Genomic DNA, 72089 nt, shown 5'->3' with positions numbered 1-72089 from the left:
ATCGACTCCCAGCTGACTCCAGAGGAGGACAGTTGGGCAGGTCTTCAGGGCTGCTTGAAGGGCCTCCTGGAGAACCCTCCACATAATCCATGATTTTGTATATCACCCCTACCACAAGGGCAGCATCCATTGAGGTTACCTCCCTGCCATTGAGGGGAACTCTCAGTAACAGCCTCTTGAAAGGGTTGCTGTAGTTTCATAAAAAAGGGGCATTTTCCCCTTATGATTCTGAAAAAAATGTCGATTGATGGGTAGCAAAATTATCTCCAGTGGCAGACAGCATCTTCCCATCCTGCTCAATCCTGGTAAAGGTGTCCTTAACATTTGGTCCAAAAAGAGAGGAGCCATCAACTAGGGCATTAACAAAGGACCCCTTAAAGCAGTCTGCAAATTCACACAGTCTCATCCAAGCATAGTGATACATAGCAATGCCAGTGCCAGCTGCTCGGGACTTGCTATTAGCTGTGTTGGAAAGTAGTAGAAGGGGGGGACCAGTCACACTAGATCATTCCCTCTCCTGACAGGAGAACATCCCCTCCACAATGTTGAAAGCAGAGGTAGAAGCAGGCTGACCAGACCCGGCAGTCCTAGAGTCTAAAGAACCCAAGGATACACCAGAATCTGAAGGTATCCCACCTTATCTTGAAGCCGTGACTGGGGCTGAACTATCAACAGCAGAAGTCCTGAGAGGGAGGGATGACCCAAACACTGTGATCATTGAACCCAAGCCTCAGACCCCTGTCTCAACCTGTTGGTCCTGAGGTCCACCCAGATCTCATACCAATGGGGTTGAAGAGACCAAGGTCAGGATTGGAATTGAAATTGGCCAGGCCATTGACCCCAATCCTAAGGAATGAAAGATGAATGATTCTGAAGACCTTGGATCTGTAGGGCCCAAGATACAGGAGTCAAGGCACCTGGGCAAGGGCCCGGAGCCAACAAAATGAGGCATAATGCCAAATGTGCCTGTAGGAAGCACAGCATCAACTGCTCCATTTCTGAAGTTTTCAAACTCTAAACAGACCAAGATGACCGAACCAAGGAGGTCATCAATGGAGATTTGGGAGATTGCTGACCAGGCAATGGATCTGGCCTACTGGTTTGAGCAGAGGATTCAGGAAAAAAACTTCTGTGGAGTAGAAGGGTAGAAGGAGAAAACGAGTTGAAAGCCTGTCTTGATGGAACACCCCAAGCAGGAAAGAGCTTAGTACACTAATGGTCAGGGACAGTGCCTTGCCAGTTACTACCGCCAAAGGAGACTGACTCTGAGGTAGAGGAGATGAAGGAAATCAACTCTGAGACACCAGGCTGGAAGGCAATTGGCTCCTATGTATCGGAGCTGAGGCCACCAGGGGATCCAAGGTACTTGGGACTTTAGGAACTGGTCCTTAGTCTGCTTGTGACCCTACTTATCACCTTTGCTGGAGAAGCCCAGTAAAGAGTCCCCCCAAAGGCAGAAGACCATTAAGAATAAATTTCTCTCTCCTCTTGTTGACCATGTGAGAGTCACAGGCCTCACAAATGGCACAAAGGGACTCAAGGTCAGCAGCCCAAGGCATTAAACACAATGTTCATGAGCATCCCAGGAGGAAGCTTATGACAACAAGATACACACTTCTTAAACCCTTTATCCATAACCCTTACCTAACCTACTCAAAAACAAAACACAAGTCCTGAAAGATGAGAAATACACCTATGCTAACCTACTCTAACTAACTATCTATCTAGTTAACAACAGCTACTAGACAAAAAACCCTATCATTTAACTACGCACAACCTACACTAATAACATGTACCAAAAGGTAGAGCAGCAACCAAACTCTGTCCAAAAAGGCTACAGGGAAAGAGTGAATGGCCAAGTTGCTTAATGGAATGGTGGGAAACTAGATCTGCAGTAGTTCTAGTGAAGCAGGGGGTTATGGGTTGAGGAGGCAGAGCTCTTCAAACTGAAATATCGGAAGTTGGCCAACACTGGATCTGATAACCCACTGGTTGAAACCAGATGGAAAAGACAACATTAGATCAAAAGCTTTCACTCTTTTTGGTCTAATAAATGTTTTCTGCCATTTCCTGAACAGAAGTTTGATTGAGTGATTATTTATTTACTTCTCACTTAAACTATAAGCATGACTATATATAACATAGCATGACTATATATAACTAAGTACTGGCTGTATATTTACCATGTAATCTTGTGAATATCACTGCAATACCTTCACATAATTAACCATGTTTTAGATTCTTTCAGTGACTTTCCATTCTAGTGCTGTGAATGAAATCACTGCAACACATTGACTTTCCATGCTAGTGTTGTGAATGAAATCATTGCAACGCAGGACAAGATCCAGCACAAGGCGATCTACACAGCTGCTTAAGGCCACCTGGCTGGTGGGAGCCTGACCACAACATTAATTTAATTAAGAAAGTATTACAAGTTTTTCTACTTCACTTTTTCCCCACCTCTCTGTGTCGTGTTCTGCATGTGTGCATCTTACTCTTAGTATTACATCTGTGGGTGTGCATCTTTTCCAGCCAATGAGACAAAGTGGACACTTACACAGCAATGCGAGAGACTTGATTTCTAAAACTTGCATTTACAGTACTGGGCAGCATTATGAGTATGAGCGTGTGTGTGTGTCTGTGTGTAAAATGCCTTAGTTACAGCCTGAGTCTGAACAAGAGTTAATTAACTTGCTCAGGCTCAACCCTGTACCTTGACTACAGGAGACAATAGCCTTAATCCTCTCCCCAACTGCCACACATTTTGGGTACAGTTAGTCACTAAAGTTGTTTGAAATATTCTGAAAAGGGTACTTTTGTCATTTACTGGTTCATACATTTTGTTTCACTGCTTGATGGAAAACAAATATTCAAATCTAAAAAAATTTAAATTCACTCTAATAAATGTTAATCTATTTAACAAGAAATATATTAAATCAGGAATATGAATCAAATAACATGCATTTAACCATGGTCCTAAAATGAATGCAGGGGTCCATGTATTGAAAACAGCCCAGGAACCATGATGCACATAATCTGACACTGCCTGGATGCATTTTCATTGAATGTGGGTTTCAGTGCATTTTCAATTAATGTTGCTCATGCTGTCTGTTTTCAATGTGTATCTTCTTTTGTTTAGCAAATGGCCATGAGTGTTTATGTTAAAAATTGTGAAAATAATGTTAGTAACAGCTAGAGTACTTATTATTGGTACAGAGGTCTGTAGGTCATACTCCCACATTGTGTAGATGGATTACTGACACTGTAATGCACAATAAGGGAGATATTGCACTCCTCAGTGCATTGTCCTTCAGATGAGATGTTAAACCAAAATCCCATCTGCCTTTCTTAATAGTATGTGTTGTCAGATCTTTTACATCCACATGAGCTTTTCAAAAAGAGTAGGAGAAGTTCCCAGATACCCTAGCCATATTTCTCCTAGTATTATAAATAACACGGGGTCTCCATGGAAAGAAGCTACTAGTCTACTGGGGCTAACCTGATCAACAAAGAATAAAAAATTTAAAGTTTTAAATTAAATCCATATCTCTATCTTTATTTCAAAAGTATAGAAGGAGTATGCACTCTGACAGCTCTGAACAGTGTTTTTTGGTAATAGTGGAGAGACAAGTATGGGACACTAGAATGGCTGCCAGGGAAGATCTGGTCCATTGCTCTCCCTAGGGCCCTATTTGACCATGATCTGTTTCTGCTGCTACAGCCTACTGTAATTTGTTATATAAAGTGTTTTCTCAGCACTATGTACTCTTCCCTTCCTACTAATTACTATGTACTGCTTTCATGCTAATGGCCTAGGTCATAGCTAAAAAGCATACATGGACTAGCCCAGCTACATGGTTAAAAATAAATAAAGAAACAAATAACTACAATCTCAACATATACTCTGCCTTAATAATAATAATAATAATAATAATAATAATAATAATATTACAACAAATCCATGCAGTCAGCTAAATTCTGACAATTACTAGGTGCTTCAGACTGTAGAGCTCATATATCTATACATCTTTCTTCTTCTTCTTCTTTCGGCTGCTCCCGTTAGGGGTCACCACAGCAGATCAACTGTTTCCATTTCTCCCTGTCCTCTGCATCTTGCTCTGTCACACCAACCACCTGTATGTCTTCTCTCACCACATCCATAAACCTTATCTTAGGCCTCCCTCTTTTCCTGTTACCTGGCAGCTTCAATCTTAGCATCTTTTTCCCAATATACTCTGCATCCCTCCTCAACACATGTCCAAACCAATGTAATCTTGACTCTCTGGCTTTGTCTTCAAACCTTCCAACCTGGGCTGACCCTCTAATATACTTATTCCTAATCCTGTCCATCCTCGTCACACCCAGTGCAAATCTTAACATCTTCAACTCTGCCACAGCAAGCTCTGACTCCTGCCTTTTTGTCAATGCCACTGTCTCCAACCCATATAACATAGCTGGTCTCACTACCCTCTTGTAGACCTTCCCTTTCACTCTTACTGGTACTAGTCTGTCACAAACCACTCCTGACACTCTTCTCCACCCACTCCATCCTGCCTATACTCTCTTCTTCATCTCTCTTCCACACTCACCATTACTCTGAACTGTTGATCCCAAGTACTTAAACTCATCCACCTTCCCCACCTCTACTCCCTGCATCCTCACCATTCCTCTATCCTCCCTCTCATTTACACACATATATTCTGTCTTAGCCCTGCTGACCTTCATTCCTCTTCTCTCTAGAGCATATCTCCATCTCTCCAGGGTCTCTTCCACCTGTTCCCTACTCTCACTACAGATTACAATGTCATCTGCAAACATCATAGTCCACAGGGACTCCTGTCTGATCTCGTCTGTCAACCTGTCCATCACCATTGCAAATAAGAAAGGGCTCAGAGCTGATCCTTGATGTAATCCCACCTTCACCTTAAACGCATCCGTCACTCCCACAGCAGACCTCACCACTGTCACACTACCCTCGTACATATCCTGTACCACTCTTTACATACTTCTCTGACACTCCCGACTTCCTCATACAATACCACAACTCCTCTCTAGGCACCCTGTCATATACTTTCTCTAAATCCACAAAGACACAATGCAACTCCTTCTGACCTTCTCTGTACTTCTCCATCAACACTCTCAGAGCAAACATCGCATCTGTAGTGCTCTTTTCTCACATGAAACCATACTGCTGATCACTAATCATCACCTCCCTTCTTAACCTAGCTTCCACTAGTCTTTCCCATAACTTCATGCTGTGACTGATCAGTTTAATCCCTCTGTAGTTACTACAGGTCTGCACATCACCCTTATTCTTAAAAATCAGTACCAAAACACTTTTTCTCCATTCCTCAGGCATCCTCTCACTTTCCAAGATTTCATTAAATAATCTAGTTAAAAACTCCACAGACATTTCACCTAAACACCTCCATGCTTCCACAGGTATGTCATCTGGACCAACAGCCTTTCCGTTCTTCATCCTCTTCATAGCTATCCTTGCTTCCTCCTTGCTAATCCACTGCACATCATGATTCACTATCCGCACATCATCCAACCTTCTCTCTCACTTATTCTCTTCATTCATCAACCCCTCAAAGTACTCTTTCCATCTGCTCAACACACTCTCCTCACTTGTGAGTACGCTTCTCTCATTATCCTTTATCACCCTTACCTGCTGCACATCTTTACTAACTCGGTCCCTCTGTCTAGCCAATCAGTACAGGTCCTTTTCTCCCACCTTAGTGTCCAACCTTTTATACAACTCTTCATACGCCTTATCCTTAGCCTTCGCCACCTCTCTCTTTGCCATGCACCTCATCTCCTTATACTCTTGTCTACTTTCTTCATCTCTTTGACAATCCCACTTCTTCTTCACCAACCTCTTTCTCTGTATACTCTCCTGTACTTCATTCCACCACCAGGTCTCCTTGTCCTCCTTCCTCTTTCCAGATGTCACATCAAGCACCTTTCTAGCCATCTCTCTTACTAGCTCTGCTGTAGTTATCCAGCTATTCGGTAACTCTTCACTTCCACCCAGTGCCTGTCTTAACTCTTCCCTGAACATCACCTCACAATTACCCTTTTTCAATTTCCACCATTTGATCCTTGGTGCTGCCCTCACACTCATCCTCCTCTTCTTGATCACCAATGTCATCCTACAAACCACCATCCTATGCTGCCTAACTACACTTTCCCCTGCCACCACTTTACAGTCTCCAGTCTCCTTCAGACTGGCCCTTCTACATAAGATATAATCCACCTGTGTGCATCTTCCTCCACTCTTGTATGTCACCCTATGCTCCTCCCTCTTGTTAAAATACGTATTCATCACAGCCATGTCCATCCTTTTTGCAAAATCCACCACCATCTGACCTTCTGCATTCCTTTGCTTAACACCATACCTACCCATCATTTCCTCATCCCCTCTGTTCCCTTCACCAACATGCCCATTGAAATCTGCTCCAATCACCAGTCTCTCACCCTTGGGTACAGTCATCACCACTTCATCCAACTCACTCCAAAATTTTTCTTTCTCATCCATCACACACCCAACTTGTGGAGCATATGCACTAACAACATTCATCATTACACAATCAATTTCCAGCTTCATAAACATCCCTCTATCCGACACTCTTTTCACCTCCAAAACACTCTTAGCATACTGTTCCTTCAGGATAATGCCTATGCCATTTCTCCTTCCATCTACACCATGATAAAACAATTTGAAACCACCTCCGATACATCTAGCCTTGCTCCCCTTCCATCTGGTCTCTTGCACACACAATATACCAACCTTCCTTCGGTCCATCATATCAACTAGCTCCCTCCCTATACCAGTCGTAATGCCAACATTCAAAGTTCCGACCCTCACTATCACAGTCCTAGCCTTTACCTGCCTTCGGGCATGCCTTCCCCCTCTTCTCTTCCTTCGGCCAACAGTAGCCCAATTTCTGCCAGCACCCTGTTGGCCAACAGTACTGGTGGCGGTCATTGTTAACCCGGGCCTCGACCAATCCGGTATGTATTTCTGTACTGTTGTCTGCATGTATGATTTGGCAAAATTTTACACCGGCTGCCCTTCCTGATGCAACCCTCCCCATTTATCCTGGCTTGGAGTCTTTGCGCTTATGTTATTATTTCACATTATGATCCCACAGATACGTACCGCTTTACAAGATTTAATTTGTATTATTTTTTTTCACTTGTTTTATCTATTCCCTTCATTTTCCATAATAAAAATCCATTGTCAAATGGATTGTCCTATACTCACAACTAAAAGCCTAGAATATCTTCTCTTAATGTACTATTATCATATTCTCTCATTTCCTGATGGCAACCTAAATATTAAATATAATATTTCATCTACACCTGCTTGACCATTACTGTGCAAAAAATCAAAAGTCACCTTGAATAAACAGGGGTCACTCCAGGGAAGGATGTCACTTTCCTGAGATAGAATAGTTTGGGGAATGATTATATTATGTAAAGAGGCTACACTTCTCTGCTGGAGAGGTCTTTGCTGCCACAGAAAAAGCATTTCAGTGTTTTGATTTGGAAGTGAAATTTGATAAAGAGATTGTTGCTCAGACATCATATAGCTGTGCAATATGTTACATCCCCATAGCTGGCACACACACTTACATTTTCCTAATATAACACACCACTTTTGCTTTATGATGTACTGCTAAATCTATTATGTTCCAAGATTTGATTTACAAAGTTCCCATTTCCTGGACTTTGTTAATACCAATGCACTGAAGTAAACTGTAAAGCTACCCACCAGAGGCGCTAACATCCTTGATCATATTTCCTGTCCATACCCTACACCACATCTCCTTATACCTGGTTAAATATAACAACAAATTAGTAATTTTTTTCTGTCAGGCCTACTTATACAACCCATCAACAAATGGGACACTCTTTAGGGACTTCTCAAGGGCAAGCTTACTTCAGCTTGAGGAAAAATATTCTCAAAGTCTTTTGCAAATCGACCCAACTGAGAGGACTGCTGCATTCATATTATGTATCTAACTAGCACCTAAACAGCTGCATAAAAAGTTCATATCCATCTGGCCTAAATATGATGGTAAATTCAGGAATAAACATCTTTGGTGAAGCTATTGTATAAATAAATTGTATAAGAAAAGAAATAAAATAATGGAAAGTTGCAAGAAATGTTCATCTCCCTACCCCAAGACCACAATGGAACATGTCAGCAAGAAACTTAAGTGGAATATTAGATAATATAAAGCAGAATAGAAAGTTAAGGTTGCCACACATATGAAAAGGAACTACACATCTTTATTCAGCTATGTCAAAAAACTGAAGAATGATGTCCACCAAATGTACTGAGCTCATAATATCGAACACTCTGAGCCCAAGGATATAACAAATCTATTAGCAGACACATTGAGTGTTAACATTATCCCCACTCACCCACATTCTTGCCCCTACTATCACTTAAATTTTAGTTTCCCCTGAAATAACCTTGGAACAAGTCTTAGAATTCCTGTCTACGGTTAAAAATAATACTTTCATGGGACCAGACAACATACCAGACTTTATTCTTATTAGTGCCAAGAATGTACTATCTAAGCCTCTACTTAAACTGTTCAGCATCATCGTGTCTACAGGGATTGTGCCTGATGCGCACAGAATGATAGTGACTCTTCTACACAAGGATGGGCCCTCTACAAACTCAGGTAATTATAGTGACATTAGCCTTATATATAAATCCATGGAATGTATCATAGTAGAACTCATTTGTGCATACACAGGAAACTTTAATAAACCAGACCCCACTCAATTTGGTTTTATAAAGGGCAGGGCCTGCCTCCTGAACTGGTAAATTTCAATGAAAATGTTACAAGGTCTGTTAATAGTTGTCATTCTGTGCAGACTGCTTATCTTAACCTGGCCAAAGCTTTTGATACTATTCTTCATGCTGGAATCACTGAAAAAAATAGACAAACGTAATGTAAACCCCTACATTGTCCACTGGATTCTAAATTGCCTATCCAACAGATCCCAGGTTGTGAAAGTTGCTGTTGCCTTCTCTGAATGTAAAATTGTAATGAGAGGGGTGTCACATGGTTCCCTATTGGGCCCTCTCAGTATTTATCTTGCAGACATTCAAGCCAATATCCCAGAAATTTGGTTGAGCAAGTTTGCTGATGACTTTAAGATGAGCACTGCTATCCTGTCATCCACTGATACTTAGCTCCAGAAAGACTTGGAATATGCACATACTTGCTGTACTAAAATTTGTGGAACATTAAATGCAAAAAAAAAATGCAGCTTGATAGCCTTTGTAAAAAAAAAAAAACACATCAAACATTATAAATGGGGTTCCTCTTCAGACAGAGATGGTCATTATAAGACCTGAGTACTAATGTTGACAACTCTCTGTCTTGTCTGTCATAGTCAAGAAATACTATCTGTCAAATTTAATTACCAAGAGAATATCTTCAAGAGACAAAGAAGTCATCCTACTCCTATACTCTTTCCTTATGTGGTCCAGCATTAAATATAATCATTCTATATGTACAAATCCAAGTATATTACTCAGCTGGAAAGGCCCCAGAGATTCCTAACTAAGAAAATTAAATGTCTTTAATCCTTCAGCTATCCTGAACGATCGGCAAGACTCTCCTTATACTCAGTAGTCTACTGGGCACCCTGAGATAACCCGTGTCTAACTTTTCAAATCATGAAAGACCCAATCCTATTTAACCTATTTGTTTGCAAAATCTCTACAAATACCTACACTACATTACTAAATGCTAGATTCACACGACATCATTAACAAGACTTGCTGGAAGGATAGATTCCTAACACAGTGGAATCCCAACCTGTGGAATAAGTTGCCACTACAGGTCAAACAAAGTACTACTTTGGCTACTTTTTAGGCTAATCTTAATGGTAGAAACAAATTTACACCAGGCTTATCATGTAAGGCCCTGCTTGATTTGGGCCTCAGAAGCATTTAATTTTTTCTCCTTAAAGGTGTATATTGCTAGGAATCTTACGGTCACCATGATCTCTTGCCTAGTATTATTCCTATATTCAATGTATAGTACTGTATTTACATTTATATAATGTTTTTCCTATGAATACTTACTTGTGCACATCTTTTATATCAACTTACTTCCTATCACTGCATTTCTATTTGAACTCTTGTGAGTCTTTTTAATTCATTTTTATGCTCAGTATGAAGTTTATTTCTCAAGAATTCTACTTCAAATGAGAAGTGGATGTTGAATATACCCAGTTAAATAAAATTATTTAATAATAAATTGGTGCTTTTGATTTCTGCTTGCCCTGTGTATGCTAAATAAACATATATAGTATGTGCATGTGCACTTGCATCTGTATCGGTGTGTGTCTGTCCATGAGTCTGAGAAACTGTTAGTATTTCACCAAATAATCTTTAAGTCTTTCAAATGAGAAACTAAAAAAGGTCAGAAAATAAACAGCATCATGTAATGAATGAAATAATAGGCACTTATAGCAAACATATAAGAATAATATAATAGAGCAGTCTATAGATATGTGAAAAGACAAATTAATAAATAAGCTTAGGCTTCTTAAAAAAGGCTAACAAGACTACAGTAGATGTGTAGAACAAAGGATATTTATTATGCACAATAATTTTCAGTGGCCAAAAAAAATTCCATCTTGAGGAGAAACAATTTGACTGTATCTACAGTCTCTCAGAGAGTAGTCAGCACACTTCAACAACTGACCAGATCCATTCAGTTTAAGTTTCTACAAAATGAAGTAAAATAACAGCAACTATTCTGGAACTTAAATCTATAAAACTGCAGCCACGTGCAAAGCAATGATGCAATAAATTAAAGAAATTAAACTAGACTGTGATTGACTACCAACATATCATATTACCTTAGAAATTTCACAGAATAGACTAACAAACAAGATACTGATTATTTGCAGACAAATTATATGCACCTTAGGAATACCTTCTTGTACTAAACATTGAAAGTATTTCCTGATATGGAAACAGTGCCTGCTTTTAAGACCTTATAGTTCAGTAAATTTTATTCACAGGTACAGAGATTAAGCCAGTGAGAATCACAGACATCCAGATTATATATATATATATATATATATATATATATATATATATATATTTGCATATGTGTGTGTGTATATACATATATATATATATATATATATATATATATATATATGTATATATATATATATATATATATATATATATATATATATATATATATATATATATATATATATATATATATATATACACACACACACACACACACATATATATATATATACACACACATACACATACACACACACACACACACACACACACACACACACACACACACACACACACATGGATCTACTTTAATTCACTGAAAACTCATTTCACTGAATTTTAATTCGCCCTCAAAAATCTCTGAAAGCTCAAATCACTGAAAACTCATTTCACTGAATGTAAGTATTGTTTGGCAAATAAAACATATATGCCCATTTCCCCACTGTAGTGTGATCCTGGAGTTGGTATATATCGTTAGGGGGGTGTGGGGGGCACAGCCCACCACATTGGGGGCTGTGCTATGGGGGGTGTAGCCCCCTCCTACTTAGCTTTTATATTTATAAATCTCATTTCACTGAAAGCTAACAATATAAAACCAAAAGTAGGTGGGGGGCTATGACCCCCACACCCCCCTAACTATATATACTAACTCCAGGATCACACTACAGTGGGGGAAAAGGGCATATACATTTTATTTGTCCAACAGTACTTAGATTTAGTGAAATGTGATTCAGTGAAATGAGTTGTCAGTGATTTGGTGTGAGTGTTTTGAAATTCAGTGAAATGAGTTTTATATATATATATATATATATAGAGAGAGAGAGAGAGAGAGAGAGTAATAAACACAGATTGCTATAATTTATATTTTACTGGCTTCTTAGTTTCATAGTTCAAAGAATGTGCTTACATGGTCTCATTTCCTATATGATGGGGAGCAGTATGATATGTGGCGATAAAGCTGACACATGCAACCGGTCTTTTCTACATAGTTGTCTTTTCAGCCATCCTTATATGCCTAATGTCACAAGGAGAGTGAGGTTGCAAATAGTGATTCCATGCATGACTTTGCAAACAGAAGACCTAAAGATATCAAAAGGTTACATGTACTTTAGCACTCTATAACAGCAACTGCTTTACTACTGCAGTCGTCCTGTGTACACATATATATATATATATATATATATATATATATATGTGTGTGTGTGTGTGTGTGTGTGTGTGTGTGTGTGTGTGTGTGTTATGCTACTTTGAATTTCACCTGTTATTGTTTCAGTATAGTATATTCACATTATTGTGCTTTAGTAACTTGGGTTTCATCTATTTGCCTCTGATCGGTTTAACAAAATTTAAAACTAAAGAATATTTAACTTACAGCTATGACTTTTAATCTTTTACTGTGAAAAGGAGACAATGGCAAGAAAATAGTAGCTTTATATGAACATAACAGCAAGAAGGCTTCCATCAATGTCTTTTCCAGCAAATGAAGGTTTCAGTATTAAAACATTAACTGCAAAGACCATTGTAAAAGCTTGGCTTAACACACTTGATCTAGGTATTCAAACACATTTCTGTTATGCAGCAAACTTTGTTTCTATTAATTGTGTGTGCAAAAACAAACTATTTTGTTGCTTTTACATTTTTTTAACTCTACAGTCATGTGTGTGCCCCATGTTCCTAGTGTCAATATTCCTCTATCAAGTATCAAGGCATTGTAAGAGCTGTGTAAATTACCCCTGAAAAAAATGAAATGTTTTAGCAGACTCAGTGACTTGAAAGGCAGACAACATCTAGCAAAGAAGAAAGGTACCACAATATAGACGGTGAAGCAGCACCAATAAAACAATATGAAGCAAACACTTAAACTGAAAAGTTTAGACAAGGCAGCTAGTAAGGTGAGCCTAGCTTGCTTAGAAGTAATGTCTAAAATAAAGAATTCCATTTTGATAGTTGTAATTTAGCAATCTAAATATGTTAACATATGAGTGTGTGTGTGTGTGTGTGTGTATACATGCTTGTATTTTCCTTTACTTATGTATAGAGGCAATAAGTACATATTAAGTGACAAAAAGGTATGACAACAGGAGGGAAAGGTCCTACTGATACACATTTAGGACTCTAAAGGTGTGCATACAGAGGATGGTTTTAACTGACAGACCACCAATTCACATTTGGTTCCACAGAAAATATAAAATGCCTGTTAAAGGACTTTAACTCAACTATGGTACATAGAGCACCAAATCTGCCTCAAGGATGATGGACCAAAGTTTAATAGAAGCTTTCAGGTCAACTGCTCTATACAGCTAAGTGACAACGCCAGTACTCTGCGATACTCTGCTGAACATGGAAAATCCATAGATGGAGCAACTACTGCTGATCCCACTTCATACTAGCAGACATCTGAACATTAAAACTAGCAAACAGAAGCAGGCAGAATCCTGCAGTTTGGCCTTTGTATGACATATGAGAATCTAAAATAATATATTTTGATAACATAAATAAGCTAACAACTAGGTGGCACACACAGAGAGTTTTTTCTTTCTGTGCTTCAACTAAAAATCAGTGAAACAGCAGAGGGAGGAATGAATCACACTCAGTGGCTCTGTTTTCTTTTTTCAACCTGGCTAAAACCCCACAAATAAAGGCTAGGAGGCTTAGGTCAGATAGATAAAAACTAAAGAGAAAGCAAAGACAGATAAACAGAGCAGAAGGTACATGAAAGGGAACACATACAACACTGATATTATTGTATGCTAAGTGTAGAACTGGGGTTATGGAGCAGGCCGATTCAAAAAAAAAAAAGACTCCCTACTACTCAACAGTTCCTTATTTCATATCTGTCTACTACCCTTGATAGTATGATAGGTACCCATGCATTAAGGTCCAAGTCCCAGAAAGCGGTAAGACAGTCACTACCTGACAAATGACACCATAATACAGCTGATGACAGTCAGCGAGGGACCAAGAAACATAGCTAAAATAAATGCATACACCTTTACATTAAAAATGTCCCATTTGAGTGAAAATTTTAGTTAGAGATAAGGCTTGCACATTTTAAAAAAAACAGATTGTGCCTGAAAAGGGTCTTCAGAGCAACCCACCTTCCTAGTTAACAGATTTATATAAATAATTAAAACTTAATGTTTGAGTTATACATGGTATTTTAATCCTAATTATTCACAATAAAACTATTAATATGATTATCATATTCAGTTTTGGAAATTTCGGTATATGGCTCAAAACAATTACTTGTCACAATGCAGTAATTCTACATTAAATGGTGGGCATTTTAAATTATTCGTGTATATACAGTATTTTGGTCGATGTTAACATATGGCAAGTTTTGCGACCATGTCTTTCACTATCTCTTAGGCATATCATCAGAGTTGTAGACTTCTTCAATGGCTTCCACCATAAGATAAAAACTTTGCTATACATCCAGCACCACGATATATTCTATCACATAACATCATGTAATATTATGCATGTCTATCCTGCTGGTATAAATAATTTTGGTCCCAAGTGTGCCACCAATCACCAGGTATGATAAGACTGTAGAGTTGCTTTGATTATGTACATACATATATATTTATATATGTTTGTGCGTAGATTTATATATATATATATATATATATATATATATACATATATATATATATATATATATATATATATATATATATATATATATAGAACATAGATTACAGTTATTGTCATTTTAGGTTCATAGTGTAGCCAATTATATCCTGGATATGACAATATTATATCTTAATACCCCAGATATAAGATGGGATAGTATCAGGGTAGTGGGTCTTTGGGTGTTGGAGTCCAGAGTCATTTTACAGACTGCCTCTGTCCATAAGGGACATGGACAGTGCCCCAAAAGTGAATTTATGGTTCCCCATCCAGTCATCCAAATTCTTTTTGAAGAGAGTGAGGGACAGGCTTTGTTTTACGAAGATGGGATATTTATGCCATAGACAAGGTAGCCTTTAGGATATGAATCTGTCTCTCCAACAAGTTCTGTTATAGTCACAAATAAGGTTCGTTTCCACGGAATGCAGGTTCAGGTCCATGGCACTGCATTTTAATACTGTATCCCATAATCCAGAGGCTAGTACCAGTGACCAGTGTATATGTAATGAGTAAACTGCTGACATTGTTCTTATTGTGCTGCCATTTCATATAGAATGTGTATCCTGATATTACTGGCACTAACATTCAACATGACAGCAAGCAGAGGTGTGCATCATGACACCGAGGTGCAATTATCAAGTTCCAGGCCACACAATTGTCTGGAATGGTGACAGCCAGCACGACAGGCAGCTCTTCTACCCATGGATTATGGTATGAGCAATGCTGCTATAGTAACAATTCCATGCACAATCCTAGAAGAAACTAACTGCAAAGCATATAAAATTACAATCCAGCAGAGCACTACAGTGGCTTTGTATCATATAAAGTCTTGTACAAGTTAAAGCTAAATCTGCAGCACTGAACAAATACAGGCTGGGGTTCTCTTGTAGGTAAATTGTGTCTTATCTTTGTAGGCCACAGCTCCTCACCCATCTAGCTCTCAAGTCCTCCTAACAAGGGAATAGCTTATTACTAGCTCAGTGGGAATGTAAGGATTAGGCATTATTTAGCTAAGGGTACATATGTGGATAAAAATTGATCCAGAAAACAGGAAACATTTTTGTTTCAGCTTTCATGTGGACTATTGGGAGATAATCATCATTTAAAAAACTCCTTTGGAGGATAACAGGAAGGAAGTTTAAAATGCAAATATTTCAGAACTGGTGACCTTTGAATTTTTTTTTTTTCAAAAATAATAGATACAAATTTGAGATTTCCAGATCTTTCAAGACAGGCCCTGAAGTTCACCAGTCAAAAAATAAATAAATAAAATAAAACACTTCTTTGACAGAACTAAAACAAAATAACTTTACAATAAAATATATAGAATATATAAAAAATAAACATCAGACTGTTGAAAATGCATTTTTAGTTTGGTATATACTGATAACATCTATTTTTAGGGTTTGAAATAAGTACTGTTCCCAGTGTCATGAGACATTGTAATAAAATAACCAGAGTATAGTGTTCTCTCTCTCTCTTCTACTATATAACTGTTTTCTAATAAATGAAGATTGTATACTTACAATAATGAAATATCCATGTTGTCTGTTTCTGTCAGTGTTGTGATGCCCCACTTCTGAGCCAGTAATCAAGAAGCCTGAATCCTCACCACTGACACTGGAGTGAAGGCATTCACTTGGAACAAAAATAGATACACACAGTATTTTCAGATACAGCGCTCTGCATCAAGCACAATTTCCCTTAAGAGTACACAGGGAACACACTCAGTCCAGGGTCTGGGTTTCCCTCACTCTCTCTCCAGGCCCCCAGTAAAACTCCCAACTGGCACAGCTATATAGTTGAGTCTTCAGCCAAGTGCCCCAAACCAAGTCCTCCACCACTCTCTCTGTGAAACCAGTGCTCTGTGTCCCTGCTCCAAGTACCAAACACACACACTCTTTGAGATTTGATTTTCAAACACACAGACAGACACACACACACACACACACACACACACACACACACACACACACACACACACGCACACACACACACACACACACACACACACACACACACACACACACACACACACACACACACAGACACACACACACCTGGGAAAGGCTGGCACAGATTTACTAGTTATGCCCCTCTGCCCAGACTATAAGGTTGCCACCAGGACACTCCAAAGCCAGCTACTCTAAGGCTCTTACAAAGGTACCCAATTATACTGAGTAAAATTAATATTAACACAAATGGTAATGTTGACCAAACAGCAAGGCTTTCAGGAGCAGCCACAAAGGTTAAAACATTCTCTAAAACACCAGTTACAATGAGAAGTTTAAATATATTTAATAATAAATAATAAAAGAACATGAAAATACTATATATCTATTTACAATAAACAACAGAGTTTCAATCACAGGCTATATTAAAACAAAACAGATGAATAGATTCAGAAAAAAGTACTTAACTAATCTCATTGTATTTTCCTGACTAATCTAAAGAATTACTATTCCCTGGTTACTTGCTAATGCAAGGCAAACTGAAGTGGGTGAGTGGTCTTGTCAGTTCCATAAACAGGCTGCTCTAAGACTTCGGTCTCATTTGGTGCTAAAACATCATGTCAGTCCTGAATTACAGAGTGACATCACATACATTTTTTCATCTGACTTCCGGCTCGCATACTACCCCCCTTTACTAGAAATTGAACCAGAAACACGCACATATGTGTTACCATACATACAGACAGAGCTTTGCTAAGATGTGTTGTAGCATCTGGAAGCCATAAATCCATTTCAACACTTCCACCCTTCCAGGGTGGCAATTAGTTCACTGCTTAGGACAGTACAGAAGGCTTTCTAGTACAATCTTTTTGTCTCCGTCTGCATTGAGACCTGTGACTGCATTGAGACCTGTGAGATACAATCTTTATGGCCTAAGCCAGGTAATTTAATTTCAAACTATTTTTCAAAATTAGCTGGACTAAGATTATCCTCTTCTTTTCCAGTATCCTCTGTTCCAATGTATTAATTTCAATAGTTACCATACAGTCTGACGGGTCTATATTAGATTCTCGAAAGCCGACAATGTCGAATCTGACATAGTCAACATGAGAACAGTGAAACTGCCGAACATCGAACAAGTAAACGGAAATCTCCACATGGAGATATTTCCATTTACATCAATGTAGTGCAGTCTTGGAGTTGGTATATTTAAGTAGCGGGGGGTGTGGGGTGCATGGGGGCTTTCCCCCCTGCCTACACTGTTTATTTTTTTTTGTTGTTGTTTTTATTTTTTTTCTGAACATTCGATGTTTTAACAGTTCGATCACTAAAGGTCGACCTTTAGTGATTCGAACTGTTAAATATTCAATGTTCTAATATAGACCCCAATCTGACATACAGTTATACTTCTTTTTCTATCCTTCAGGACCCACTGTTGGTATATTTTTTAACACAAGCAACTTTACAAATACATTTTCAACACAAGCACCTGTACAAATCAGTTTGATATACAAATGGCATATAATTCTTTACAAAACCCCAGCTAACTATGCTGGCATATGTTACACATCCATTGCCCTACTTCTCCTGGCATAGCTGGCAATATCTCACATTGTCACATCTCTCCCCCCTTTGAAGACTCAAGCTAGTTTCTCAAGTGACCCTGGAAAAACATTACATGAGAGAAATGAGCCTGTCTGGGAACAAATTAACCCATACCCTGTCTTGAGAACCCATCTACATTGGTATTGCTGACTCCACTACAGTGCTGCACTGTCATGTTATATGCCTGCCTCACTAGGTTCCACCTTAGTAACTTAGCATTTTGCTGGCTAGCTTCATGTAGCCATAGATCTCCCTCAGGCTTCTCCTGCCATCCACTGCAAAACCTCAGCACCAGGGCCTCCTTATCATGGTAAGGTTTCATTGGGGTGAGAGGATGGCATAATGATTAAGGTGTTTACCTTACAAACACAAGATGCAGGGTTTGCTTCTCACATGGGGTAACTGGCTAGGCTTGAAATGGCCCACAAGGGTAGTTAGCCTAGTAGTAATCTATGAACCTATGAACCTATTATGTTAACATGGTACAGTTTGTGCACTGCCTCCTGCCTCGAAGTTCTACAGTGTAGTTAATGTCATTGACCTTCCTTACCAAATTGAAGGGTCCCTCCCAATCTGCCTGCAGCTTATTATGTCTGACAGGAATGAGAACCATAACCTGCTGTCCCACAGCATATTCTTGGGCTCGAGCATTCCTGTCATACCAGACCTTTTTCTGCTGTTGGGCTCCTGCCAGGTTCTCCTTGGCCAAGCCCATGAGCTCCCTAAGCCCTGTCCTGAGGTTTAGGACATATGCAACAACAAACTCCTTGTGGGATTCACATTCACCCTCCCACTCATCACAAATCAAATCTAAAGGCCCCTTCACACTATGCCCATACAACAAGTCAAAGGGTGAAAAAACTGTGGATTCCTGAGGTACCTCTCTGTATGCAAACAGCAAATAGAGCATATATTTGTCCCACTATCTCTTAAACTGGTCTGAAAATGCCCATAGCATGGTCTTTATTGTAGAGTTTAACCTCTCCACAAGACCATTAGTCTGGGTGTGGTAGGGAGTGGTCTTTAGGTACTTCACCCCACAGTTCTCTCACAGATAAGCCAGCAGGTCTGACTTAAAACTGGCACCTCTGTCAATCAGTATTTCTCTTGGGAACCTAACCTGCTGAAAATCTTTAACAAAGCATTTGCCACCTTCTCTGCCTCGATAGAGGACAGAGCTACTGCCTCAAGGTATCTAGTAGCATAATCTACTACTACCGGGATATACTTCTTCTCTGTGGAACTTAGGGTATTCAGAGGCCCCACAATATCCATAGCTACCCTCTGAAATGACTACTCAATCACAGGCAAAGGCATCAAAGGAGCTTTGACCCTGTCTCCTGCTTTGCCTACTTTTTGGCACTGCTCACAGGTCCTGCAGTACCCTGTTACATCCCTTGCAATGCCAGGGCAATACAAGTTCAGCATAATATGTCTCTTGATATGCTTTATGCCCATAAGACCTGCAAAAGGAATGTCATGGCCTATGGCTAGAAGTGCCCAACAGTAGGCTCTAGGCACTACTAACCGCTGTATTACCTCAACCTCTATTCCTTCCTTAGGGGTCCACTCCCTATACAGTAACCCTTTGTTCTAGTATTACAGACCCCCTTTTCCTTGAGAATCAGGTGCCTCCTCAGCTACCTCCCTCAAACCTCTTAGAGTATGTTCTGAGAGCTGAGCCTGTCTCAACTTTATCATTGTGACCCTTCTCAGCTCCGTTTCCACAGGAAAACTTGTATCCTCTGACAGTGATGCCTCACTGTCACCCTAGGTACTACCACTCACCTCACCCTTGCAGTCACTCTGTCCAAGGGAACATCAGTACCTACCAGCAGCTGCACCTCTCCCTCAGGCTCACTGCTAAAGGGTAGCTCCCTCCCTGAAATAGCCACCTCACCAGCCCTAGCTTCAGATGTGGGGTCTGTCTAGGTCTCCCCAGGCTACCAGCCCCACATGCCTGTCTCCAAGCCTGACTGTATGTAACTGCATGCACACAAGGTACTGCATTATCAAAAGCATTCCCTATTAAGACATCTGCAGGGATATCTTCCAACACACCTACTTGCTTGCTTCCTTTTCCATCCTCTCCAGTCAAGGTGAAACCTGGCCAAAGGGTTTGGAATGGGGTCTCTGTCTATCAAAGCTGCTGCACTTTGTGTTGGATGGTGTGGCAAACAGATTGCAACAAATGATGCCCCAGCATCAGAACATCTGAGCTGCTACTGCTGGATTCAGGGACCACACACACACACACCTGGGAAAGGCTGGCACAGATTTACTAGCTGTGCCCCTCTGCCCAGATTATAAGGTAGTTACTGCCACCAGGGCACTCCAAAGCCAGCTACTTTAAGGCTCTTACAAGAGTACCCAATTATACTGAGTAAAATTAATATTAATACAAATGGTAATGTTGACCAAGCAGCTAGGCTTTCAGGAATGGCCACAGTGTCAACAAATAAATATAAGTACTCTCAAAAGTTAAAACATTCTCTAAAAGACCAGCCAAAATGAGAAGTTTAAATATACTTAATAATAAATAATAAAAGAACATGAAAATACTAAATAGTTATTTACAATAAACACCAGAGTTTCAATCACAGAAAATGCTAAAATAATAAAGGTGAATAGATTCACACAGATACAGAAAAACAGTACTTAACTAATCTCACTTTATTTTCCTGACTGATCTAAAGAATTACTATTCAATGGTCACTTATTAAAGCAAGGCAAGGTGAAGTGGGTGAGTGGTCTTGTCAGCTCCAAAAACAGACTGCTCTGAGACTTCTGTCTCACCTGGTATTAAAACATCATTTCAGTCCTGGATTATAAAATGACATCACATACATCTGGTCATCTGGCTTCTGGTTCCCATACTACCCCCCTTTACTAGAAACTGCACCAGAATCTCACACATATGTGTTACCTTACACACAGATAGAGCTTTGCCATCTGGAAATATTCAATGTCAATAACTTATTCAATACCAATATTCAATCCAATATATTAGCTAAACTTGAAACCACCTACAACAAAATGACCAGATTTTCTCCAAACCTTCCCTATCGTTCACACCACTGCATAGCTTTAAAAAAGTTACAATAGCTTGAGTTCCAAAACCAACTCCTTCTTCCCCAATTCCATCTCACACACACTATCTTAAATCAATCCTTCCACTGTCCTTCACCTACACAACACAGACCTACACCTCAAAACTTCTAAAGGACTTATTTATTAATTCCTGGACCTGTCCTTGTCCCATTCCCACCTAAACTACTCCCTCTCCTCTTGCCTGTCCCCTCTCAGCTCTCACCCTTTCCACAACTACTCATTTAAGGTATTTATGATATTCTACCAACTTTGAATTTCTCTCTGATGGTAATTGTTAGATGCTGTTTAAACCCTCAGTGTTACTCTTGTATTCTAACACGTTTATTTATAAGTTGTATTCTGTTTCTCCTGTGTATATACACTTGTATGTTAATATTGTATGATGTTTTGTTTTGTATTTGTTTATCTGTGGAGCTTTTTGCCTCAGGTCTCCACTGAAAAAAAGCTCTGCAGCCGGTTGAACTAACCCAGTTAACAAATGTTAAATAAATAAATCTGGAAGTCATAAAACCATTTCAAGACCTCCATCCTTCCAGGGTAGCAATTAGTTCACTGCTAAGGATAGTACAGAAGGCTTCCTAGTACAGACTTTTTGTCTCTGGCTGCACTGAGACCTGTGAGATACAATCTTTATGGCCTAAGACAGGTAATTTAATTTCAAACTATTTTTCAAAGTTAGCTGGACTGAGATTAACCTCTTCTCTTAGAGTATCCTCTGTTACAATGTATTCATTTCAATAGTTACCATACAGTCTGACATACAGGTATGCTTCTTTTTTTGTCCAGCACGACCCACTGTTGGTACATTTTTTTAATGCAAGCAACTTTACAAATACATTTTCAACACAAGTACCTGTACAAATCAGTTTGATATACAAATGACAAATAATTCTTTACAAAACTCCAGCTAGCTATGCTGGCATATGTTACACACCCACTCCCCTACTTCTCCTGGCATAGATGACAATACTTCACATTGTTACAAGTGCCATCCAGCAAATTATCAGGTCTGACTTGGATCCAATGCCAGCCTTTCTTCAAAGGCTTTCAACTCCAGAGCTCCAACTCCTCTACCCATTATAACTTTCTCCCCCTTCCCCCATTTACCTCAGATCGAGTTTGCCTGTCACATAATTCTAAAACCCTGAAGAATAAACATACTAGGAACATAAGGCAGGAAACAAAGGAGGGATCCCAACACCTTGGTTACTCACTCACTTGGGATATAAATCCCACAATGAGGGTTATAGGACAGAGAGATTGTTGAAGCAGATGAGAACAAACAACATGGATGTATCAATTTTATTTTTTTAACATTTGTTAACCAGGAAAGTCCGACTTGGAATAAAGTCATTTTTCAGAGGAGGCCTGGGGAGAAACAGTCCAGGTGCATGTTTTTGTAACGTGGAAGGAAATCGGAGCACCCAGAAGAAACCCACACAAATGCAGGGAGGAGATGTAAACTCCACACAGAAGGGACTCCAGCTGAGAATTGAACCAGAGAACCTCTTGCTAAGTACATAACTTTCATATGCAATGTTGTCTTTTCTGTCCATCTTCAACCAGTGGGACAGAGTCCCCAGCCACTTATCACCCCAGGAAGGCCCTAGAAGAGAACATTTTGCAGAACAATGGAACAAGGAGAGACCCTGGACCTTGACTGAACATCCAGTTTGTAATGAGAAACAAAAGTATGAGTACTAGCCCATATAGCAGCTGCACAAATGTCATCAATAGAGGTTCTCAAAATTCGGAAAGTAAACAGTCTCACAAACCCAAACTGATCCTGAACGCAATTTATTAGCAAAGATAAAATAGCGTTTTCGCTTCTCTAATTCTCTATTGCTGTCTGACAGCAATAGAGAATTAGAGAAGCGAAAACGCTATTTTATCTTTGCTAATAAATTGCGTTCAGGATCAGTTTGGGTTTGCGAGACTGTTTACTTTCCGAATTTTGTGTTTCACCAGTTTGCGCTTTCTTGTGGATCTATCAATAGAGGTTCTGGAGAAAAAAGCAGTAGAAGTCACATCCAACCTGTTAGAATGACCTTTAGGGTTTGCAAACAAGGATTTTTCCTTCTGATGATACACAAAAGAATTGCAACCGGACAGCCATTTGGATAGGGTTGCATTTGAGAAAGGCGTACCCATCCTGGCCTTGGCAAAGGAGACAAACATTTGCACAGTTTTTCTAGCTGGATTTGGAAGCCACATTTGGTAAAAAGGATGGATCAGTCCTGAGGATAACCCTGTCCTTGTGAAAAAGCAAATAAGGAGGACAGAGGACAGGGCCTGCAGCTTTGAGACTCACTTGACCAATGTAACAGCCATCAGAAAGATGGCTTTAGAAAATAACAACTTCAAAAGTATGAAAGCTGAAGGATGAAATGGAGGAGAGGCTAAAACTTGTCAACTGAAAGAGAAATCCCCAGGAGGAATGGGATCTCAGATTGGAGGATGTAACAAGAATGCATCCCTAAAAAAGACCTTAGAAATTTGAAGAGCTGCTACCAGGAGTGTTATCCTAGCCAGTGTGGAAATTAAAATAGCAACAAGCTGAACCTTGATGGTGGAATAACTCAAACCTGACTGAAATAGGTCAGCCGGGAAATAGCAGAATAGCCTCCAAAAGAGCTAAGAGCGGGTCTAAACCTCTATCAGAAGTCCACAGTGCAAAGCTTTTCCATTTGCTAGCATAAGTCCTCCATTTAGAAAGTTTCCTGGAAGAGGATAAAATATTAATAACTCTGTCAGAGATCTTGGGATCCCTGGCATTCATGGGAATTGGAGAAATCATGCAGTTAACTTGAGGGATGGATCACCCAGCGTAGGTGCCGAAGGTGAGGCCACACGAGGGGAACCAGACCTATCAAGTCCAGAAAAGGCAATGAGAATAACACTTGCACTGCAACAGGCTGCTTTCTGAAGGAATTTTATTATGAGAGGAGTACGTAGATAGGCATATAGCAGTGGGCAAACACACAGAAGAGCATCCCTTGGTGACTGTTCTTTGGGGAGGGAAATTAGAGCATAAAAGCTGCTGCACTTTGTGTTGGATGGTGTGGCAAACAGATTGCAATAAATGATGCCCCAGCATCAGAAAATGTGAGCTGCTACTGCTGGATTCAGGGACCACTTGTGAGGAAGAAAGATGTTCCTGCTTAAACTGTCTACCAAAATTCTGGACATTGCCAGGATGTGCACTGCGATCAGAAACCACACAGAGGAGATTGCCCACTGCCACACTCTTATGGCTTCCTGACAAAGAGGATAAGTCCAAGCTCCCTCATGCTTGTTCTGGTAACAAACTACTGAAATATTATCTATTTGAACAGAGATCACACCATCGAAGAGAAGGTCGTGGAAGGCCTTCAGTGCTAGAAGGACCACTCTCTTCTCCAAGATATTGATGTGAAGATTGGTCTTGACTGTAGACCACTTCCCTTGAACAATATTCCCTTCAAAATTCCCCCACCCCCATCCCAGAAGGGAGGAGTCCATAGTGACTGTGGCCTGAGGTTGGTGAAGAATGAAGGACAGTCCGGCAGTGACAAGGGGTGACTCTAACCACCATCTGATCTCAACAAGACTACAGTGTGTAAGGGACATGTAAGAATCCATGGGATGTATTACATATGACCACTGAGCTGCCATAGCCCACTGCAGAACCCTTATATGGTACCTCATCAAAGGCACCAAGCAAATTGATCAACAACAAATAAAACCAAGATAAAAAAAAAAAAAACTCAGCCACTGAACAAAAAAGCAATTTAATCCAAACTTAGTGCCTCGACAAACAGCCTTCCAAGAGTAAAAAAACACATTGCAAACATCCATTAAATACACATTTACCCTAATTATTCAATTATCTGATTACAATGAATTAAAAAGAATTAATAACATATTTCCAATTGCTTCTCTATTAAGACTTAATGGTTCCAATGTATTATATTTCAGAATAAACAAGGTTTCTTTTTGTAACAATTTTGTTTTAATGCCAAGACATTCACCCAAGAGCAGATGAACTTGTTCCAGCACACATCCCTTAAGACAACCTGGATTATCCTCATGAAATTCTAAAACATGTGCCCCTAATGGGCTATCTAATTTTTTGTTTTTAATATCATAGGTTCATAGGTTGGTACTAGGCTATCAGTCCTAGGGCCTATACAAGCCTAGCCATAACAATTCCCTGGATATTTCTTCCCACACTATTTACTTCTCTGGACCCCTGTCTAGCAGGGCGACTGTCATGATCCCCAGGGTGAATTTCCTATCTCCCATCCAATCATCAAGGTTCCTTTTGAAGAGGGCCAAGGAGGCGCTCTGCTTGACAAGTATGGGCAGTCTATTCCAGAGTATGGGGAGTCTCTGGGTCAGGAACCTATCCCTCCAGCATGTTTTGTTCATTGTGATGACAAGGTTTAGATCCCTGGAGCGTATGGCTCTGAGGGATTGGGATTTCTTTAAGTGGAGTATGTCCAACAGCTCAGGGTTTGACATGGCCTTGTATGTTAAGCAGAGATCGCCTCTGAGTAGACAATATGCCACAGAGTATAGCTGGAGTTTTTTTAAACGGTCAGCATATGGCATCTGTTTTAGGCCTGTGATTCTTTTAGTGAGGTATTTCTGTGGCCTTTCCAGCTGTTGCAGATGTCTTGCGAGGTACATACCAAACAAGGCATTATATTCTATAATGGGTCTAATGAGGGATGAGTACAGTGGGACAATGACCTCCTTTTTTCTGGATGAAAAGCCCTTAGTGATGAGGTGTGCCACATAGAAGGATTTCCTGACTGTTGTGGTGATGTGGTTATCGAAAGTGAGACCACTGTCCACCTGTGTCCCTAAGTCTCTCATCACACTTTCAATGTTTAGTGTACTGCTGTAATTCATGGGTACAGGTTTTTTCCAAAGGGGATAACTATACATTTCTTGGTATTAAGCTTGAGCCCATGGCTCTGGCATCAGGCATCTGTTTCTGTAAGGCCCTTTTGTAGTTTATCCACATCATTTGGGGATTCAATAATGGCTCCCAGTTTGCAGTCATCTGCGAACTTTGTTAGCCAGAGTCCCTTAGTGTTGGCCTGTACTTCAGAGAAGTAGATGCCAAACAAGAGTGGTCCCAGGACTGAACCCTGAGGCACTCCACTTGTCACTTGTCTGGAGCTGGATTTGGAGTCAGCTACTTTTACAGTCTGGGTTCTGTCAGTAAGCCAGTTGGCAACCCAATGAGTGACGTAGGGATTTATGCCCAGCTTAGTAAGTTTATCTATTATTCCAGAGTGGGGAATGGTGCCGAAGGCCATGGCGAGGTCCAGATAGGCTGCGTGGATTGCCTTACCCTCGTCCACAGCTCTGGAGACTGATTTGAAGAAGTCAATCAGGTTCAGGAGACAAGATCGGCCCTTCACAAACCCAAACTAGGTGGGGTCCAGTGTTTGAAGGTTGCCAATGTCTTTGTTTATAAGTTCCATGATAATGCGTTCCATGCCCTTGCAGATCAGGCTCGTTAGAATGATGGGACAGTAGTTTCCGGGATCCAAGGTGGACCCCCCCCCCTTGTGGAGTGGGATAACTGTAGCTGTGCGCCACTCAGTGGGCACAAAGCCTGAGGTGAGGCTATAATTAAACATAACACTTAGGTGAGGTGCCAGTTCATTTTGAAGTTCATGTAGTACACAGCCTTTGATGTCATCTGGTCCCATGGATGCTGTATTCTTAGCTTTGGAGAGTGCGGTTTCTACCTGTATGGCCGTGATTACCAGAATTTGGCAATCTTTTAGTATTGAGATGGGCCCTTTAGGGGGTGAGAGGGGGGTGAAGTTGGCACTAAATCGATCTGCCAAGATACTGGCAATATCCTTGGGATCAGGGTATTTAATGCCATTCTTTTGAAGCTCAGAGCAGATCTGAGCATTGCCATTTAGATTCTTGACATGACTATAGAATGCCTTGTGGTTGTCTTTGGAATCTTTGGCAATTTTATTTTTGTAATTAGCTTTTGAGGATTTTATGAGGGATCTCAGCTTCTTACTGAGGCTGGTGAGGGAGTTTTTTTGCATCCTGGGATTTTCCTCTTTTCTGCAACAGTTCCTTCCTTCTGTTATATAGTTTGTTTATAGCAGGGGACCACCAGATTGGTTTCCTTTTTTTGGAGGAGAGCATCTTGTTTCTATTTGGGGTGGCACGATTCAAGTATGAGTGGATGTGCTCATACAGTGCCTTAGTGCAGGATTCTGCAGTCGAACTTTCAGATCCCGTCTGCATGGGTGTCATGATGTTTGTTACTTCTGACTTCAGTAGCATGAAGTTGGCTTTGGAGAAGTTTTTTAAGGAGGTTTCCTTACTGGGGGGTGGGGGTAGGATGTGGATGTCAAGGGTGATTTGTTTATGGTCAGACCTGACCAATGAGGGGGTGACCATGGGTGTGGAGCATCTATCTCCCATGTTGGTAATGACCAGGTCTAGGATATTGGAGCCCCTGGTGGGACAATGCATTAGTTGATCCAGTGTGTTGGAATTTATGAATTCCAAGAACCGTTGGGAAAAGGAGTTGGTAACCGAGTAGTTTTGCCATTTAATGGCAGGGTAGTTGAAATCACCCAGTATTAGGGTGTTTGGTTGTATCTTAATATTTTCCAGTATGTTTAGAAAAGTGTAGTGAGAATCTTGGGGCATGGTGGGGGACCTGTAACAAGCTACAATTTGGATTGCAGTCTTACCTAGTGTTAGTTGCACCTGGAGAATTTCAGATGCATTGTGTTGGGCAACTAGCCTGGAGGTGTCAATATCCTTGGTGAATATGGACACTCCTCCACCTTTAGTGTTTCAGTCTTGGTTTTGTGGCTGAAAAATGTGGTAAGAGTTGTAGCCTGATATTGCAGGGGTGCTCTCTGGAGCCTTGACCCAGATCTCAGTTACTGCACAGATATTGATGTTCTCCATTTTTAGGAGTGCCTCGAGAGAGTGCATTTTGATGTTTAGACTTCTAGCACTGAGTAGCATTACCTTCAGATTTTGCATGCTTGTATCTGTTACGGTGGTGGTTTTGTCCTTTGAACGTGCCTAAAAAGGCACTATAGGGGTGGCAAGAGCTTTAGCCAGTAACCTGAATCCCAGGGGTGACAGGTGCAGACCATCTCTGGCAAAGCATCGTGGTTTGTCAATCATGTCTTCCCAGGCAGACAGATACTGGATCCCCTTTGAATGACACCAGAAGCTTAGCCAATTGTTGAAGTCAATCATTTTGTCCTTATATTGTGGTATCATTCTGGGCGAAGGCAGGATGCCACTCAGGGCTAGGGTCATAACTGCCTGGGCCACATGATCCAAGAGCTCTTCCATGTCTCTTTTCATGTAGTCCAGGGAGGTATGTCTCAAGTCATTCACTCCAGCATGGACAATGACAGAGTCATATTTGTACTTGTTGTGGAGTGACTTGAGTGCATGCATTATGTGGCAGATCCTGGCACCGGACAGGCAGCTGACTGTAATTTTCTCCTTGTCCAGCCTGGTGAGTGGGACATCAGTGTGCCTGACTATACAGTCACCAATGACTAAAGTGGTGGGTACATTGTCTTGCCTTAGGGGCTGTTGTTGGGTGGCACACTGGTGTTGTGAGCTATGTGTCACTTTGGTTGTGACTGGTGTTTGTTTGCGTTTCAGCTTTGAAGGTCCTTGTTGCTTGGGAAGGTTAATGTTAAGGGCCTCTGCATATGTGGGTTTAGTGTTGCTATGTGTGGGTGTTGATGGTGTGGGTTTTGAAGGGCTATGAGTTGCTTGAGGTGTAGTGCAGGTGTTAACCTTCTCCTCTTGACTGTCTAGCACAATCTTGGCTGGAGAGAGCTTTGCTTCCAGTTTGGCTATGTAAGTGCATCTTTCACAGGTTGTAGTGTTGGGTGGTAGGATGAGAGGGTTGTCTGTGTACATGAGGCAATTGCCGCATTGCCCCAGTATGCCCAGATTCAACAGGTGGACAGGAGAAATCATCGGAAGCTGACCATTGGACATGCCTGTTTAGGTGCTTTTTTGTAAAGTATAAGAGCTGTTTTCCCTTACCTTTGCAAGGTGCTTTGCAATTATAGGCTGTTTAGTGCCTATGATTAATTTTTCCTTATTGACAAGGAGAGTTGAGTGCTTGTATCAGTTTCAGGCTTCCTAGTGCTTTCCAGCAGGTTCTAGAGCAAGTGCTAGTCACAGGGGTTCAGATTTTAGTGCTACTACTGAGAAACCAGCTAGTTCTAAGGGAAAATTTGAAGAGCAGACTTTCTGGCACCTGCAATAGTTTAACTGTAGCCTCGCGGTGCTGCACGATGTGAAAAATGTGCAAACACATGCATTTTTAAGCCAGAAAGTTGAAAGGTATAGAAATCAGCCCAAAAATGCTAATAAAATTACAATTTCAGAGCTGGAAACCACTCCTCTAGCGTTAGATAGGCAGTACAATGCTCACCACTCCCACTGGTAAGCAGTAGGACTTCCCTCTACCACAGCAAGGTCTGGATAGCTCTGAACACAGAAAATAAAGTCCTGAGACAAGCAAAGCCTGGGATCTGGACTGGTTAGGAAAGGTGAGAAATGAGCAAACAAGATAGTATTTTTTTTGTTTGTTAAAACAGGCTAAACAATGCAATAATACAGTAAATAAACACAGAAAAGTCTAACACATGTGAGTGTGTAGTCCTAAACAGTAAATGCAATTAAAACTCTACAAAAGTAGCAATTTAAAACTTTTTAAATGAAGCAAGGCAAATGCACAACTGAAAAACGATTTAAGAGGCAGTAATACAGCAGAATAAGTAGCTAGTCTACATATACAGAGATGTCTATATATACAGAAAAGCAGCTAAAACACACAAACAATTCAGATGCAGTGCAACCTAGAGCACTTGAGTTGTAGCAATATTAAGGCAAATACAGTTATATTAAATGCTCTAAAATATACTCTATATTTCCAAAATGTTTGAGAAGCACAGTCCGAACATAAGGAGATTCAGGCAATTTTTTATTTTTTATTTTTTGAAAGGGAGAAAGGAGGAACAGAAGGCCTTCTCAGATGTTCTCTCTGTATTAGGTAGAATGAGCTAATGACACTAGACTGGGAGGGGTGTCCCAGATCAAATTTACAGTAGGGGCGGGCAACTGCAAAGCCACCAAGTATAACAAGATACTAACAGAGAAGGAGGGTGGGAACCAATACTAAAGCTCTTAGCCTACACTCTTTAGACAGTAAACACTACAGAAAGCCATAAAATGAAAGTTTTTAAACAGATAAAGGAGCAAAGAGACTCTACAGAATGCTTTTAACTGCAAACAAATCAGTTAGCCCTGCAGATTAGTTAATAGCAATTAAATGCAGTAAAAACTATACAGCAGGCAATAAAAAGTGCTATATATAAATTGCTAGAAACAATAATCAGTATATCCCTGATATGTTCTTGAAAATGTCTCTTAAAGGTATGGCCTGTCTCTTCAATAGAAAATAAATTACAAGAACATCTTAATGCATATACTACTCCTACAATATTGTATGTATAGTTCCCACTCAGATGAACTTTAACACCATTAATTTTTGAGAAATAGCCCACGTGATCACAAATAGAACAATGCTTACAAGTTATTGTTCCAACATATGGGCAGGCAGACTCATACAAAATACATTCTAGTGGTATAAAGTTATTATTAACTACCATGTCCACCAGATTTCTACCCCTTTTATATGAAATGTTTACATAATCTAAAAGAACATTCACCAGATTTTTATCTTTTAGTAGCATAGGCTAATGTTGCTTTACCTCTTTCACTATCTTCTCAGTCAAAACATTGTATGTGGTGACAAAATACACTTCTCTACCACCCTTTTTTAGTTCTGTTATGTTGTTTCCTTATGTTGTTAACATCAAAGGTTGGGTAGCATATATTGTTCCTAATAGGGATACCAAAATGCTTTTCTATTTCTTTTAGCCTAGAATCTAAGACAATTTTATTATCATATTCCCTATTGATAAACATATCCATTGTATTGCATATTTCTCTCTCAAAACCACTGTCTAAGCTACATAGATTACTAATACGTAAAAATTCATTATAGGGTAGCATAGATATTAAATGCATAGGGTGGCAACTTGTACCATGCAAAAACAAATTTCCACTATTCTGCTTCCTGTGTATAGAAGTACAAAGAGAGCCATCTAAACTAATTGATAAATCAATGTCCAAAAACGTAATATGTTTTCCAATTTGCATACCATCATATTTTAAACCATAATTGTTTACTTGTATATCCAAGCAAAATGATACTGCAATGTGACCAAAGAACCTCAAGATCAGGAAGGCCCAGGGTTTGTGAGATAGGAGCAAGTAACAAGCCCCCAGTCACAGAGAGTTTATCCTATGACTCAGAAGGTTTGCTGTATGAGATACTGTACCCAAATGGCAGCCTATGAACTAAAAATCTGAATTGGCTGTAAAATGGACTTTTTGTAGTTCACTGTGATGTCTAAACACAGATATAAGTGGAGTAAGGAGACCCAAGCTTTGCCCAGTGATGCCGTTATGGAGGCAGTGAGGAGCCAATCATCCAGGAAAAACCTAGAAGACTTGCAGACTTAGTCAGGCTGCCACCACTGCCAATCACTTGGCGAACACCTGGAGGGCTGCAGTGAGACCAAAAGGGCAGTGTTTGGAACTGGTAATGGTTGGCTCCCAGATGAAAGTGCAGAAATTTGCTGGAGTGTCTCACAATTTTGATATAATGGTAGGCATCCTTGAAATCTATCAAACTCATACAACTGTCCTTCCTCAAATGAGAAAAGTGGGATGTACCATAACTGTCAGGAACTTGATTTGCTTGACATAATGGTTCAGCATGCACAGATCCAAAATTAGTATTAGGTTTGGAATAGATCACAGATCCACAGTGGTCTGGTGGGATCTCTTGGATGACTCTATTTGCCAGCAGCTTTTGAATCTCGATTGCCACATCTCTTCTCTGATGGGGTGAGATGTCCCTTATACGAAACAAAAATAGAATTGTATAATCTCTGGATATGATCCTCAATGCCTATACATACAAGGTGATGGTCTCCCAAGTATTTGGAGAGACAGAGCTAAGCGATCCTTGACTGCATACAGAGTAGGGAAGCCAGGGAACTGTTCAGGTACACTCCATGAAGGCCTTGGTTCTGTGGACCACCTCTGCCAAACAAGTGATGTCCATTCTGGTTGCCCTCTCTGCCTTGGGGTGGGTCCCTTCATCAGTAGCATCTTGAAAATACTGCTGCACTTGAGAAAAAAGAGCCATTTACTCTCCCACTTCTGGTTCCTAGAGAAGGACAGCTGAGCGGTGGCAAAGCACACTCCAATAGCAGACAGAATATTTCCATTCTGCTCGCTCCAAGTTAATGTGTCTTTGACCTGTGGGCCAAAACAAGGAGGAACCATTGAGAGGGTCATTAACAATGGACACCTTAAAGCAGTCTACATAATTGCATAACCACTTTCAAGTGTGCCAGCACATGGCAATGCAAGTACCTGCTGTGTGAGACATGCCACTGGATGGATTAGAGAGCAGATGCATAAACACACTAGTAATTGACTGCATGGTTGACAACTGGTCCTCCAGAGTCTTCTGCATCCCAGAAGCCTGCTGTGTCTTCACAACCTTTGACACGAGGTCACACTGAAGTCTTGCCAAGTAATTCAATACTCAGTGCAAAAGTCGATGAAGAGTATCTATACTTTTTTAAGTGATCCAAGGCACTAGACACCCTGTTTGGGGGGGGGGGGTGGAGCAAAGAAATCTCTTCTGAAATGTCCTTTTTGTTGGTCACTGCCACCAAGCTGGCATCAAATATGAGAGTCTTATTCCAGTGTGGTCAGTCCTTAGGTGGAGCCAAGATTTTATCAGTATTTTTGGGAATCATTTCCACCAGATCTGGTTCTCTCCACACCCTCCAGGACAGGACAGCAGGTCGATAAAATCATCTGGAGGGGAAAACAACCAGGACATGGTTGGGCCTGTGCCAAAGGCCTCCAAAACACTGACTCCTGGAGAGGGTGCTTCTGCAGTCCAACCCTTGCACAGGTGAAGAAGTTCCACAAGATCGCCAAAGGAGGCATCATCATGGGGAGACTTTGGGGAACTCTCTGCTTCCTCAAGGTCAGTATTCTCTGTAAGACATTCTTGTGTGGACTCTCCCATGCTTCTTTTCACAGCAACTCTTTCTGTGACACTGGTAAACAGAAGAATCCAGAGGGAGGGTGGAAGAAGCATGAGGCCCTTGATGCAGACAAACATGGATTTCCAAAATGGCCTGTCCCACAGCCAACTGATGTTCATCCTAAGGTCCAGACACATATTGGAGGAGGATCACCAGCCATTGCCAACCACTCTGTTTATGAAATGGAGAAAAACCTCTGCACAGCTTTGAATGCAGAAGCTGAAGCTGGCCACATGAAGCCTTCACTCCTCGGGTCAATGGACCCCAAGAGATGCCTGTCTCCATGGCTGACCCGACCGGCTTCCACACTGAGACCAAAGCTGAACTGCTGAGTGCCTCAACCATGACAGGAAGGGACACTTCTGAATCCCAGAAAGTCAAAACAGACTCCAAAACCCTGACCCTGAACTCTCAGCACCAAGGCAAACTTGGCTCTTACGCAGCTGCAAATGAGAATGCCGAGGAAGGGGTCAGAGCCTGAAGTGGCCAAGCCACTGGAGCTGGCCTTGTTGATGACAAGACAACCAGATCCATAAATCATGGAGCAGAAGGACCCAGTAGATGAAAAGGCTGGAACCAAACCTTCAGGCACTGGAGCCAAAGTGGCAGGAAGGAATCCTAGCTGAATCTGAGCCTATAAAAAGGAGTGCATCAGTTAATCCAACTTAAAAGGTTGAAGACTCCTGAAAGAGTAAGGAGACCAAGCAGACAAGGCCACTGATTAAGGTTTAAAGACTTTCTAACAGTGCTGTCTTTCAATGATCAGACCTGTACATTACAGGCTTGCATTTGAGATGGAGAAGGAAAAGATTTTGGCAATAACTTTCTTGGGGTCAAGGAGAAAAAAGAGGAGTGCACCCTACCCAAACCATCCATCCCCTTGGCTAAAAACAGACTGGTAACACTCATCTTTGGGGAGACAATTTTCTGTGAAGTCCGCACCAAAGGGGATCAGCTCCAAGAGGAACAAGCCAACTTGGTGTCAAAGCATAGAAGAGCTGAAGATCTGTGGACCTTTAGAGCCAGCTGATCAGAAGGGGGGGCACTCATTTGTAGTAACCCCTGTCCTTACCCTAGGTCTTCTGGTCCATAGGAATATCCTTTCAACTCCTGTCACTCTTCTCTGGCTTTATTCAAAGGGAAAGAAGCAGAAGTCAATGAAGAAGCTCGCAAGGGCACCAAGCCCTTCAACACTAATTTATCCTGGTGCTTGTTTAGCATCCAAGCCCCAAAACCAGAACAAATACTTCAGTCAGTGTCCAGATGTGAGGCACATAGGCAGTAGGCACACCATTTGTGGGTATCCTATGCAGGGTGTTTGTGGCCACATGCCACACATTTCTTGAAGCCTTTCTCCTTGTCTATATTGAAAGCTGAGGAGAAAAAAGTTAACAGCACAAAAACAGTAAAACACAGTACTGGAAAACAACCAGCCCTACTAAACTAACAACCTAGCTACTTACTAAACTAACAAACCTAACCTAACAGCAAAAAAAACCCCACTAAGAATAAAACAATTTTTTCTATTACACAGATAAAAGAGATTAACACCACAAAGCACTAACCCAGAAACCAAAACAAATAAACTACCAACTAACCCCTAAGGATAGAGGAAGGCAGAAATGTAAGAAAAAAATATCTGCTGGAAAAAAACAAATGATAAAATACTCTGCTTGATGGAGTTGAACAAATGATAAAATACTATGCTTGATGGAGGTGGCAATTGCACTGCCATCTCTCAAGGCATTAAATGAGATCTGGGGTAAATGGGAAGAGCATAGTATTATGGTTAGAGGAGGCAGACCTCTGGAGCTGAATGTCTCTGAAAAAAGGCTGGCATTGAATCCAAGTTGAATCCAATAACCCACAGGGTGAAGGCAGAAAGAAATGATATTGAATATTGTATGACATACCCCAACATCATCTAGTTTGTAAAAACTTCAAGAATACCTTACTCTGACATCTCAATAGCTACAATATTAATAGACTCATAAAAAAACTGCAGTGGGGTATAGTACCACCATTCTGCAGCTTTTCTTTTTTTCTTTGCTACTGTTATAATTATTATTCATATTTTAAACCTTCTAAGTCATTTTTCTGGTTCCACCACTACACATCACTGTGGCCTGCCACCCAAGAGCTCCAGTTTCCACTTGCATCATAAATGGTAGGCCTACTAATCCACTAATAGTAAGGTGGCTGGCCCAGGAGTCATCCGGTACTTCAGTATTCAATGAATATGTGACCCTATACCCCATCTAATGGTAGCTATCTGCAAATACATCAAATGAGAATGACAGCATGTACATGTTTCCATATACACATGAACAACCCAAACATGTAACAGGATCAAGGCTAAGTGTAAGGCCTGACAGTTATTTTCCATCTTAGCCATTGCCATAGGGCAGTACCACTGAAACTGTTCTCCTTGCCTTTTCCTGTGATGAGAAAGCTATATGTTTCCTGCAGTCCTACCTTCCGGCTCCTGACAGCATGTGTCAACTCACATCATCAAAGATGTAACTGAAAGCAAAACTCCTTGTGGATTCTAAAACAACAGGATATCATACAAAGGTACTTTTGTTTTGTAGTGATTAATGCCCCTATTGCCAAAGGACACATAAAAATAAATAAATAAAATGACTCTCAAAGTTAAAATACTAATTTGCACTCACCTGTGAATTAGTTCAGACCTGATGTTGTTCTCTGTGCAAAGAGGACATGGATGGCTTGCACAGCAATTTTTTTTAAAAATTAGAATCCACTCTCATAGAAACATAGAAAGACCTTTCTTTGTTAAACTGCTTGTGATTCCATTTTCTATTCTCAGCACTGAAGGATTACACAGAGAAATGAAGTTTGGAGTCTAGGCCAGCTCTGTATTTTTTCCATGTTCCTTAACTGAAAACGCTTTGTGCTTTCTCTCTCTGCTGTTGGATATCTCTGTCTTTAAACAACGAGATATGCAATTCCCTTCCTTCAGAGACAGAGAGAGTTATAAGGTTTTGGGCTTGGCTTCAGAGTTCCTATTAGAGCGCAAAGGATAACCTGATTTTATTTTCTATTTCACAGTTTTTAACCAGGGGTTCCAATAACATGCTAATTTGGTTTCTTCACTGATTTTTCCTCTTTTTCTTGCATGCTTCATGAATATGTCTTAAGAAGATGAAGAAAAAATATTGAACTACCTTCTTCTGAAGGCTATAATTAGCCTTTTTAGTGTATAAGCAACCATTTTTAGCCCTGAAAATTTACTACTCTCGTAGTACAAAATCTCTAATCCTGCTGTATTAGAGGTCCTAACATTACTAGGCTAAAAACTATTTTTCCTGCCATGACTGGTTCCATAATTGTTTGAAAGTTTAACAGCTTTAAAGTTCAGAAATGTCCATTCTGGTTCTCTTTCACTTTAAATGTTCAACACTGTTTCACCACAAGCAGCCATGTGACATGACATAGGAGGATAAAGCCTTGACTATGCTGCAGTTGATCTGAGATTGAATAGCAGCTTGGGCACTTTGTAGGAGCTGACAGGGGAAGATGAGAGTGAGTGGTTGCTGCTGCTTCATCAATCCCGGCATGAGAGATGAGGCTCTGCCTCACCACTTAAGTGATACCAAGGGGGTGCACAAGGTGCCTACCAAGCCCTAGCTGACATGTGCAATTACAGTGTGAGCTGAAGGTGACTCTCAGAGGGCAGCTATAGCACAGCTCAAAAGAGGTACTGCAGATGGGGGGAGGATAACCTGCAGAAGAGTGTAGGCTGCCCTACAGGACTAGCAAGATTTGCTTGCTCCCTACCACAAGACTCTTGTCATGAATGGATGAGCTCATTGGGGATTCCATATCATGAATGAATGGGACGTAGTGTTCCCTCCGCCAAGATAATCTCCTCCTCTTTGTGACTGGAATGGTCTGATTGGGTGCATGTAGAAGAGCCATCTGGCTTAGTCCTGCAAAGATACAAAAAAAAAACAACTGTTTCACTATGGCACACTAAGTAAACCCCACTAGATCCAGTATACATACTTAAATATGTTCAAATTATATACATATTTAATTTTTCAAACAAAGATGATTAAAAACAACACTAAAGGAGGGAAATAAGAGTCAGCCACAGCTTTCATCTTTTTACTTAATAAAAATAATAACAGTATGATAAATGTTATAGATTTTCCTTGTATTCATTTTTAATTGTGTCATTTATGAATGGCACTCTAATCTGAGATCACAAATGTACAATTTATTTCTTTTTTGCTGTACCATCGATATATATCTTGGAGAATTCATTTTTTCTCTAAGATACAGTGATCTTGGAGTTGGCACATTTAAGTAACAGGGTGTGCAGTCTTCTACATGGGGGAAAGTGAAGGGGGGACTTTGCCTCCTGTAAAAGCACTTAAGCAATGAGTGAGTGAGTATTGACAATTGTGGTCTCAGGGTCAGGTCAATATTTAACATTAGTGCAGTTGTTTCTGAGTACCCATCACTAATGTATTAAACTTTAATCATGCAGACAGTTTCATTAGAGTATTTTGAAACTATGCAATTTATTCAATTTAATTTTAGCTATCATTCATAGTACTAGAGCAGCATTAATTAATTAGAAAATTAATATAACTCTCTTTGGAAAATACTTTTATTTCCTACCTGCAGTGGGATGACTTGCAGTTTTCTAAAATTGTCAGTAAATTCTGTTAAAATCTGGTTTGCAGAAAAGTTTCAGAAAGTACAGTTGTGTAAAATCTTACCATAACAGTAGATGACCTTCTCTGCCAAGGATAGCCCAACATCTGGTCAGTATACCAAAGCATTTAGTGTTTACAGACATTGTATGTCTCACATGAGCTCCCCATGCAACACATAGGGTTTAAAGGTGGTGTACAGACACACACACACTTCAGAATTGAAATGCCCCATGAGGAACGGAATGTCCCTAGGGACCAGAAGGAATATGTGCATCCAGAAAGAAGAAAAATAAAAGAATCCCCAGACAAGAGGGCAAGAAGAATGGGGCAGAGCAGAGGGGGTAGGAGGGAGGAAGGGAGTGAATACTGCAATAGTGAAGAGAAGGACATCTACTGTTATGGTAAGACTTTACATAACTGTACTATGTCCTTCCATATCACTGTTGCACCATTCCTTATGTAAGGGAGAGTACAAAAGCTCAAGAGGAAACCTGAGAGAAGTAAGGCACTGAAGATCCCTCTATAAGCTCATACAGGATAGCCTTGGCAGAGCCAGCCCTTGCTCTGGAAATAATGTCCAGCTTGTAGTGCTTAGTGAAGGTTTGAATAGAAGACTAAGTAGCAGCCTCAAGAATTGGTATCCAGTCCTTTGAAAAAGGCACCAGAAGAAGCAACAGCATTGGCAGAATGAATCTTTACACAAGAGGAAAGACATTTACCATGAAAAGAATAACAAAAAGAAATGGCCTTAGAAATCCAGTAGGAGATGGTTTGCTTAGAGACAGCCATACCCAAAAACCTGGGATGAAAGGAAACAAAAAGTTGCTCAGACTTATGAATATCCTTAGTCTTATATAAATAATATTGGAGCTGTCTATGCAAATGCAAGGCATGAAGAACCTTCTCACTGACAGACTATGGAAAAGGAAAAAAGGAAGGCAAATTAACAGGCTGATTAAGAGACAACTCACTGACCACCTTGGATATAAAGGAAGTATTAATATGAGGGAGGAATAACCATGAGATCCTGAAGCTCAGATACTCTCATAGCTAAAGTAAAGGATACAAGAACAGACTTCCAAGTACAATGTTGTAAGGAAGCTAAGCAGCATTCTCAGAAGGAACTTGAGTCAAGTTTTCAAGGACAAAACTGAGGCTCCAGAAATGTGAAATAGGATTCCTGGGTGGCCTGATATGAAGGACACCTTTAAGAAATCGCTTGACCTCGAATCTAGAGGCCAGAGAAAGAGTTAAGGGCAGACAAACATAAATTGTTGACAGGTGAGCTTTAACTGAAGAATATGCCAACCCAGCATGGAACAGATCACACATAAGACAGAACCATATAGACCTGCACTAAAAAGGGATCCTGGTTTCGAGAGAGGCATCAGACAGAAAATTTCTTCCATTTGTACAAATATAATTTCTTAGTAGTGAGTTTCCTGGCCTCCTTCAGGACCCAAAGCACATCCTCAGAAAAGAGGTGCCTAAAAGAGATCAAAACACGATCACCCAGAAGTTCCAAGATGGCTGCACATTGAGTAACAGCTTGTTTCTAGCTCTCCCAGTGTGAAAACAGAAAGTCAGCAGAAAAGGCGAGTAGTCTTGTGTTTATGGGTGAATTTCAGTAACTAGCTAGTAAGTACACTGCCTGAATGCCAGGAATAAAGAAATACAGAAGACCTGGAAAAAAATCAACTACAAAACATGAGGAAGAAACACTGACTAGGGAGAGTTCTGCAGCTGTTCAGCAAAAAGTAATGCAACTTTCAGACATGACTTCCAAATAACCTACATGATGATATAAGGCAACTGCATACAGACCTGGTTAAAATAAACAAAACATTGATAGAGTATATCAACACAAACAACAAAAGGTTGGAACTAATGGAAGAAACTTTAAACAGCTATTCAAATGAGATGATAAAGCTGCAAATATCAGAGGTCAAAATGAAGAAAAGGCTGGCTGAATATGAGACTGCTCAGGAAGACATGCTTCAAACAATAATAGAATGTATTTATTTTTAAAATCAGTTTTTGATGAAATGCATGCTAAAGAGGGAATACAAAAGTTTGTCCAACAAAAATTGAGCTGTGAAACAGAAGGCAATTCGGTTTCTTGTTCCCCTGGTAACAAAGACCACAGAGAGACTGCATTTGTGAAACCTTTTCCAGTATTTCAACAGAAAATGTTAGAGAGAAGGAAGGGAGCACAAGAGCTGACTTGAAGAATCAAGAGTATGTTGGAAATGAAGCAGAGACAAGGTTTGGGTGATGGAGAAGAACAGCAATAAAATCAGTAACTTAATGTGGGATTACAATGCAATAATTATATTTGTGAAATATGACAACACATTAAAATCTGGGAATATTGGTCTTCTTCAAAATTTGTTTGCTGAGTGGGGGACTCTAAAGTATATGCCCTACTTCATGTCATTAATGTTCAGAAAAATGTTTTGGGGAGGGGAAGAGAGGGGAGATCACTAACTGTAAGTAAAGAAAACACTTTCTTTTATTTGTACTGTGTCTGTGTTGCATAGTTTTCTTTGCAGGCTATTTTTGGGTGAAATAGGGATTGTAAACAGGTGTTTTTATTTTTCTCCCCTTTTCTCTTTTTCTTCTTTTGCAGTTTTGAGAAACATAGGCAATGTAATGATAAAAAAAGAGGAGAAAAAGAGGCCCTGGTTAGGGGAGCATGACAGAGTTCAAATGAATGTGTTTTTTATTCTTGCATAGGGAAATGACTGATTAAGGACCTTTGTTTTAAGACTGAGAGCATGTAAATGAAAAAGAATATTGAATATTATGTCTTTTTTTCTAGCACTTGCAAATATGTATACTAAGTAGCATTAATGCAACTGGTCTTCATGCCTCCATGGAGACAATCTGATAAAGAGAAACTGGAGAAAGTCTGGTGGAAGGGGATTGGCTGAGGGAAAAGATGAAAAAAGAACACAGAAATTGACTAGGACATAATGTTCCCTGAAAATAATCAAGGGTTTTTCCAGGTGTGACAGATTTAAAGATAATACATACCAATTAGATTTGAAGTAAAGTTCTCTCATTTTTTTTAAATGCAATGGGGATACTAATATAAACAGGTGATTTTGCTTTTTCTTGTTCACCCTTTTTCTCTCTTTTTCTCTGTTCGGTTTTGAGAAATGTAGGCACTGCAATAAAAAAATGAAAAGGGGAGGAGATTGGGGAGAGAGGAATGTTCTGGTTAAGAGAGTAAGACAAAAGAAAAATCAGTGTGCTTTTCCCATGCATGCATAGGGAAATGACTGGGTAAAAACCCTAGGTGTTATCCAGTAACAAGTTTATTACAAAGCATGTAAATGAAAAAGAATACTGAATATTGTAAGGCTTTTTTTCTGATAAATAAGGCATCCTTTGCAGTTTTGTGTCTGGTTTGCATGTCACTAGAAGACAATTTGATAAAGAAAAATAGCTTGGATAAAGTGTTTACTGATAGCATTCAAGTGTTTTCTCAACTGGGAGAGTTATAAAGATATACAAAATCAAATAGCACAGGCTATACCATGCATCTTAGCATGGCTAACCTTTATTTTTGGCTTTCTTTAACCTGTCTGTGTAGCTATCAGCTTAGAACTTATGTTCTTATTAGGAAGCAACAACTTCAATATTTGAATATGTAGATAGTTTTGTGTGTTATTGCTAAGTTCATAGGAGTTTTTTTGGGAGGGGGTTGTTTGCTCTGTTTGAGGGCTTTTAAAAAAATAAAAAGTTAAGTAAGATATGACATAGGTGCAAATGGATATGACATGAGACCAACCTGCCAATCATGTAACATAAGAGTTGGAAATAGACATTTAGCAAAAGAGCAGTTATATATAAAAGGTGGTAATAATAACTACATATGAAAATGATGATTTCTGTAATGTCTTTCAATCTGAATGGTCTTATAGATATATATAAAAAATAAAGAGTAGTGAATTATATTTAAAAATGTAGAGTGCAAATAGCTATTCTACAGGAGACACACCTGAAAAGAACTAAACATGGGAATTTGATAAAAAAAGGTTTTCAGGATGGTTACTCAGCAGAATATATGGGGCAAAGGAAAAGATGAGAACTTATATTAATTGCAAGAGGTGCTCCAACAGTGATAGAAGAGGAAAAAAGACAATAATGAAAGATACATAGTACTAAGGGGAAACTGGCTAGGGAGGAGGATTACACTGGTATGCATTTACATCAACCCTAAAACTGCTACAATGGAGCTTAAGAAAAGTTCTGGGAGAAATAATCAGCTTTCAGCAAGGAATATTACTTATAGGTTGAGACTGGAATTTGGTTTGCAACAGTGATGATGTGCCTGGGGGGTCTAGAAAGGAAAATATAAGAAAAGAAGGGTAGATTTTTGAAGAAATGTATGAAAATGTTTGGCATGGAAGATGTGAATTCAGCACTAGGAGTTCAGAGTGAATTTATATATCATTCACCAAGATACAAGAACCGGGCTAGGCTAGATAGATTTTATATCTCACAGGAACACATGCATTTAATTGAAGGTCTTGAAATGCAACCAATAACTATTTCAGATCATGCACCAATAATAACTAAAATAAGAATGCAAGGTAATGAAATAAAAATGATACCCTGGCACTTTCCCACCTATTGGTTGAAAAGAGAGGAATTTAAGGAATGGGTTGTGGAATTAATTCAGGAGCTACTAGAGAAAATAGAATTATCTTCTCTAAACATACCTAAGGAGTGGGATAAAATTTAAGTAGAGTTTAAAACTAGGTTGGACATAAAAAAGAGAGATATGGTTAAACAGTAATAAGAATTCTTTAGAGGTATTGACAAATGTTAAAGTATTGCAAAATAGGGGGGATCTCTCAGAACAAGAAAATGAGCAACTGCAGAATGCTAAACAGAAAATAAGGGATTACCTCAATAATATGCATGAGTTTAGAAAAATTGCTGTTAAGCAACTGTTTTTTATAATAATTCTAGAGCACAAAAACTTTTAGCACAACAACTCAGGCAACAGAAAGTGGAAAGGGAAGTCACTAAGCTTGGGGAGTCTATAACAATGAAGATAACAAGACACCCTGTAGAAGTATTAGAAATATTTAGGAAATGTTATGAACATTTGTATAAAGTAGAGAAATATCGAAATCAAGGAAAGGTACAAATGGAAATGTTTATGGAAGAGTTAAATTATGCCAATATTAGAGGTAGATGAGGCTTAATTACTAATAGTCAGGATAGGAAGGGATGAGATAAAAATTGCTATGTATAACCAATCTACAGGAAAGTCCCCAGGAATAGATGGTATTCCTGTGGAAGTTTGGAAGTTAGGAGAGAAAACAGTGATAAAGATCTGGAAGGTATTGTTTAACAGCATTTTAAGAGGAGGAGAAGTACCAGCATCCTGGAAGAAGGCAGTGGTAACAGTAATACCTAAAGAGGGTAAAGATCCATCGGATCCAGCTTCATAAAGGCCTGTTTCAATACTAAACCATGATTATAAAGCATTTCTGTGTATAATGGCTAAAAGAGTGGCAAAATGATACCAGAATTGATATATATGGATCAGTGTGGAGGAGAGGCAAACATATGACAATATTAACAGAACATTGATGATAAAGAGGGAAGCATAATGCAGCTTGTATTGCTCAGGCTCTGGACTGCACTGCATAAGTGGAAATTCCTTAAGATTCCAAGAGCAGGATAAGTTATTTCTTACACTTATTTCACTGAACTTCACTTTTGAAACACTTATAATTGGGCTATACAGTTAATCTACTACATTTTGCACTGTTATAAAGCTTTTTTTATTGTTTAACTGCATTTATGTACTGTTTTATATGGTTTTAACTGTATTTTTCATTGCTAATTGCATGTTTACTGAATTACTTAACTGTAAACTGCTTTTTCATACTGAGAGTTGTATTTTCTGTTTGTGAGTGCTCTATCTGAGCTTTTCTGTGCATTTTTGATAATTGTCTGTTTACAGTTAAAAGCATTCTCTAGAGTCTGCTCCTTGATCTGTTTAAAACTTTCATTTAGTGGCTATAACTAGGAACTGTAATAGTGTGCATTACTATAATTGCATTTTTATTTAATTACTAAATTGTAAACTGCTTTCTCATACTGAGACTTGTATTTTCTCTTTGTGGGTGTTCTTTCTATGCTTTTAAAGTGAGGTTTCTGTGTTCTGCTCAGGTGGCATAATCTTGATAGAGGCCTGTTGTCTAGGCTGGTAGTTTTGTTTGAGTTTCCTGTGTTTCTGGCAGCCATTTTCTACTGATTGTCTTCATTATTATTGAGAGTAACAAGGCCTCCTGACCTTCTGTAGTACGAGTGATTGAGTAATAGCAGGGGCTGAGTAGTAATCTGATCTTTCAACTCTTCCATTCTTACTGCTGTATAAACCCTGTGTCTTATAAAGGTTGTGCTTGTATTGCTCAGGCTGTGGATTGCATTGCATAAGTGGAAATTCCTTAAGATTCCAAGAGCAGGATAAGTTATTTCTTACACTTATTTCACTGAACTGCACTTCTGAAACACTTATAATTGTGCTATACAGTTGATCTACTACATTTTGCACTGTTATAAAGCTTTCTTTATTGTTTCCCTGCATTTATGTACTGTTTTATACTGTTTTAACTGTATTTTTCATTGCTAATTGCATGTTTACTGAATTACTTAACTATAAACTGCTTTTTCATACTGAGAGTTGTATTTTTTGTTTGTGAGTGCTCTATTCGAGCTTTTCTGTGCATTTTTGATAATTGTTTACAGTTAAAAGTATTCTCTAGAGTCTGCTCCTTGATCTGTTCAAAACTTTCATTTAGTGGCTACAGCTAGGAACTGTAATAGTGTGCATTACTATAATTGCATTTTTATTTAATTACTAAATTGTAAACTGCTTTTTCATACTGAGATTTGTATTTTCTCTTTGTGGGTGTTCTTTCTATGCTTTTAAAATGAGGTTTCTGTGTTCTGCTCAGGTGGCATAATCTTGATAGAGGCCTGTTGTCTAAGCTGGTAGTTTTCTTTGAGTTTCCTGTGTTTCTGGCAGCCATTTTCTGCTGATTGTCTTCATTATTATTGAGAGTAACAAGGCCTCCTGACCTTCTGTAGTATGAGTGATTGGGTAATAGTAGGGGCTGAGTAGTAATTTGATCTTCCAACTCTTCCATTCTTACTGCTATATAAACCCTGTGTCTTATAAAGGTTGTGCTTGTATTGCTCAGGCTCTGGATTGCATTGCATAAGTGGAAATTCCTTAAAGGACCACTATGGGAAAATGATGAAGAAAACATATATTTTTTTATCTTGCCATGATTTACTACACCTCCCAAAGCTGCCTACAGCAAAATAAGTACTCATTTCTAATTTTATTTTGTTTTTACTCTTGTCTGCCCTCATAGGGGCAGACATCGTGATTCCTTTGGAAAGCTAAATCTGTCCCATAATGCACAGACTGAGAGCAAATAGCCCTACCATTTGTTGTCAGACTAGACTTCCATTCACTTAGAATGGAACACTTGAAAAAAAACTGCCAAGTTTGAGAGTCTGCAGCTCATGTGTCATTGACTGGTATGCGCTGAGTTTTACAAATGCTGTTCCTACTGATGTACATTCTTTGAAAGAAACTTGCAAAAGTGTCAACAAATTACTGAGATAAAAAAGACTTTTCACAAGGAGCGGTTTTGCAAGTTTCAGTTCCTGGCCAGGTTACTCCTCCCATCTCCCCTCCTTCAGTGGGCTACAGTCTCACATTTCCAGCTTTACTAGATTCAACTATTTAGTCAGCTTTGCATGACAATAGACATAAAAAAAAATCACAGCCTGGTGTGCCACTAAATCTGTTCCCTTGTATGTCTCTATGCCTCTTCATTTCTGAATAGCATTTCCCAGGAATAAAAAAAAAAAAAAAAAACAAAAAGCAAATGCACCAGTCCAGAGTTTAGGCCAGTCTATCCATTTAAAATGTGCACAGTAAAATATTCAACTTATAATGCATTTTGGCTGCTGACATGGTTATCTTTACATAGTTATTCTCTTATATTATCTTCCTATTCATACCTCTATCCCTACTCCTGTAACCTTTGCCTCCAAATCTACTTACTACTCTTACTCTGGAATATGAGAATAATATATATGTTCTTTTCCCTTAACTAAGACTTGCTCATACCGTCTAGTGTGTTTTGTAGAATTGTTTAGTATAATTTTTACTAAAATTGTTTAGTTTACAAATTTATTATTATAACTGTTCTCTAGACCAATGCTACCTCTATATTGTGATTCTTTATGTTTCTATGCATTGTTAATTTTGTCATTATTTGTGTTTGGAGCTTTTCTCCCCGGGCCTCTACTGAAAATGGACATATATCCAGCTAGACTAGCCCGGTCAACAAATGTAAAATAAAATAAAATAAATAAATAAATTATAGTATAACCTGAACTTAATGGTATTTAATGATAAATTTTACAACAGTTCTCAGTTTCTTAACAATGACCTCCCAAGCCTCTGATGTGACCTAGTACTTTTTCTTACTATTGCTTTATCTAGTTTGTCTTAGTTGTATACCTGTAGCATGTCTCTCATCCTCTCAGCAACAGACTCCTGGAGAAAACTTCCAAAGCAGATATTTGCATTGAAAGAGTAGCAGCAGCTGTAGCAGTGAAACTATACTCCAAAACAATGCACTCAAACATAGTACTGACAAACACAGGGGAATGTATATGTCTGAATCAAGCAGTGATAAAATTGCTAGGGACTTCACTGAACACAATTTTACTCTTAATCTCTCCATTTCATAATCCATAACATTCGTACCACACTTACAAAGGCACACCTCCACCTTCCACAAACACAGCTACCCACACCCACACAACATACCAGTCAAATTTAAGGCTTTTCCCACCTCTCTGCAAAACACTGCTGCAATGGCTTTGGCAAACAAATGAAAATGATTGATGGGTGTTGGTTCAAGACTCCCATCCATATCTCTCAACAGTGCAGATTTTTGCAGAAAGTCCAGATTTTTTGTCTGTTTTTCATAAAATTGCAATTTTCTGTCAAATCACTGGCAAATCATTGAACACTGAAGTCAGAAAGTTGACAGGCATTTGATTTTCAGACTTCATATCCTTAAGAAAATTCACTCTAATGCAAAACCTGTTTATCAACTTTCTAAGTTTGTAAGTGCAATATTTATAAATTGTCCCATTTTTGGGCCTTTGTCCCCTATTATTTATGGCCTTGTCCAGATTTCTTGTTCTATAATGTTGAGAGTTATGCTGCCATGAAAACAACACAACGGCCAGCAATAGAGTTCCAAATGCTTTATTTAGCACAAAGTGGACATGAAAATGCCCAATTAATAATCCAACATAACTTTTTCAAACCGGTTTTGGCAAATAGCCTTCCTCAGTGAAGCTAAAGGATGAGTGCCAACTAGTGTAACTACGCTATTTATAGCGTTTAATACACCATGAAACAGCCAATCAAATTTTGATTATTGGTTCTAATAGTGGTTTAAATAAAACCTTTACTTAGATCCACACATCTTATAACAAAAGATGAAAATGACAACAGATATATTATTGTTGACAATTGTCAGTAATCAATGAAACAGTGATATATATATATATATATATATATATATATATATATATATATATATATATATATATATATATATATATATATATATATATATTGTTTGTGTGCAACTCAATGATCTAATAAGAAATAGCTAGGGTGGAATGGGAATAGTTGTACTGAATATACCAAAATATTAATTACTATATAATATAGTAAATATAGAACATGTATAATATCATCAAGATAAAAAAGGTAATAAACCCTTATTGTAAATACAATAATATACAAAACATATATATGTATTATAGATGAACATACTGATAATCATCTCTAAGCTAGTGGTATTGTGTATAAATAGAACAACAACACCTATAAGAATTATACTTTATAAATGATCATTAAGACCAGGAGCAAACAAAGCTCCGAGATGTATTATCCAGTATTTTTCTTTAAATGTGAGTGTATTTTCCCACCCCTGTTGATGACTTCTGTCTCCCACTATTCGATCTATGATGGTGAACATAAAATGAGCTGTAGGATGTTTAAGTGTATGTTGATATAGGGCATTGGTAATTTTCTTATTCTTAATATTACTCCTATGTTCGCCAATCCTAATCCTAAGTGAGCATGATGTTTTGCCCACATAGAAAGATGAGCACTGACATGTAGCAAGGTAAATGACCCAGCTGCTAGAACAGTTCCCAAAAATTCTTAAATCATAAACTTTGCTGGTATTAGCACTACTAAACTGTTTAGTTTTATTAACTTGACTACAGGACATGCAATGTCCACATGGAAAAGTACCCACCTATTCCTTTCTGGTCATGGTCAGTTGTTTATATTTTGCTCCCCCACTATCATGATGTTTATAATGTGAAAAAATAGAGCCTAATGTTTTGCCCCTTCTGTAAGAAAATTGACAACGATGGCCCAGTTGTTGCCTGAGATAATCATTAGCAAGCAGAATATTCCAATTCCTGTCCAGAATACTTCTTATAATCTGGTGATTTCTACCATACGTAGTTACAAATCTCAAGACACTATCACCTTTGTTTCTTTTGTGATTCTTATATTCCAATAATTGTGTTTAGTGTCTTTTTTTTAGTTATGCTGCCATCCCTTCCTACTGGAGCCAGTCCACTGCACTTGCACAAGTGTCCCCCTCAGCAGGGCAGCAAGCAGGTATCAGTGCAGATTTGCTTTATAGTTCTTTTACACCACACACACACACACACACACACACACACACACACACACACACACACACACACACACACACACACACACGCAGACACACACACACACACACTCTAAGTCTTGTTGTCCATGTTATTTCTTCTTTTCCTTGGTTTCGTTTCTCTTACTTGTAATGTTGCTTTTACTCATTTTTCTCCTGCCTCCCATATCTACCCTAATTATTACTTCTAACAAATACTTTTTCTCACTCTTTCTTCTCTTCCCCTCCTCCTCTTTATCCACTATTTGAACTTTTCCACTCTGACATTTGCTTTATGGGTAAATAATGAACTGTCACCCTTCAGCACATTTCTATGCTACATAATATTGTATTTAGTCTAATAACAGGTAAATAGGTAGGTAGGTAGGTACCAGGCTATCAGCCTAAGGGCCTAAGTAAGCCTAGCCAGCAAGTTTCCCTGGCTTATGCCACCCAAGAAAGTTATTTTCCTGTGCCACTGTCGAATAGAGCCACAGAAGTGATTCCCGGGGTATATTTTCCTATCTTCCATCCACTCAAAAGATTTTTCTTGAAAAGTGCTAATGAGGAACTTTGCTTGACATAGATGGGTAGCTTGTTCCAGAGTATGGGAAGTCTCTGGGACAGAAATCTCTCTCTCCAGCAAGTCATGTTTATTGTGGTGACAAGGTTTAAGTCCATAGAGTGTGTAGCTCAGAGGGATTGAGATTTCTTTAGGTGTAGCATGTCCAACAGCTCTGGGTTTGACATAGCTTTATATGTTAGGCAGAAAGCACCTCAGAGTAGGCGATATGCTACGGAGTAAAGCTGGAGTTTTTTTATATGGTCAGTGTAGGGCATCTGTTTGAGGCCAGTAATCCTCTTTGTGAGGTACTACTGCGGCCTTTCCAGCTGCTGCAAATGTCTTGGGAGGTACATTCCAAAAGGGGCGTTGTACTCTATAATGGGTCTGAGTGTCAAGTAAAGGGGAACAATGACCTCTTTTTTTCCTGGATGAGAACCCTTTTGTGATGAGGTGTGCCACATAAAAGGACTTCCTGACTACTGTGGCGATGTGATTATCAAAGGAGAGACTACTGTCCACCTGGGTCTCAAGGTCTCATCACACATTTGGTGTTAAGAAGACTACCACCTATGTGGTAGCTCACGAGTTTTTTTTTACAAAAGGGCCTCACTGAGACAGATGCCTGGTAAGCCATGGCCTCAAGCTCAATGCCGAAAAGTGCATTGTCATCCCCTTTGGTAAAAACTCTGTACCCATGAACTACAACATAGGCGGTAGTATACTTAACACCAAAAGTGTGATAAGAGACCTTGGGACACAGGTGGACAGTATTGTCTCCTTTGATAATCACATCGCCACAGTAGTCAGGAAATCCTTCTATGTGGCACACCTCATCACAAAAGGTTTCTCATCCAGAAAAAAAGAGGTCATTGTTCCCCTCTACTCATCACTCATTAGACACATTATAGAGTACAACGCCCCTTTTGGTATGTACCTCACAAGACATCTACAACAACTGGAAAGACCATAGAAATACCTCACAAAGAGGATTACCAGCCTCAAACAGATGCCCTACGCAAACCGTCTCAAAAAACTCCAGCTTTACTCCGTCGCATATCACCTACTCAGAGGTGATCTCTGCCTAACATACAAAGCTATGTCAAACCCAGAGCTTCTGGACATGCTCCACTTAAAGAAATCACAATCCCTCCGAGCTACATGCTCTAGGGAACTAAACCTTGTCACTACAATAAACAGAACATGCCAGAGGGATAGATTCCTGTCCCAGAGACTTCCCATACTCTGGAATAAACTACCTATCTATATCAAACAAAACTCTTCATTAGCACTCTTCAAGAAAAATTTTGATGATTGGATGGGAAATAGGAAATTCACCCCGGGGATCACCTCTGTGGCTCTGCTCGACAGTGGCAAAGGAAAATAATTTTCTTGAGTGGTAAAAGCCAGTGTACCTTTTTGGCTGGGCTTGTATAGGCCCTAGGGCCAATAGCCTAGTACCTACCTATGAACCTATATGTTCCATGGCCTTGCACACCAAGCTCATCAGGCTAATAGGACAATAGTTCCCGGGATCAGTGGTGGCTCCCCCTTTGTGGAGCGGGATAACTGTTGCTGTGTGCCATTCAGTGGGCACAAAGCCTGATGTGAGGCTATGACTGAACATGGTGCTTAGGTGGGGAGCCAGTTCGTTCTGAAGTTCAGGTAAAACGCAGCCTGGGATGTTGTCCAGTCCCATGAATGCTGTGTTTTTGGCTTTAGAGCGTGCAGCCTTTACCTGTGTAGTTGTGATTACAGGGACTCTGCATTCTTCCTGTATAGATATGGGCCCTTTAGGGTGTGAGAGGGTGGTAAAGTTAGCACTGAACCTATCTGCCAGAATACTGGCAATATCAGCTGGTTCTGTAATTTTCATGCAGTTGTGCTGTAACTCAGAGCAGATCTGGGTGCCATTGAGATTCTTTACATAGGTATAGAATGCTTTGTGGTTGTCCTTAGAATCAGTGGTGATTTTATTTTCATAGCTAGCTTTGGATGCTCTTATAAGGGATCTCAACGTCTTACTGAAGCTGACCAGGGAGCTCCATCACTCATGGGATTTTACTCTGTTTTGCAACAGTTTCTTCCTTCTGTTGTACAGTTTGTTTATGGCAGGGGACCACCAGATTGGCTTCCTTTTTTTGGAGAATAGCTTCTTGATTCTGTTTGGGATAGCATGATCCATGCACTCACATAAGTGCTTATAGAGTGCATTTGTGTAGGATTCAGCAGCCGTAACTGTATTGGCCGTCTGCATGGGTGTCATGAAGTTCGCCACTTCTGTCTTAAGAAGCATGAAGTTGACTATGGAATAATTTTTTACCGTGGTTTCCTTAATGTGGGGTGGGGGCGGGATGTGGATATCTAGGGTGATTAGCTTATGGTCTGATCTGACCAACAAGGAGTTGACTTCAGGTGTGGAACACCGGTCATTCATGTTGGTAATGACTAGGTCTAGGATATTGTTGCCCTTGGTGGGGGTGTGGATAAGTTGATCCAGGGCACTGGAATTTATGAATTCCAGAAAGCGTTGAGCGAAGGAGTTAGTACATGAGTAGTTTTCCCAGTTAATGGTGGGGTAGTTGAAATCACCCATTATTAGGGTGTTTGAACCCTGATATTTTCCAGTATATCAAGAAAAGAGGAGTGGGAATCCTGGCGCATGATGGGGGATCTGTAGCAAGCTACAATTTGGATTGCAGTTTTGCACAGAGTTAGTTGCACTTGGATAACCTTGGATGCATTATGATGAGCAACTAACCTGGAGGTGTAGATATCCTCAGGCACACCTCCACCTTTGGTGTTCCGGTCCAGGTTACGTGGCCGAAAAGTGTTGTATGAGTTATAGCCTGGTAGTGCAGGGGAGCTCTTTGGAGCCTTGAACCAGGTCTCAGTCACTGCACGGGTACTGATGTTCTCCATTTTAAGGAGTGCCTTGAGTGAGTGCATTTTGAGATTTAGACTTCTAGCATTGAGTAGCATTACCCATAGTTTTTGCTTGCCTGTTCCTGTTGCATTTGAAACTCGTCTAAAAAAGGCACTATAGGGGCGGCAAGAGCCTTAGCCAGCATCCGGAATCCCATGGGAGACAGGTGCAAGCCATCTCTGGCAAAGCATCATGGTCTGTCGACCATGTCAGCCCAGGCAGATACTGGATCCCCTTAGAATGACACCAGAAGCTTAGCCAATTGTTGAAGTCAATCATTTTGTCCTTGCACTGCAGTATCATTCTGGGCAATGGCAGAATGCTACTCAGGGCTAGGGTCATACCTCCCTGGGCTACAAGATCGGAGAGCTCTTCCATGTCTCTTTTCATGTAGTCCAGGGAGGCATGTCTCAGGTCATTCACACCAACATGGACAATGACAGAGTCATATTTGTACTTGGTTGCGGAGTGACCTGAGTGCATGGGTTATGTGGCAGATCCTGGCACCTGACAGGCAGCTGACAGTAACCTTCTCCTTGTTTAGCCTGGTAAGTGGGACATCAGTGTGCCTGACTATAGAGTCACCTATGACTAGTGTGTTGGGTATGTTATTTTGCCTAATATATTATATATGTTATAATATATATATATATATATATATATATATGTTTGCCCATAATATCTGAATAAGAGAGTGTGAGTTTCATGACAGCATCAAAGAAACATTTTCGTTCCTTCTGTGTTTTTCTTCTTAAGTTTTGGATTTTTTTTGGTATAGTGATTGATTTTCTTAGTATATTTTACTTTTTATTTATTTTCCATTTCTTTACAGGTTAGTCCGACTGGACACAAGATGATCGTTTTCAGCGGAGGCTGAGGGAGAAAAGCTCCAGATACATAGTAAACAATTATAAAAAAATAATAAAAATAAATTATACAAACATGTAGCTATTTTGTACAAAGAGCATAGAAAATATACAAGGAATACAATCAGAGTTTTACAATTGGTGCAGAATACACAGTGGTTAGAATATTGAGAAACAATTAAACAAGATAATATACAACAAATATACAACTGCTTGAACATAAATTCAAAAAGAAGTTTCCATAGACAAACAGGGTCATAAAGTAGAAATCATAACTATATTGATATGATTTATATTGCATTTATCTTGTTTTAATGGTGGTATGTGAGTATTATTGTAGGTGTCATATGTGCACAAATATTTGTATTAATCTATATGTTTACAGTATATTGACAAAGTACTGGGTCACATCAGAGGCTTGGGAGGTCATTGTTAAGAAACTGAGAACTGTTGTAAAGCTTGGCATTGAATACCATAAGTTCAGGTTATGCTATAAGATAACTATATAAAGATAACCATGTCAGCAGCCAGAATGCATTATAAACTGAATGTTTTACTGTGCACAATAAGAAATGGATACATTGGCCCAAACTCTGGACTGATGTGTGTGCTTTTTTTTTTTTTATTCCTGGGGAAGTGCTATTCAGACGTGAAGAGACATACAAGGGAACAGTTTTAGTGGCACACCAGGCTGTGATTTTTTTGATGTCTATTGTCATGCATAGCTGACAAAATAGTTGAATCTACCCAAGACTGAAATGTGAGACTTTAGCCCACTGAAGGAGGGGAGATGGGAGGAGTAACTTGGCCAGGAATTGAAACTTGCAAAACTGCGCCTTGTGAAAAGTCTTTTTTATCTCAGTAATTTGTTGACACTTTTGCAAGTTTCTTTCAGAGAATGTGTAGTACATCAATAGGAACAACATTTGTAAAACTCAGCACATACCAGTCAATGACACATGAGCTGCAGACTCTCAAACTTGGCATTTTTTTCAGGTGGTCCATTCTAAGTGAATGAAAGTCTAGTCTGACAACAAATGGTAGGGCGATTTGTTCTCACAGTCTATGCATAGAGACAGATTTAGCTTTCCAAAGGAATCACGATGTCTGCCCCCATGAGGAAAGACATGAGTAAAAACAAAATAAAATTAGGAATGAGTACTTATTTTGCTGCAGGCAGCTTTGGGAGGTGTAGTAAATCATGACAAGATAAAAAATATATGTTTTCGTCATCATTTGCACATAGTGGTCCTTTAAGATTCCAAGAGCAGGATAAGTTATTTCTTACACTTATTTAGGAGAAGGAAACCACGCACACCACAAACCCAGTTTCACATAGAACTATCACAGCTGCAAAACAAACACATAAACACACAAAGACATACTCGGAGGCACTGATCAAAAATCTACCAAAACTACAGAGGCCTCCAAAGCAGACACCCAAGCAACTGCCACCTCAAGACATAAAACATGCAACACATAGTTCTCAAAGTCAGTGTGCTAAACAGTCACAGCCCTTAAGGCCAAACACAATGCCAGACACACTTGTTATAGGTGACTCCATAGTCAGACACACTGACGTCCCACTCACCAGACTGAACAAGGAAAAGATCACAGTAAGCTGCCTGTCAGGCGCTAGAATCCGCCACATAACACAAGCACTCGGGTCACTCCACAGCAAGTACAAGTATGACTCAGTCATTGTCCATGCCGGTGTGAATGACCTGAGACGCACTCCCTGGACTACATGAAAGAGACATAGAGGAGCTCTCAGATTATGTAGCCCAGGCGGTATGACCCTGACCCTGAGCAGTATCCTACCCTCACCAAGAATGATGCCACAATACAGAGACAAAATGATCAGCTTTAATAATTGGCTTAATTACTGGTGTCATTCTAAGGGATCCAATGTCTGTCTGCCTGGGATGACATGCTTGACAAGCCACACTGCTTCGCAGGGACAGCTTGCACCTGTCACCCTGGGCTTCCGGATATTGGCAAAGGCTCTTGCCACCCCATAGTGCCTTTTTAGGCAAGGCTCAAATGATAAACCTACCGCCTAGAAAACAAAATGGAGAAAAACTAAGGGTAATACTGCTCAATGCCAGAAGTCTAAACCTCAAGATGCACCTCAAGCCTTCCTCAGTATGGAGAACATTGATGTCTGTGCTGTGACTGAAACCTGGTTCAAGGCTCCTGAGAGCACCCCAGCACTATCAGGTTATACCTCATATCATGCGTTCGGCCCCAAAATCCGGACGAACCACAAAAGGAGGTGTATCCATATTCATAAAGGATACCCACACCTCCAGGTTAGTGGCAACACACGAAGCATCGGAGACCATCCAGGTGCAATTAACCATAGGTAAAACTGCCCTACAGTTTGTAACATGCTACAGACCACCTTCTCAAACTCAGGAAACCCACACAGCCTTCCTGAAGACACTGGAGAGTATGAATGTCTCTCCAAACACCATCATATTGGGTGACTTCAACTACCCAAACATAGACTGGGAACATTACTCAAGCCCCAACACCCTAGCCCAAAGGTTCCTTGAGTTCATAAACTCAAATGCTATGGAACAACTAGTCACCATTCCCACAAGAGGAGAAAATATACTAGACCTGATCATCACAAACATGGGGACAAAATGCTGCACACCGGAAGTATATCCCTCATTGGTGAGATCAGACCATAAATTAATCTCACTGGAGATCCACATCCCGCGCCCACCCCCAGCAAAAAAGACCACAGTGAAGAACTTCTCAAAAGCAAACTTCACACTTCTTAAGACTGAGTGGTATCCTTCAAGGCCCCGAGCCAGTGGAAACCACAACCCACGCTGCTGAAACCCTTACAATTTCCTTCTACGAGCACCTCCAGGAATGTATGGATCAAGCAATCCCTAAAAAAATCAAGACCATTTCCACCAAAGGCAGGCGCCCAGTCTGGTGGACTCCAGCCATAAACAAACTCTACAACAAGAGGAGAAAGCTACTACATGACAGAGCAAAATCCTAAATGGGAAGGCATCTCTGATCAATACTAGCAAAAACTACGATCACTCATAAAATCATCCAAGGCCAACTTTGAGAAAAATCGCTAATGACACAAAAGACAATCATAAAGCCTTCTTTAGCTATGTTAGAAACCTGGGTGGAAACTCCCAGATATGCTCAGAATTAGTCCAAAATGATAAAAAATCACTGAACCCACAGACATTGCCAACATACTGGCAGACAGGTTCAGTGCAAATTCTCCCTCCCTCCCCCCAAAGGAGAAATATCTATCCCACCAGAGTCTAGCCTCCCAAACATCTCAGATGCCCAGGTGAGAGCTGCTCTCTCTAAAGCAAAAACACAGCATCAATGGGACGGACGGTGTCCCCGGCTGTGTGCTACAGAACTCAATGAGGAACTAAACCCACACATAAGGCTGCTGTTTAATCTTAGCCTTACTACAGGATACGTGCCCAAAGAATGGCGTGCGGCAACTGTGGTCCCACTCCACAAAGGCGGTGCTTCTACGGACCCTGGAAATTACCGCCCCATAAGCTTGACGAGCCTTGTCTGCAAAGCTATGGAGAGGATCATAATGGAACTCATAAATAAAGACATTGGGGACCTACAGACACTGGATCCTACCCAATTTGGCTTTGTCAAGGGCAGATCCTGCCTCTTGAACTTGGTCGACTTTTTCGAAACAGTCACTAAGGCCATTGATGAGGGTAAGGCAGTTCACACAGCCTACCTTGACCTAGCAAAAGCGTTCGACACAATACCCCACTCGGGCATCATAGAAAAGCTCACCAGCTTAGATGTAAACCCATGTCACAAGATGTGTTGCAAACTGGCTCAAGGACAGAACACACAGGGTTAGAGTTGCTGGTACCATGTCAGACTCTAAGCCGGTCATGAGTGGTGTCCCACAGGGCTCAGTCCTGGGCCCCCTCTTGTTCGGCATTTATTTTTCTGAAGTGCAGGCAAACATAGGGGGATTGTGGCTGACACAATTTGCAGATGACTGCAAACTGGGCACCATAATTGACACTCCATCAAACACAGACATCCTCCAGAAAGGTCTCATAGAAATGGATAACTGGTGCCAGAGCCATGGCCTTAAGCTAAATGCCAAAAAATGTGTAGTCATACCCTTTGGGAAAAACAAGGTAACCCCTAATTACCACATAGGTGGTAATCCATTAAACACGGAAGAAGTTATCAGGGACCTGGGGACCCAAGTTGACAGTAACCTCTTTTGACACTCACATTGCCAAAGTGGTTAGGAAGACCTTCTACATTGCCCACCTGATCATGAAGGATTCACATCCAGATCAGGAGAGGTCATTGTACCCTGTACTCTTCATTTATCAGACCAATGATTGAGTACAACGCCCCATTCGGAATGTACCTTACCCGACACCTGCAGCAGTTGGAAAGACCCCAAAAGTTCCTCACCAAAAGGATAAAGGGGCTCAAACATATGTCATCACGATGCCCGACTGAAGAAACTCCAGCTCTATTCAGTCGCATACCATCTGCTCAGAGGTGATCTGTGCCTGACATACAAGGCCATGTCCAACCCGGAATTAATGGACATGCTCCACCTCAAAAATCCAAATCCACCAGAGCCACGAGAGCAAGAGACTTAAACCTCAACACGGATATAAATAGGACGTGCTGGAGGGACAGATTCATCACCCAGAGACTCCCTAAACTATGGAACAGAATCCCAGTCCATGTGAGGCAGAGCCCCTCACTGACTCTGTTCAAGAGAAATCTTGACGAGTGGATGGGAGATCGTAGGTTTACCCCGGGAATCATCTCTGTATCACTGCTGGACAGAGGCACAGCAAACTAATGGGTATAGTATTCTTATCCTAAGGGGTGGTGAAAGCCACACACACTCTGGCTAGGCTTATAAATGCCCTAGGGCAGATAGCCTAGTATGAACCTATGAACCTATGAACCTATGAACCTAACTGAACTGCACTTCTGAAATGCTTATAATTGTGCTATACAGTTGAGCTACTACATTTTGCACTGTTATAAAGCTTTTTTATTGTTTCACTGCATTTATGTACTGTTTTATACTGTTTTAACTGTATTTTTCATTGCTATTTGCATATTTACTGAATTACTTAACAATAAACTGCTTTTTCGTACTGAGAGTTATATTTTCTGTTTGTGAGTGCTCTATCCGAGCTTTTCTGTGCATTTTTGATAATTGTCTGTTTACAGTTAAAAGCATTCTCTAGATTCTCTAGAGTCTGCTCCTTGATCTGTTTAAAACTTTCATTCAGTGGCTACAGCTAGGAACTGTAATTTTTCCCACCCATCCTCCTTAGTGTTGTGTGTTCTTATACTTGGTGGCTTTGCAGTTGCCTGCCCATACTGTATATTTGATCTGTGAGACTCCTCCCAATCTAGAGTCATTAGTTTACTCAACCTAATAGAGAACATTTGTGAAGGCCAACCCACTCAGATTCTTAACGTTGAATTAACTTCTGTTCCAGCTTTCTCCATTTCCACTTTTACTGGGAAAAAAAATTCTGAGCTTGCTTCCCCCCTTTCCTGTGGCAGGTCTTGTCCAGATACAAATTTGCTGTGTCCAGGACTGTTTGTGAGCTCCTAAGCCTCCCCCCCCCGACTTAATTGGGGTTAAACTATTCCTGGCACTATAAAGTCTGTTCTTCAAAATTTCCCTTGCAACTAGCCAGCTTTTTAGTTTTAGCACGCAAATCTGTTTCTTTGAGCTCAGCACTTGTTCAGAACTCATTGTAAGCACTAAATAAGTTACAAATTACTACAGCACTCAACTTTTCTCACTTGTCTAGAGGAAAACGGTTTTTAGTACTTAATAAATAAGCACCTATTCAGGCATGTCTAAAGGTCAGCTCCCGGTGTTTTCTCCTGTCTACCTGATGAATCTGGGCATCTTGGGACAATGCAGCAATTGCCTCATGTACACAGACAACCCTCTCCTCCTACCACCCAACAATACGACCTGTGAGAGATGCACTTATATAGCCAAACTGGAAGCAAAGCCCTCTTCACCAAAGACTGGACTAGACAGTCAAGTGGAGAAGGTAAACACTTCCACCACACCACCTCATCACATAGTCCCTCAAAACCTACACCACCAAAAAACATACAAAAGCACAAAACACACACCTACATCCACAGAGGCTCTCAATACAAATCTGCCCAAACAACAGAGACCTAAAGCAGAAATGCAAGCAACCTCCACCCCCCAACACAACCCAAATGACACATAGCCCACATACTCAGTGTGCCACTCAATTACAGCCCATAAGGCATAACGTACCCAACACTCTAGTCATAGGTGACTCTATAGTCAGGCACACTGATGTTCCACTCACCAGACTAAACAAGGAAAAAGTTACTGTCAGGTGCCTGGATCTGCCACATAATGCACGCACGCAGGTCACTCCACGACAAGTACAAAAATGACTGTCATTGTCCATGTTGGTGTGAATGACCTGAGATGTACCTCCCTGGACTACATGAAAAGAGTCATGGAGGAGCCCTCCAATCTTGTAGCCCAGGCAGGTATGACCCTAACCCTGAGTAGCATCCTTCCATCACCCAGAATGATACCACATTACAAGGACAAAATGAAATTGGGTAAGCTTCTGGTGTCATTCTAAAGGAATCCAGTATCTGTCTGCCTGGGATGACATGATCGACAGATCACGCTGCTTTGCCAGAGATGGCCTGCACTTGTAACCCTTGGGATTATGGATACTGGAAAAGGCTCTTGCCACCCCTATAGTGCCTTTTTAGGCAAGGTTCAAATGACAAATTCACCACCCTAACAGGTACAAGCAAACAAAATCTGAGGGTAATGCTACTCAATGCTAGAAGTCTAAACCTCAAAATGCACTCACTCAAGGCACTCCTTAAAATGGAGAACATTGACATCTGTGCAGTGACAGAGACCTGGTTCAAAGCTCCAGAGAGCACCCCTGCATTACCAGGCTATAATTCATACCACACCTTTCAGCCACCAAACCCAGACCAAAACACTAAAGATGGAGGTGTGTCCATATTCATTAAGGATATCCACACCTCCAAGCTAGTTGCTCAGCATAATGCATCCGAGATTATCCAAGTTCAATGGAATCCAGATTGTAGCTTGCTACAGACCCCCCACCATGCCCCAGGATTCCCACTCCTCTTTTCTTGATACACTGGAAAATATTAAGGTACAACCCAACACTCTAATAATGGGTGATTTCAACTACCCTACCATTAACTGGGAAAACTACTTATGTACCAACTCTTTTGCTCAAGTTTTTCTGGAAATCATCAATTACAATGCCTTGGATCAACTTATCCAACACCCCCACCAGGGGCAGCAATATCCTAGACCTGGTCATCACCAACATGGATGACTGGTGTTCCACACCAGAGGTCAGCTCCTCGTTGGTCATATCCGACCACAAGCTAATCACCCTAGACATCCATATCCCACTCCCACCCCACCCCCATTAGGAAAACAACCGTAAAAAAATTTCTCCAAAGCCAACTTCTTAAGACAGAAGTGGCAAACTTCATGACACCCATGCAGAAGGACAATACAGGTATGACTGCTAAATCCTACACAAATGCACTTTATAAGCACTTACACGAGTGCATGGATCATGCTATCCCTAACAGAACCAAGATGCTATCCTCCAAAAAAAGGAAGCCGATCTGGTGGTCTTCTGACATAAACAAACTCTACAACAGAAGAAAGAAACTGTTGCAAAAAAGAGTAAAATCCCACGATTGGAGGAACTCCCTGGTCAGCTTCAGTAAGAAGCTGAGATCCCTCATAAAATCCTCCAAAGCTAGTTATGAAAACAAAATTGCCACTGATTCTAAAGACAACCACAAAGCATTCTATAGCTATGTCAAGAATCTCAATGGCAACACTCAGATCTGCTCTGAGTTACAGCACAATGACACTAAATATACAGAAAAAAGTGATATTGCCAACATCCTGGCAGATAGGTTCATTGCTAACTTTACCCCTCCTCTCACCCCCTAAAGGGCCCATCTTTATACCGAAAAAATGCTAAGTTCCTGCAATCATGGCTGCACAGGTAAAAACCTCACTCTCCAAAGCCAGGAACACAGCATCCATGGGACCTAACAACATCTCAGGCTGCCTTCTACATGAACTACAGAATTAACTGGCACCCCACCTAAGTATCATGTTCAGTCATAGCCTCACCTCAGGCTTTGTGTCCATTGAATGGTGCACCGTGACAGTTATCCCACTCCACAAAGGGGGGGGGGCACAACAGACCCCAGGAACTACCGCCTCATTAGCCTGATGAGCCTGGTCTGCAAGGCCATGGAACGTATCATCATGGAACTCATAAACAAAGACAATGGAGATCTCCAAACTCTGGACCCCACACAGTTTGGGTTTGTAAAAGGCAGATTGTGTCTTCTAAACCTGACAGACTTCTTTGAAGTAGTCACCAAAGCTATAGATGAGGGTAAGATGAGTCACACAGCCTATCTAGATCTCGCCAAGGCATTCAACACCATCCCCCCACTCTGGAATTTTAGATAAACTCACTAAACTAGGTATAAATCCCTATGTCACAAGATGGGTTGCCAACTGTCTTACTGACAGAACCCACACTGTGAAAGTAGCAGACTCCAAATCAGACTTCAGACCAGTGAAAAGTGGAGTACCACAGGGTTCAGTCCTGGGTCCTCTCCTGTTTGGTATCTACTTCTCTAGGAGCCATAATCGAAACTCCTAATGATGTGGACATCCTACAAAAGGGCCTCACTGAGACAGATGCCTGGTGTCAAAGACATGGTCTCAAGCTCAATTCCAAAAAGTGCATTGTCATCCCCTTTGGTAAAAACTCTGTACCTATGAACTACCACATAGGCGGTAGTCTACTTAACACTGAAAGTGTGATAAAAGACCTTGGGACACAGGTGGACAGTAGTCTCTCCTTTGATAATCACATTGCCACAGTGGTCAGGAAATCCTTCTACATGGCACACCTCATCACAAAAGGTTTCTCATCCAGAAAAAAAGAGGTCATTGTTCCCCTCTACTCATCACTCATTAGACCCATTATAGAGTGCAACGCCCCTTTTGGTATGTACCTCACAAGACATCTACAACAACTGGAAAGGCTGCAAAAATACCTCACAAAGAGGATTTTTAGCCTCAAACAGATGCCTTACGCAGACCGTCTAAAAAAACTCCAGCTTTACTCTGTTGCATATTGCCTAATCAGAGGCGATCTCTGCCTAACATACAAAGCTATGTCAAACCCAAAGCTGTTGGACATGCTCCAGTTAAAGAAATAACAATCCCTCCAAGCTACACGCTCTAGGGACCTAAACCTTGTCACCACAATAAACAGAACATGCTGGAGGATAGATTTCTGTCCCAGAGACTTCCCATACACTGGAACAGACTACCTATCTATGTCAAACAGAGCTCCTCATTAGCACTCTTCAAGAAAAATCTTGATGACTGGATGGGTAATAAGAAATTCACCCCAGGGATAATTTCTGTGGATCTGCTTGACAGGAGCACAGAAAAATAATTTTCTTGGGTGGCAAACGCCAGGGTACCTTTTTTGGCTAGGCTTGTATAGGCCCATGGGCCAATAGCCTAGTACCTACCTATGAACCTAAGCAAATGCCGCTTTTATTGGTGGGTCTTGATGCAGACAAAGTATTTGACAGAATAGACTGGGACTTCATGTACAGGGCAATGGAAGCATTTGCTTTCCCTGATACAATTATAAGATTGATTTGAAGACTATATGAGGGACTGGAGGTGCAAATTAAAGTGGGTGGGGTCCACTCCAATAATTTCTGCTTAAGTAGAGGAACCAAGTAGGGTTGTCCACTTTCCTCTTTGTTGTTTGCATTATATTTAGAACCATTGGCAAAGAAAATAAGGGACTCAGAAATTTAAGGATATAATTGGTATGGTAGTCAGGAAAAGCTGGCTGTATTTGGAGATGACATTATTTTATACATGACAAAACCGGAAAGGGACATTACAGTGTTGTGGATCATTTTAAGACTGTTTCAAATCTTCTCAGGATACAAAATTAATGAAGCTAAAAGAAAGGCAATAGTGGTAAATTATGTACCCACACACAAATTGGCCCAACAATATCCATATTTATTGGGACATGATAAAATTAAGTATTTAGTAGTATGGATTAGAAATGACTCTGTGGTGGCAGGTAAGGATATGTGGGAACAGACTAAACAGAAGATGATACAAAAATTGAGAAACTGGAGATTTTGTTATATGGATATGGATACTAAGATACAAGCCATTAAAATGTTTTTAGTCCCTTTAGTCTTATAAACTGGTCAGGCATATTTTGACCAACCGGAGGAAAGGTGATAGATAGCAATTAAAAAAGAGTTGAAGAATTTTGTCTGGGAAGGGAAGACAGCAAGGGTCAAGTGAGATAAGCTGATTCTACCAATAGAACAAGGCAGACTCGGATTACTAGCAACACAGTTAAGGCTCTTATACATGTAGTACAAGCAGAAAACTATAATTCAACATGGACAGGAATGATGCTGACACAGGGAGGAAGCTCAACAAATAAGGAGAGATTGTGATTTTGGATGTAGACTCCTAAGGAGAACAACCAAAATCATACAGAGTATTAGATTCATAAAATAAAAGCGAGTATTCTAAGAACCAAACCAGCACAAGAATGGAGAGAAGAGATTTTGCTGATAGGGATGACTGTGATCAGGGATACAGATAATAGGTAAGAGGGGGCTGGAATTTAGTGGAGAAAGCTGACAAAGGAACCAAGGTATCAGGAGCAAATAACTAGAAAGGGAAAGGCAATAGAATGGGAAGAGGCCAAGAATTTATTTGAACTGCAAGTTAGAGATTGCCTTCCATATCAAGGAGTGATATCAGAGTATAGGCAAAGAGAAAGAAATAGGGGGCTCCTAAATGAAAGGCTAACATTGGTAGAGTTTTTCATAGAATCCAGAACAGAAGCTGCCATTAAAAAAGGAATAATTAGTAAAGCATATAAAATATTGCAAGATAATTATAAGAATCAATCAGAGGAGCTTAGAAAGGATTAGGAAGAGTGGATAAGCAATTCACAAAGAGACAATTGAGGGATATATGTATATCTCCCAAATAAGCAACAAAGTCTAGAAGATTTAGGATCCTTCCCTGGAAGAGTTTACATTGGTATTTTTATACCCCAAGCAGGCTCCAAAGAATTTTTCCTCAGGTGGATAGCAAATGTTGGAGGTGTGACGGGCAAGAAGGAGGTAGCTGTGAACATATTTTTGGGAGTGTAATGAGCTGGCAGACTTTGGGGATTCTCTCCAGACCATTCTGTTGGAGATGCTGGATGAGCAGATTGGACTGACTGGGTAGATGATTTTTTTTTTAGTTATGCTACAAAATTGGAATTGCCTAGCCATAGTAAAGCTTTGCTGAGTCTACTTATGGTGGCTGCCAAAAAAGCAATTACTAGAAAATGGAAATCAAAGTCTAGACCAACTTTACTGGAAGTAGTGAGTACAGTAACATAGATAAAACAACTAGAATTATGATCTTTAGAAAAGGGAAGGAGCAAACTGCATAGGAAAAAATGGGAATTGTGGGAATAATATATGCAGAGCAGGAATGAGGTTTAAGAGGCAAGATCTGAATGAGCCATATAATGCTTAACTGACAATACCTGGATGGTTTATAAGTGATGTATAATGTTTGCAACTACAGTTGTTTCCAAGGTGTCTGTGATGTAAACCATTTGCAATTAAAGTGGTATAATTTTGTAAGTTTATCATTTATATAAGTGTAGATTTCCTTTTTCATATGTGACAATTTAGTAAAGATGTTTGGAAGAAAAAACTATCATCCACAGCAACAGTTGAATAGTGGACAAGTATGGTTGATAAGAGACCCCCTTGTCTTGTGTGAGAAGGTCCACCCAGTGAGGTACCTTGTGGTGACTGCCCCTGGCCAAGTGAGCAAAGAAGGGGAAAGCAGTGCTGTCTGGGCCATAAGGGAGTCATTAGCAAGATTTTGGGGGTGTCTTACCTGATGCTGTGCAAGACCCTTGGAAGCAGAGGAAGGTGGGTTAGGCATACAGAAACATCACTTTCCAAGGAAAAAAAAAACAGGTCATCCACCTTCCAAGCCAGAGGGCTTTGGGGGCAGGCATGGACATCAGCATAGAAATGGTTCGGGTCCTGCAAATCATGCAAATCATTATTTTGAGAAGATGCCAAGACTAATAAGTTTATGGTAAACCCCAGACTTTGCAGCAGGGAAATAGTAAATTGAAGGTCCTGAAGCAGAACCTCAGGGAATGAGGCCTGAATGAAGAGATCATCCAAATTAGTAAATATCTGAACCTCTCTCATCCTGCAAAAGGCAATAACAGGAGCATGGCATTTGGTGAATACTGCTGGGGCAGTAGAGAGGCCAAAGGGTAAGGCAGAGAACTGATAATGCAAGGAAGAAACAGAAATGCAAAAACTTCCTGAAAAGGGGATGGATGGGGATGTGAAGGTAGGCAGCCGTGTGATTCACAGAGATCAGAAATGCCTGGGGAAGAAGAAGAGGGAACAAAGTTTGAAGGGGTGACATCTGAAAAGAGGGGTTGACCTGAGAAAGGTCCAGAACTGGTCTCCAGGTGCCATATTTCCTGGGAGCCACAAATATTCTGGAAAAAAACCCTTCCCTTCATGGGTAGGGTGCACAACCTGAGTGGTGCCCTGGGCCAAATGAACATGAAGCACCTATAGAAAGAAGAAGCTCTTTTCTAGGAGGTTGAAGGATGCCCAGAAAGGGAGGAACATAGTTCAAAACCATGAAAAACTCTGACAAATGATGGACAGAACCCAAGAGTCTGTTGTGATCTTCAACCAATTTGGAAGAGAAAGGGAAAGATGAAGGGACAAGGGAACCTGATAAAGGGAAAAAGTAAGGAAACTAACAAACTGTCAAATTGAACTGATTTGTCCCGAAAAGGATATTTTTGCAAAACAGGGGTCTGAGTAGACTTAGCAAGAGGTATACTTCTAGAACACTTTTTACCCTTGGTTGGAGGGCAAGCCTGTCTGCTAAAAAAAGCATATTTGGAAGGGTAATTCTTCTGAAAATTATGGAAAGGAGAAATAAAGATTTATTTCAATTCCTGCAAGGCTTTGCCCATATCCTGGATGGAGTTAAAAAGTTAAGCAGCAGCAGAGCCAAACAATTTTATTATCCAGAGGAAAATCCAATAATTTGGACTTAAAGGAGAACAAGGGGATTCTATTATTAAATGCTCAAATTCTCTGTCTTTTTTCTCCCTATTTACTGTCACTGCTATGAATAAACAACAATACAACATTTAAAATATTTTAAATTGACTGTTTCTCTCCACCGGAACAGTACCTTGCTGTACTGTGTTGGTTTCACTTTCAAAAAACTTTTGTTGCACCCTGGAATAGTTGCCAATTCACTGATGTCATCAAGGCCACTGAATACAGATAGTTTTCTGGCCATTTCCCTCCCCAAACTGACATCACCACTACCATCCTAAAAACCCACTCATGCTGTGATGTCACAGCTCCCTGGTCCTTCCCTTAACCATACAGAAAGTAAAGGCTAGAACAAGAAAACAGTACATGAGTCAAGTCTCCTGCTTTGAACTGTCAATCACAGTAGGCATCAGCTCAAATTACCCTTAGCATTTTGACAGCTAGGGAAGTTAGGTGTGAAGGGGATGGGAGATGAATCAAAATAGTACAAATTCAGGCTTCACAAAAGAATGAAGTTTATCCATTCTAAAAAGAAGCAGCAGTAAAAAGCACTTTGAAAGTCTGTTCTGTGGCATTTGCACTTTGTGTTTTAAGTAGTAATTGAATGGCATGAAATGGTACTTAAAATTAACTGACTGAAAGACAGCAGTGTATGCATGTAAAATCAGTGCAGTGACAGGAGCTTTAGGAAAAAAGAGGCCTGTGTGATGTAATTTTTTTTACAGACAAGCACTGAATTATGGGCTACATAGAGAATGACTAAACAATCAGAATTACTTCAAGATGCCAGACCCCATGTGGTCGGACTCAGAAATCACGTATAAAAATATTTAACAACCTGTAAATAGTCCCAGAGTGATGTTAAAATGTAGGAAACACCAAACCATGATGAAATAAACATGATTTTTGTAGTCTGTGGGTGCGGTTCTCCTTTAATGTCATCAGGCAATGCCTGAAGATGAAGCCAAGACTAACACCTCATAACAGAACCAAATGCAGCAGCCCAGGAAGAAGCATCAGCTGCATCATAACTGCAATAAATGGAGTGGTGAGCTACTTGAGAGGTAGAACTCAACAAGGAAAGGGCTGGAACTTTCCCTTCAGAGACAGAAAGGTCAGAAACTACCTGAGAAATCTGAAAAGAAGGGCTAAAATATACCTTGTCATATGAGTCTGGTAATTCTTCTTCTTTCAGCTTTTCCCGGTTAGGGGCCACCACAGCGGATCACCTGTCCGCTCATGATTGGCAGTGGAGTTTTACAGTGTCGAGTTGCCAGCCCGGCACCTAACCTTTCCACAGAAGGCATACATACACACGCACTCACACCTAGGGCCAATTTAGAATGTCCAATCCACCTGCAGCATATCTTTGGGATGTGGGAGGAAACCGGAGCACCTGGAGGAAACCCACGCGACCACAGGGAGGACATGCAGACTCCATACAGAAGGCACCCAGCCAAGGATCAAATCAGAGAACCTCTTGCTGTGAGATGGCAATGCTAACCACTGCACCACCGTGGCTGCCCTCATATGAGTCTGGTAATTAATAGTCCTAAAAGCCAGTGATGCAACAGTGTAAACCTTTTTGCCCAGCCATTCCATGGCCCTACTATCCTTATCTGAAGGAAGCAGCTTAGTAGAGGGCAACAGCTTGTAGGGTTTGTCAGATGAGACAAACACCACATAAGGATCAACAGAAGGACATTTATACAGAAATTAACAATCATCAGGCACCTTGTAAAATCTGTCAGGATTCTTGTGAGCTGGGGGCTACAGAAGCTACTGAAAAGTTATCCAAGAGGGCAGCCAGAACTGGAGGAAAGTTTGGGAGACTCCATCTGGAGGAGCTCATAATACCTCTTCTGTATATCAGAAACCTGAGAACAATCCCAATTAAAGAATTCCATCATATGTGGAATAGTGTCTCCAAAGAAGAGTTCTTCTAAAGGAAAACATGGACTGATAGAATCCTCTTCCTCAGACCCATAGTCCAAAGGGGAAGGGATATGAGAAGAGAATACTAAGATATCTGCCCCAGAATCCTGATCCTCATTAGACGAATCCTGCTCCCTAAGTCTCTTAAGAGGAGTAAAAGACCAGGGAGAGGCAGGCACAGAGACACCTTGAGGAAGTTTTAAGGCCATTAAATCATTAAACAAACCCTGAGTAAAAGCTTGCCATTCAAGTTGGGGATCTCTAACTGCAAGGGAAATATGCTTGGCTTTGTGTTTTCTTTTTCTTCAGAATGTCCACATGAAAAACCCTAAGTGGATCAGACTCTTGCTGATGCTCTATGAGCATAGTAGGGATCTCCTCCCATACTAAAATCTTCAGAATCCCTCTCAGTCCTTAAGACATAATCAGCCAAGGTTCCTCCTCAATATCTGGAGCAGATGTTTGAAAAGCCTCGAAGGATGTTGGAGAAGCCAGATCCATGCCGGCCTCTGATGGGGTCACAGCAGAGGAATCCAATGCAACAACTGGATGATCCTCCAGGCTTTCACTAGCCTCGAGAAAGATGCCCTGAGGAAGTTGGACAGCAGCCATATCAGACCTGAGTTTTTTTGGCCTTTTTCTTGGTCGACGGTTGACCATCAAGTTGGGAAAACTCCACCATAGCACCTTGTGCCAACAACTTTAAACATTAGTGAGATGACAGAAGGCACTCCCAGTCATGAAAGGAGAAGTAGGGTAGTGGATGTGTAACATATGCCAGCACAGCTAGCACGAATTTTGTACATAATTATGTACCATTTGTATATCAAATGTTTTGATTTGTACAGATGCTTGTGCTGAAAATGTATTTGTGAGGTTTGTGTGTGTTAAAAATGTATCAACAGTGTGCTCTGCTGGAAAGGAAAGAAATGTGCATGAATTACTGTAACTGAATTAAATGTATATGTTTTAACAGAGGATACTGGAAGAGGTTAATCTCAGTCCAGCCAACTTTAAAATATATCTGAAATTAAATTACTTTATGGATTAAGCCATGAAGATATTATCCTATAGTTTTGAATGGAGCCAGAGATGAGCATAGTTTGTAGCTCCTGTGGGAAGAGTGGAATGATTTTATTGTTTTATGGCTTCTAGATGCTTTAATAAAACTTAGCTAAAGGTCTAGTGTACATTGTAGGACATAGGTGCTAAACCCTAGCAGCTTCTACTGATGGGGGATAGTGCGGGAAACAGAGTCAGATGACCAGATGTGTGTGATATCATTCTGCAAACCAGAAATAATATTTAGATATTAGTAGGAGATTGCTCTCAGTATTCTGTATTCTGTCTCAGATCTGACAAGGACCCACCCACATCATCTTGCCTTGCTCTATTCAGTAAGTAGGAATAGTAATTCTCTGTATCAGTCAGGAAAATATAGTGAGTATAGTTAATTATTGTTTTTTAGTAACTATGTGACTCTTTCCAGCTGTGTTATTTTAATTACTTCCTGTGACTCAAACTTTGGTGTTTACTATAAATAGATATTTAGTACTTTCTTGTTCTTTTATTGTTTATTATTTAATATATTTTAACTTTTCATTGTGGCTGGTCCTTTTTAGAAATGATTTAAGGTTTGAGAGTATTTGCGTATATTTACTTGGTGATAACTGTGACCACTCCTGAAAGCCTGGCTGTTTGGTCAACATTATAGGTTCATAGGTAGGTACTAGGCTATCATCCCAAGGGCCTAAGTAAGCCTAGCCAACAAGATTCCCTGGCTTTTGCCACCCAAGAAAGTTATTTTCTTGTGCCTCTGTCGAGCAGAGCCACAGAAGTGATCCCCGGGGTGAATTTCCTATTTCCCATCCATTCATCAAGACTTTTCTTAAAGAGTGCTAATGAGGAACTCTGCTTGACATAGAAGGGTAGTTTGTTCCAGAGTATGGGAAGTTTCTGGGACAGGAATCTATCCCGCCAGCATGTTCTGTTTATTGTGGTGACAAGGTTCAGGTCCCTAGAGCATGTAGCTCAGAGGGATTGGGATTTCTTTACGTGTAGCGTGTCCAACAGCTCTGGGTTTGACATAGCTTTGTATATTAGGCAGACATCACCTCAGAGTAGCGATATGCTACAGAGAAAAGCAGATGTCTTCTGAGGTACAGTCCAAAAGGGGTGTTGTAGTCTATAATGGGTCTAATGAGAGCCAAGTATAGGGGAACAATGACCTTTTTTTTCCTGGATGAGAACCCTTTTTTGATGAGGTGTGCCATGTAGAAGGATTTCCTGACTACTGTGGCAATGTGATTATCAAAGGAGAGACTATTGTCCACCTGAGTCCCAGGGTCTCTTATCACAAAATTGGCATTAAGTAGACTATCGCCTATGTGGTAGTTCACGGGTACAGAGTTTTTACCAAAGGGGATGACAATGCACTTTTTGGCACTGAGCTTAAGGCCATGGCTCTGACACCAGGAATCTGTCTCAGTGAGGCCCTTCTGTAGGATGTCCATTCATTTGGGGACTCAACTATGGCTCCTCATTTGCAGTCATCTGTGAACTTCTTTAGCCAGAGACCTTCTGTGTTAGCCTGTACTTCAGAGAAGTAGATACCAAACAGGAGAGGACCCAGGATTGAACCCTGTGGTACTCCACTTGTCACTGGTTTAAAGTCAGATTTGGAGTCTGCAACTTTTACAGTGTGGGTTCTGTCAGTGAGCCACTTGGCAACCCATTTTGTGACTTAGGGATTTATATCTAGTTTGGTGAGTTTATCTATAATTCCAGAATGGGGGATGGTGTTGAAGGACTTGGCGAGGTCAAGATTGGCTGTGTGAACCACCTTACCCTCGTCTATGGCTTTGGTGACTGCCTCAAAGAAGTCAATCAGGTTCAGGAGGCATGATCTGCCTTTCACAAACCTGAACTGGATGGGGTCCAGAGTATGGAGGCTACCAATGTCTTTGTTTATGAGTTTCATGATGATATATTCCATAGCTTTGCAAACCAGGCTCGTCAGACTAATAGGGCGATAGTTCCCGGAGTTTGTGGTGCCCCCCACCTTTTGTGGAGTGGAATAACTGTTGTTGTGCTCCATTCAGAGGGCATGAAGCCTGATGTGAGGCTATGATTGAACATCGTGCTTAGGTGGGGAGCCATTTTGTTCTGAAGTTTGTGTAAAACACAGCCTGGGATGTTGTCTGGTCCCATGGATGCTGTGTTCTTGGCTTTAGAGAGTGCAGTTTTTACCTGCATAGTTGTGATTACAGGGACTCTGCATTCTTCTGGTATAGATATGGGCCCTTTAGGGGGTGAGAGGGGGTGGTAAAGTTAGCACTGAACCTATCTGCCAGGATGTTGGCAATATCAGTTGGTTCTGTAA

Source organism: Protopterus annectens, chromosome 4.part0 (genome assembly GCF_019279795.1).
Source record: "Protopterus annectens isolate FY-2018-M chromosome 4.part0, PAN1.0, whole genome shotgun sequence".
Taxonomy (NCBI): Eukaryota; Metazoa; Chordata; order Ceratodontiformes; family Protopteridae; genus Protopterus; species Protopterus annectens.
The sequence above is the reverse complement of the archived record's forward strand: the minus strand, read 5'-3'. Positions refer to the sequence as shown.